We start from the raw sequence: 71,651 nt of genomic DNA on the forward strand, positions 1-71,651 counted from the left end.
TTCGTTGAAAACTTGAGTTGAGTTCGAGTTGGATTGAGCTCGCTCATTTCAACTTGCTTATTTTAATCGGACTCGGTTGAGTTCAGTACTTGCGCATCCCATACCCCAACTTGACCCGAAGCAATGTTTCAGCATATGCCCTTTCTTACCAGTAAACAAAAATAACTATAACATTTGTGAATATTTACAAGAATTTATGCTAGGATTGTGTGTGTGTGTGTGTTTTTTTAACAAATGAACCTTCTTGAAAATAGGTTATTACATAACAAGAATTCAACACCTTAAAATTCAAAATGCTAGACGTACTTCTAGTGGATAATTAGGATCATTGATTACGAGTTAATTCACGAGTCAACTCAAGTTACTCATGAGTTGAGTTTGAGTTAGCGAGCCAGCTCAGTTTAGACTTCTCAACTCGAGTCAACTCGACTCGCTATTTTCTGAGTTGAATTTGAGTTACCTCAAACTAACACGAATCGTTAGTAGTCCTAACTTGTGGTGAGTACGTATGACAAGTACGTATCTAAATAAATTTAGACTTTTACACTTAAAAAAAATTTAAAAATATGCATAGAATCAAAATAAGACAGACTATTTTATTGGAGGATTGATATTTAATTTGAAATTTCATCTTTTAATCACAGTTATTGGTGGATCAGAACATCTACGTGCTTAAAATAAAAATAGAAATATATAACAAGCTAAATTCATAATCCTTTGTCGGCATCATGCATGAATTAATGCTAATTAATTATTCGTCTCTTCAAATTTTGCACTGAGACATAAATCATGGAATAAGAGTGTTACGTCTTAATTATTTTACTAAATACAGATTAATTAGATTGACATAACTAAGTATAACTAAAAAACTATGACTTTATAGTAAATTATCTCTCAAGACGACTTAAGAGTTAATCTCCCATTTCTTAAAGCCTCATTGTCAGCGACAAATTAATCTTTTTTCTCTCTATTTTTTTCTTAAAATATATACTTGGGAGGGGCTACTAAGACTCAGCTCCAGAACTAAGTCATTAAAGGGAAGAGAAGAGATAGGAAGTGAAATACGCTCAAATCGAAATTAATCTGTGACGTTCACTCGCTTCAGAAGCAAAGAAATCGGAGATGAGAGAAAGACAACCAAGGAGAACTCCACGTACTAAGTTCTAAAATATGTCCCTTCTGATTCAGAATGTAAAGGGAGTGAACTAAATCCTTCCTCTTCCGTCCTCTTCTTTTACTCACACTGTTTTTAAAGCACACCCTAAAGAAATTTATCTCCTCTCTCTTCTTTTACTCACACTGTTTTTAAAGCACACCCTAAAGAAATTTATCTCCTCTCTCTTCTTTAATCAATAACATACTTTCACTACTACAAAAAAAAAATCCTTTTATAGTAGTTAGAATCACATTGCGCCATCGGGGTCCGATCCGATGCATATCGCCCTGATAGGAAATGTGTTCTCTTTTGCCATTTGGTCATACCCGATGGTGTTGCGCACGTTACTATCGCTTAAATTAACCAACCTATGGCGTTTCTTATATAACGGGCATTGTAAACGGGGTCCGTTGTGCGTTCAATGCCATCGCTTGCGTTTTTAAAGTGATAGCAGAGGTTCTTAATACGGCGACTTTTGGATCTGTTTGCTGATGGAAAAAGGTCATATACACCATTGTCTGTGTTTTTATTTGCGTTGGCGTTCATATCTTACCTTTGGCATCTGTTAGCCGAACCGATATTAAAGAGTCTCTCAATACTAACTGTTCATGAAATTTAATCGATGGCAAAGGAGGGGGTCCATCAACACCATTGGTTTGTTATCTAGAACCGATGGTATAAAGTTCAATGTAATTACAGCGCTGCCACTCGTGACGTATACCATTGCGGAAACACATTTGATGAGAAAGAGGCAATGAAAAAAATATTTTTTGTAGTAGTATTTAGCAAGGTTCTAAATAGCTAGCTATAGCGCTGCTATAGCGGTTTTGGACCCAGAAAGCTAAGCTACGGGCTAAAACTGCGCTAATCAAGCTACGACCGCTATAGCGGTAATAGCGGTCCGCTATACTACATGGGTTATGATTTTGCAAAAAAAAATTTCTGAAAACATGATTTTGCAATTTTAATGGGCCTTAATATCTAGATTGATTTTTTTTTTACTTTATTAAGCTATATCAATACAATGGAACATGTGCGGGCTATACCGCTATATCAATTAAATTTTGTATCATGCATTAATATATGGTAGTGGTATATTTTGAATATAAAATATATCGATAGTTTTTGAATTAGGGATATTTTGAATGACAATTTGAACTTTGTATTGGTTTAATATGAATATTAGAACTTCTTAATTAATTTGATATTTTTTTTCTTGATGAGACATTTTTACTATTAGTAGAAATATAAAATATAATTTTTGAAATAAAAAAACGCTATTTATAATAGCTTTCGCTATAGCTCCGCTATTCTCGCTAAAGCTTTTTTTTTTGTCTCCCCGCTATACCGCTATAAACGCTATTTAGAAGCTTGATATTTAGACCTCAATCAAACGTTAATAGTTTAGGCCCCTTAAACTAGAATAACCAACTCGATCCGTCTCTAAAATTTTAAGCCTCAGCCAAACACCACCCTAATTTTTTTAATTAGGCTCAATTTTAATTCCGTTTATATGAAGAAAGATTCTAGTAATAAAATAGATTGCAACTAGAACAATCTTTATAAACTAAAGTTCAATTTGGAAACCCAAAATTGACAAAACACAAGTATAATGTTTGTAATGTTTACTTAAAAAATAATAATAAACAGTTGTTCACTGGTTTTAAATTTATTCCGAAAGCCCATAAGGTCCAAAATAAAACATCAGTCTTAGAATCGAACTAGAAGTAAATCCCCAAAAGTATCAGTTTTGATCAAACCAATGTTGTCCAAAAATAGCATATACTTAATTACATCAACATATATTTATACACAAAAATACTCTACTCGTTTTCCAACATCTTTTATTTATATTAATGAGCATTAATTATCAACATTTGTGTAAACGTTCGAATTATTTTTCTTACAATAAAATTAGTCTCTATCATAGGGAATAAAATAATTAAAATGCCTCCAACTCCGAATTAATGTTTTTTTTTATTGTTTTCGCAAGAAAAAAAAAATCTCCGTCCGACTTAGTTTTAAGAAACAATTAATTGTTCATTTTTTTTTTTGAAAAAGAAAAGTAGAGGTCAAGCCCCTAGATTTCATATATCGGACACCAGAGGTGTCGTAATTAATTGTTCATTTAAAAATGGCAAAAACGTGAGAGGAGGTTATTTTTGAAAGAACCGATAGATATTATTCTACCTTTTAAAAAAAATACTTTAAGCTAAATAATATAATAATTAATTAAACAGTTGACATGTACGTGTCACTAATTATACTTGTTTTGTCAAGTGCCGGCCACGTAATTTCTTTTTCCGGGATATTGATGGATGGAGAGAGAGAGATTGGCTGAGATATGAGAACGTTTGTTCTTAAGTCGTGAAATAAATGTTTGGGTTTTTATTTTTAAAGTTTAAATAATCGATCAAAATCGTTCAACATTCAATTTATATTAAAATGTATTGGAGATCAAATTTTACATTTTTTAGAATTTTTATACTATTTATTAAGCCACTTTTAAAATCGTTGTTTTCGATGTTTATTAAAATCAGTTATTTTAAAATTGACTTAATAAATAGTAAATTTTTTTGAAAAAATATAAAATTTGATCTCAAAACACATCGTAATACAAAGATTACATTCAATGGAATAGATCGATCGTTTAAACTTTAAATGTAGATTACATTCTAACGGTTTGGATTAACGATTTGAACTTTGAAAATGTAGAAAATGATTGTTGTAACTTGTTGTAACTCAAAAATTATTGTAACTTGATCCCTCCTCTATATATATATATATGAGGAGGGTTCAAATGCACCCAAATTTTTGTGCATCCAAATACTCTCTATCTTTCAAATCTTTTTTCTCCATTTTCAAAGTCTGAATAGTCAGTCCGAACTGTTAGATGCAATCTATATATTAAGATATGCTTGGAGATCAAATTTACATTTTTTTTTAAATTATTTTACTATTTATTAAACCACTTTGAAAATCGCTGATCCAATGGTCCAGAAAATGTAAAATCAGCGATTTTCAAAGTGGCTTAATAAATAGTAAAATAATTCCAAAAAATATAAAATTTGGCCTCCAAGCACATCTTAATATATAGATCGCATCTAAGAGTCCGGATTGACTATTCGGACTTTGAAAACCGAGAAAAAGGATTTGAAAAATAGAGTGCATTTGGATGCACAAAAATTTGGATGCATTTGAACCCCCTCTCTCTCTATATATATATATGTTGCTCATGTCAAAAGGAATTATATTACTATATTAGCCGACTGATAACATAATGTGCCCTCCAAATTTTAAAAATGAAAAGTACAAATGCATCTTTTTCAAATGCAGTCAACTATATTAATTATTTATTGAGGGCTCAAATGCTTCATTATTTTCATATTTTAATTATATCTCACATTTTTATCTCCCATTCTAAAGTTTAAACAGACAATCCAAATAGCTTCATATGATATCTACATTAAAATATGCTTGGAGACCAAATTTTATATTATTTTTTTGAAATTGTTTTACTATTTTTTAAGATAAGTATAAAATCACTATTTTTAGGTGGTCCAAAATTTTATGAAAAAATTGTACCTATCTTAAAATATAGTAATAAGTTTCTAAAAAATATAAAATTTGGTCTCCAAATATATTTTAATATTGATATTATATTTAGCAGTTTAAATCATTTATTTATTTAAATTTTTAAATCAGAAATAAAAATATAAAATATAACTAAGATATGAAAGTAATAAAACATTTGAGCTCTCCTCTTATTTATTATTCTGAGTAAATTAATTAAAGGAAACATACACGAGCGATACACGAGCGATGTCATGTCTCGAACATTCTTTTATTATTCGGGGAATTTCACGTATACCCCTCAAAAACTTCAAAATTACATATTCCCCCTTCTAAATTTTGAAATTACATATTTTCCCCTCTAAACTTCAAAAACTCACAAATTTACCCATTTTATTCTCTTTTATATTAGAACTCATTCTAAATTTATAGGATACCCATTTTACCCTTTATTAAAAACATAAAATGCCCATTGGACTCAAATTTGAGTCTGAAGGGTTCATCTACTGTCTGATCCGTGCACATAGCATTAAGATCTGTCCGTGTTGCTTCAATATACATGTGTATTTTGCTTCAAGATTCGTGCTGATTTAGTGTGCACAGACCTTAAAGTAATTCCGATCCGCATGCACTGCATTAAGATATGTGCACGTCGCTTCAAGATCCGTGCTTGTTCGCTTCTAGATTCGTGCTGATCTAGCGCAGACATATCTTAAAGCAGTTCGGATGGTAGAGGAACCCTTCGTGATTCAAATTTAAATATGATGAGTGTTTTATGCTTTAAATTAAAGGTAAAATAGGTATTTTTATAAGTTTAGAATGAGTTTTTATATAAAAGACAATAAAATAGATAAATTTGTGAGTTTTTGAAGTTTAGAGGGAGAAATACGTAATTTCAAATTTTAGAGGGGGGAATACGTAATTTTGAAGTTTTTGAGGGGTATACATGAAATTCCCGCTTTATTATTCCTCTTTTAAAGAAGAGGGAAAGGGGCATATGTGGGCCTTGATATTGGGCTTTATTGAGCCAGAAAGTTGGATCTTTTTAGCACACTGAATGGAATTTTATCATTACCTAAAAAAATTAAATATGCATGATGTTTTAATTTTAATGATAACAAAAGATTTGAACTTATTTCAAAGGTAAACAAGCCTTTACTGGAACTGTAGTAATATCTGGGTTTCAACTTTGAAATGGATCCAGCAGCTTGTAATTCTTACTTAGTATTAATTAAGATATTTAGCCAATACGTATAATTAAACTATTAGGTCATGTTTGGTTGTGGAGTAAAGTTAATCTGGATTAAATTTTTTACTCCAAGCTAAGGTAGATTTAAATAATCATGCTTGGTTGGAGATTGATTAGAGTTTGGTGGAGTAAGCTCATGAAGAGAGAGAAAATTATAACATTGTGTTACTTTAATTGCGGAACTAGGTGGAGTCACCTAAGAGAGGTGGAGTAACTTAATTCGGATTAACTCAAATATTACTCCTTTAAATGTACTCCTTGTTTGACTCCTTAAAAGTGAAGTAGAGAATTTACTCCACAACCAAACATTGACCTTAATTTATAGGGAAAATTTCCTCCATGCCACTCCAAAACTTGAAAAATACCAAATTGCCACTCCAAAATTCAAAATTTCTTATTTGCCACCCTAAAATCATCAAATTTACCAAATTGCCACATTTTTACATCTGATATACATTTTCCCTTAAAATTATACTGAAAAGTGTTGTATAAAAAACGTATTTTTATATTTCCAATTTTACCCTTCATTTTTCATTTGAACAGATGAAATTAGAAAATGGATCTGTCCAGTATCCTACCCTTCTCCCCAGTATCCTTCCCTTCTACCTTTCGCCTCTCTCTTTCACCCTTCCTCCGTCCACCAAAACCCAGAACCCTTCCTCCGCCAATACTGGAATCCCTTCGTCCCCTTCGCCTCTCTCCAGTACCCTTCCTCCGCCAAAACCCTTAACCTGATTCCGCCCCTCTCCAGTACCCCTTCCCTCTCCGACAGAGACGAAATCGCGTGAAGCGGAGCATTCAAAGCGGAGGCGCGACGACGAGATCACTCTCAACAAGGGTCCACCTGTCACTCCGCTCCATGAAAGGTGAGTATTTGATTTGAGCATTAGATGTATTTGTTCATAATTTGGCTTGATTGGATGGATAATGGTCATTAGACTGTACCAGTTGCGTACCAGCTTATGCAAGGTGTCTCCTTTCTGTAATTAGATTTTAATTGTTAAGTTTGTTTTTTGATCTATAGATTCCCATATCTACTAAGGTCAGGAAATTAGCATCTTGTTTCAGATTTATTTGTCTAGCTGGATTGTACATTTTTGTACCAACATATTGTACCGACTTGGTCATTCATATTGGTATTGTACCTGTATCATGCTTCATTGAAAGCATAACCAAGGTTTACAAACTGATGAAAACGTTGTATCTTACTGAATGGATAAGTTACAGTCGGGCTCCGTACCACTATGTACCACCAAATACGCAATCTTTGGCTGGTACCTATTATTATACTGTATGTATGTTGATTCTATCTTTATCAGTTCTATATTCTATAGAAAAAAAATCAATTGAAGGATAATTCAAAGGGATCTTTTCAAATGAAGTATCTAAATGAATAAATCAAGAAAAAATAAACTTTCACAGCTGTTGTTATTCTTCTAAATAAAAAAAAAACATGATTTGTGTATTTGGTGGTACATAGTGGTACGGAGCCCGACTGTAACTTATCCGTTCAGTCTGACAAAGATTTTTGCATTTTTTTTTAAATTTATTTTCTTGATTTTATTAATTAGAGTTAGAATTATGGTCATTTTATTACATACTAAATTTTGTCTAGTACCAGTATATGTGGGTTGGTAAAAGTGGTTGCAGGTAATGCATATTTGTTATAACACAAGTGCTTACTGGTATAAATAGTTGGTATTATATTTGCTTCTCTAACCTATCCCTTCCTGTCAATATTATTATTACAGAATCCTGATGACACCAAGAAATTAAGAGGGATGCATCAACTTCTTTTTGCCTTTTTATGTCTTTACTTTTTAATCAGGAAAAAAATACATATGTTATGTGAGTTGTAATGAGAATCGGGCGTGACTCAAGTCTTTTTTTGTTTTTTATAGTGTTGCCACTCTCTTGTTTAATAAATATGTTTCTAGATGCTATAGAGGACTACAAATCCAAACCAAGCATTAAAGAACTATAGCCCCCATGGTATATAAAAAAACTGTAGCAGATATATAACAACTGAAGAATATCATGTTAAAGAAGCCAAACCAAGCATCAAATGTCGTTGTACAAATAAATTTGGCACATAAAACTCAATATAATACAGCAACAAACGTCTGACAATTATATAAACACTGCTACCTTTGAAATGCACAAAAAAGTAATGATGCCTCCTAAAATGCACAATGAAATATCAAACAATGAATATAAGATCAAACAAACATATGAAACAATTTTACTAATAATATCGAAAGAACTACCATCTTCTAGCAAAACATCACCAAACATCTTCTATGAAAAGAAATTCAATTGTTTTTTTTAGGTTAAGGTCGGCGGCAAGTTGCAATCTTACAATTTCATTAATAAAAAAAATATTTACATAAATTTACAAACCCAAAAGGTACACAGAAAGAAAAGGATCTCTAAATAGTTCCAAATAAATATTTACATTGCACTACTCTAATTAGATGGACTCAAACCGGGACAATAATCAATTCTCCTTGATGCCTTGCATCATTCAGCATAGCACATATCAGCACCTTATCTCACGTACCAGTACATGTACCAGCATCCGTACCTTATCTCACGTACCAGTACATGTACCAACATCCGTTTGTCATTGAAAATCTTGATGTTCCTCTCTCTCCAAAGCACCCACATCCGACAGCCCATGCCGTGTCCCACCCAGCTCTTGAGCCCCGCCACAGTGTACTGCCAGTCTGTCATGATCCAACCATAGTTGTTGCATTGGATGAATATTAGTACCCGGTAACCCGAAATTGAGCTCAATCAAGTACGTTTTTCTGAGTACAGCTGAATTTCTGAATTTAAAGGAGGTTTAATGCGTTAGAATTTCTGAAATATATGCAATAGCCCAATCTGACCTGACTGCATAATAGGTTGGTTCTGGGTCAATATTTCCTGACCTGCTAGTTGGTTTGAGTCAACCCATTTAAACTATAACTAAAATTCCAACCCAACTTACTGCTTGCTGTCGGTTTTACTGAGTCTTGATTAGTATTAGCAATAGATCTGGCATATGCGAATTGCATGCATAGTAGACAACTGGAGAGAAATTTGGGGTTAAGCGAAGAGAAGGGAAGGGGTTAGCAATAGATCGGCCAGACCTCCAGCCTCCTCCGACGGAAGGGAAGGGAAGGGCTAGGCGAAGGGAAGGGTGAAAGAGAGAAAGAGGCGAAATGTTACTGGAGTGAAATTTCATCTATTCTTGAAGGGTAATTTTGGGAAATACGGAAATACATTTTATTATACAATACTTTTCATAATAATTTTAATTAAATATGTATATCAGATGTATATTGTGGCAATTTGGTAAATTTGATAATTTTAGGGTGGCAAATAAGAAATTTTGAGTTTTGGGGTGGCAATTTGGTATTTTCCCTAATTTATACTCTGCTTTAGACTTTTTTCAGACTGTGTGCATTGCTGTTCATATTCCCTAGCTATATATCTTTTTTATTTTAGTGTTTTTTTTTTCTTTCTTTTTCTTTCTTTTTCTTTCTTTTTCTTTCTTTTTGTGTGTCTAGTGCTCTCCTTAAAATACGCAGAGTTTGTTTGCAGATTGAACAGCGTAGCTAGCTCAAATTATTTATTAACAAATAAAAGAAGTAAACAAAACACACCGAATGAAGAGGCAACCGGATTGCATTAAATTAATGAACTGCAGCTAGAGCCTAGAGCCTAGAGGGGAGAACCAACTAAACAATTCCTCCTCCTCTTGGCCATGTCACTTTTATTTGTTATTACTTAATTATTGCATGCCCCTCCTAAACACTTAATTTCCAATACCATCAAATTAAGGATCTTGTACTCATAAAACAAACAGATCGACCGTACCCTGATCTGTTGCACTATACAAGATGCATGTACTCTTAATTAATTCTAATAGTTGACCACCGAACGGTACATGGCACCGGGTTGCCACCCTGCAGGTATCACGTTGTTTGCAATGATCGTTTTGCCAGAGTCTGATGCGAGCTTGATAGAAAATGGAGCTTGCAATGTGGAGCCGCAGTCAAGTTTCCATACTGCGCCCCATGACTGTTGCATCGGGGTCCACACGTCAGAGCCTCTCTGCATTAAGCTTACAGCTGAGAGATCTCCATCCCCTGATTCATACTCGATCACAACAGCAAAGTAATTTGGGTTCGAGCCCGAGTCGACATGAAATGCAATGTCGGTACCATGGTAGTTGCACGGGACGCTGTATGCGGCAAATTAAATGAAATAAGATGATTAGCGTCTTAAATTTATATATATAGACCACGAAATTATTTCTTGTAATTAATTAAATATGGTTGAGGTCGTCATTAATTTAAGAGATGTGTGTGCTAGTAAAGTAAGTTTGTTTAAAGTACGACAAGACAAGCTAGTGGACCGTTTGGATTTTTGTTGGTGATGCCACTTTTGGTCAAATTTGAAACGGAAGCATTAATTAATTAGTACTTAATTTCAATGCATTGATGCATGCATACATGCCCCGTGGCAATTTGATTTTCTTATTTATTTTCAAAAGCCAGGTTTAATGATTTTCTTGGTGATGATTATATTAATTGTTTGCTCCAACCAATATTAATTTCTTTACATCTGATCCTGGGACTAGCTACTTCAAGCAGCCACAGATTTTAATCACCCCTACCATAAACTGGTACGTACCTGACAAGATTACATTACATCGATCCATATATAATTACCTCTAGAAACAATTGTGGAAATGCATGGCTTACCGAGCATATTGGACTTGGAGAATTCCAGCACCGCGGAGTTGATCTGCTTGGCCAGGTTTAGCCAGTGCCCCGAAAGCAGTCCCACTCAAGTCAAAATGGCTAGGTTCAGCAAGGCATGCTCCACCGGGGCACGAGTCAGTGATTGCAACAGTCACTGGCTCACCGGAGCATGCGGAATTACCAGTACACTTAATCTAATTGTAATAATAATAATAATATGTATATAACATAACATGCATTAGAATTAGATCAAGCAATTATATAATATAATGGTTTAATTTACTTAAGGTACGTACGTACCTGGTAACATGCCCCGCATCCCTTGCCAGAATTGAAGATTGAAGGGCTCCCAGCTGCGATCATTGATGAAAAAGGCGGCTCGTCCACCCCATTTTGGTACCCGCATGCACCACCTTAATAATTTCATCATGAATATATATGTTTAAGAATTAATTCCATGCATATACAAAAATTTAGACGAAGCAAAAAAAGGTAATTTTTCATGAATTAATTAATGTGTGTTTCCTTTAATATATATATATATATATATATATACCGTCAGTTCCGGCGCCGTTTGCACTGCCATACCAAGTAGCTCCGGCAGTATCCCATTCAGAGGAGTAAGAAAGTATGGTGATGTTCATAAGCTTACGATTGAGACATGCAGAAGGATGTATGAGTGAGATAGTAACTAGGAGCATGAGAAGGAAAGCTAGATCAGGAAAGGAGAAACGAAGAGAGAAAATAGATGGCATGATCGATCTCTTGACTCTTGAGCTTGTGGAGCTTGAGATGGTTGAAGGCTTAATTAATTAGGTATGAAGGATTATTAATTTATAGGCCAGAGGAGGTTGAAACAGGACTACCATACTGGACTGGTACCAATGGAATCAAGGTCAAATTTCGGTAATGTCAGTTACTTGTACAATTTATTAAAGAATATATATATATATATATATATATATATATATATAGAGTTAGGCTGGGGTGCTATGGATAGCATAGTGGCCTCTATGCTACGGCTCAATATTCGAGTTTTCAAAATCCAAACGGTCGATCCGAACCGTTCATCTTATTCTCCATATTAATATCTGCTTGGAGACCAAATTTTACATTTTTCTGAATTTTTTTACTATTTATTAAGTATTTTACAAAATTGTTGATCCAACGGTGGCTGCACAAAACAGTAAAACCGTTGAATTAACGATTTTCAAAGTGGCTTAATAAATAGTAAAAAAAATTCAGAAAATTATAAAATTTGGTCTGCAAGCAGATATTAATATGGAGAATAAGATGAACGGTTCGGATCGACCGTTTGGATTTTGAAAACTCGAATATTGAGCCGTAGCATAGAGGCCACTATGCTATCCATAGCACCCCGCCTAACTCTCTCTCTCTCTATATATATATATATATATAAAAAGGAAGCTACCAGAAGAGAAGGGACATATTTGGTGAATTGAAGGAGCGATATATGCATGTAGTAATTGTAACATGTAAGAGGTGGATATTAAATGAGGCACGAATTGACCGCAGTCACTCCTACAATTTATTATTATTATTTTTTGCAATTTGATTTTCAATTAATATTCCTAAAATTTTCGGTGGTGTGTGTATTATTATAGGAGGCGCTATTTGCACTGAAAAGATTGCTTTGTAGTTTGTACACCGAACTTATTTTTTTTCGGACCATTATGCCCTTGTTGATTAATTCTAAGTTGATTACGGTACTAACTTTAAATATACTCAACAGTCAATAAAATGCGTAAAACTAAATGAAAATTTGCCAAATCGGCCTCCGCATCCAATTCATATTTTGTACAGTAATTTTTTTTTTTTTATGTTTTCAAAATTGGAAAATTTTATTCCAACGAATTTTCTCATGATTTCAGCAGAATTTTTATTTATAGAAATAATAAATGGATTATATTAAAATTTTGATCTCGTAGAAGAAACTAAATTTTTTTTATTACTTTTAAGATACAACGTTCTTTAAACTAAAGAAACCAAAAATTTATGTGGGTTCCTTTAAAAAAAATCCTAATGGAACTAAAAAAAAAAAATTCAATTCTTATAGAAGATCAAAATTTCAAAACAAACCATCTAATATCTTATATTATTTTTAATTTTTTTTAAATATTTTTTTATAAATAAAAAATTCTGGGATTTCGGCAGAAATCGAGAGAAGTATATTAAATTATTAATTGAGGTTGGTGCACATGGCTCAGACCCTAGCTAGACTTAATTCCAGTAGCTTTTTTTTTTTTTTACAGAAATTAGTAAACTCGTTACTCAAGTGAAACACTAAATTACTAGATGAGATCTATTAAGTTTATTTAATTTATGGAAAATTTTATGAAAATTTGGTTTTGCTTTTTATTGATGCCAAAAGCTGACAGCAATTCACTGATATATATGCTACGTAGATAATAATTTTTCATTTATTAGTTCCTACCAAAAAAAATATAATTGCATAATATCTTTATGTAAATGAAAAAAAGATAATGTGGACCAAATCTGGTGGTATTATGTTATTATTTGAGTGAAATTTTCTATTTTTAAGAATTTAATTAAAATTGAAAGAACGACTATAATAATTAAAAATTTCAAAATCTGCTCACGAAATTTGCACTAACGATTTTGTTTTTCTTGCATAGACTCACAATTTTATTCTGAAATAGTGATTCTCACCTAGAATATGTACAAATTTCAAAACCTACAATATTTGAAAACAACAAGTAGGTATTAAACGATAATTGTAAGATTTTACCTGAGTTGTCTTCTTTACACGTACACGTACCCCAGCAATTAACAATAGCAACAACTAGGATTAAAAGGATAATTGTAGAGGAAAAGCTCACCTAAAAAGAAATAAAAAATGAGAGCGAGAGCGTTAATTCGGTTAGAAGGGGGCCCACAAACAAAAATCGGTGCGCAATTTAATTAGTACATGGCGTCTCATCTGCGTCAAACTCCCAAAATCTCGGTTGCATGAATTGGTGCAGATACAGATCCCTAAAATAACATAAATTTTGTGTTTAGATCCTGACCGTCAGATCAGAATCCGGGTCAATCTGTTCCTAGTGTGAATCAGATTAGACGGTCCAGATCCAAACTCAAAATTTGAGGTACTTTAGGGAAACCGAATTCGTTTGGTGCTGCATCGTGGCTGTTGAAACTTGAAAGGAAATCACGTGATGCGCTGCTAAAGTGCTTTTTTAATTTGAGACTGTGACTGGGTTAATGAGTGTTAATCTCTCACCGGACTGGTAATTAGCCGGAAATCTTGGCTGATAATTGATATATTGTTTTCATGCATTCTCATTAGGGGTGAAAACGGAGCGGATACGGAGCGGATAATGCTGATATCATATCCGCATCCGTCGGATAATGACCGGATACGAATACGGATACGGATAGTAAACGGATATCAAAATTCAAAACCAAATTCGCCTTAAACGGATACGGATACGGATAGTCCACGGATACGGATTCGAATACGGATATAAAACGAATAATGGTCGGATAATTAAGATATATAAACTTCTAAGATACAAATATTAATTAAAACATTAAATATAAATATTAATGAACTTATAAGAGATTAGAGATAATCTATTCATATATATATATATAGAGAGAGAGAGAGAGAGAGAGAGAGAGAGATGGGCTATGGTGCATTGCAATGCATAGGCCATGATGTGCATTGGACCATAAATCACCGATTCAAAGTCCAAATGACCGATCCAAACCGTTCATCTTGTTCTCCATATTAATATGTGCTTGGAGACCAAATTTGCCATTTTTTGGAATTTGTTTACTATTTATTAAGCCACTTTGAAAATCGCTGATCCAACGGTGACTGTTTGGAACAGTAAAATCAGAAGCCACCGTTGGATCAGCGATTTTCAAAGTGGCTTAATAAATAGTAAAAAAATTCCAAAAAATATATAATTTGATCTCCAAGCACATATTAATATGGAGAACAAGATGAACGGTTTGGATCGGTCATTTGGACTTTGAATCGGTGATTTATGATCCAATGCACACCATGCCCTATGCATTGCAATGCACCATAGCCCATCTCTATATATATATCAAATAAGTGTATGGTAACAAAAGATGTTGTGGTGTAGTGGTTTGAAGCTTAATCTAAAGGCATTGAGATGGGAGGACATGGGTTCAAATCCCACCTATAGCAAATATTTATTCCTCTTTTATATGGGTCCGGCCAAACTATCCGAATCCGGATATCCGCTCCGTTTAGGACTCCAAATCCGAATCCGGATCTTTTATGGATTTCCGAAAATTATCCGAATCCGGATTATCCGGATTCGGATTATATCCGGATACGGAGCGGATATCCGCCGGATAATCCGGCTCCGTTTTCACCCCTAATTCTCATAATCCAAGGCATTTTTTTTATAGGAGTCTGCTAATTGCTCTCAAACAAATCTCTCATATCGTATCTTCAAAATATTTAATGTTTAATTTTCATTTCCAGTACTCATATTCAAACTTTTAAAATTTTCTTTATAAACTTTTACAACCTCCGCACTAATAAAAGTCACATTTTTTTATTATAAATTTATTTGGGGTCCGTAGAGATTTTTTATTGTTAGATATAAAAAAATAAAATAAATAAAACACCTATGAACTGAGCATTCTAGCTAGAGTGTTTTGCATGTGTATCATCTATCATGTGTTAGAGAGAAATAAGAGAGAACATTTTTATTTTGATAATTCATAAGATTAAGATATTTTTTGGCTAAATGGTAATATAAGATAAATTAACATTCACATCATAGAATTGTACAAAGAAAATTAATCAATATAATTTGTAATACTAATACATGGTTAAACCAAATCACTTTCTCCTACGATACTGTACTTTAATATGATAAAGCAGAGTTAAAACTCATTGTTTTTGTGTTCTAATCTTGTTTCACATCATTATCTCTAATTTCAAAGCTCTAACAGTCGATGCAAACAACCAAATTATATATATTTTTTGGAAATTATTTATAATTTTTTTAGATAGATACAAAATTATTGTTTTAGGATGGTCCAAAATTTTAATACGCGCTTATATCTTCATTTTTCAAAGTCCAAACAATCGATTCAAACCGTTCAACATGATCTCAATATTAAAATGTGTTGTAGACCAAATTTTACATTTTTGGAATTTGTTTACTATTTTGTTCAGATTTTAGAAAATTGTTGTTTTTCAATAGCTTAGAATTGTCTGAAAACAACAATAATGTACCCATCTCAATAAATAATAAAAAATATTCTTAAAAGAATGTAAAATTTGGTCTCAAAATACATTTTAATATGGAGATCATTTTGAATAATTTGATTCGACTGTTTGAATTTTAAAAAATAAAAATATGAGCGTGTATTAAAAGAGAAGTTTTAGTATGCATATTACATTAGCTCGGCTCATATTATATCTATCTAAATATATTGTAAGAAATTTCCAAAAAATACAAAATTTAGTTTCTTAGCACACTTTAATATGGAGATCATATTGAGCAGTTTGATTCCACTGGATTTTGAATTGCCATTTCAATTTTAAAATTAGTCTGATACACATTTTTTAACTTATTAGAGTAATTTTAAACGAATATAAATGGTCAAAGTAATTTTGTGGCATATAGAAACTAATTAATATTTGAATTTATACATTGGTCGTAGGGCTGTAAATGAGTTGAGTTTGAGCGAGTTACCTTCAACTCGAACTCAGCTCATTTAATAAACGAGCGAGCCAACTCGAGTTGGGATGATAATAACGAGCTATAGAGTCAACTCGAACTCAGCTCGCTATTAACTCGAGTTGACTCGCAATTCGTTTGTAACTCGTTTAACCAGTCAAGTTCTTAGGTATTGTTATACACTAATATGTATTTATCTACAAACAATTGAAATAGCCTAGTAATAGTTTATCTAAATACAAACAATCTAACACAGAGATAATAAGTCAACTCAAAACAAACAACAAATTTAGAATCCAACAATTTTTCATACAACTTACTACATAAGTTGAGTTATAAATGAGTAAGTTATGTAACTCGAGTTATAAATGAGTAAGTTATGTAACTCGAGTTATAAATGAGCGAGTTGGGCTCAGCTCAAACTCAGCTTATTTATTAAACGAGTTAGCCAACTCGAGTGGAAACTGACTCAAATTGTACAGATAAAACGAGTTAGCCAATTTGAGCAATTTTGTACAGATAAAAAGAGGTGTACCGAGCTGACTGAGCCCTCAAATGGTGGCGTATATATATATAGGACGAACTTAGGATGATATATACCATATATGATATATGATGGTGCCATGATGTTGTAGCCTTGCGCTCAAATTGACAATTTGTAATTCGATCGAGTAGCTAGGGCCTAGGAGATGGAACAAACCATGATGAATTTGACATTCATATACTTCTCTAATTACATTTGTTTTGTTCCCATTTTACACCTTATTTGGATGGAAAGTAGAGGAAGGGAGGGAATGGAAAGGAACAAAAAACTTCCATTGCATCGTGTTTGGTTGATAAAATTATGTCGGAGGTGAAAGGTACAGGAGGTGAGAGGTTTAACCTTGTATAATTAATAGAAACAGTTTCCCTCTCAAATTGAAGTGTAACGGGTGGACATAAATTTTATTATAAATATTTCTAGAAAAAATAACACAAATATCCAACCATATATCTTATCTATAGAATTCTCATACAAGATTATTTCCTCAAACTTATAATAGTCACCGAATTTCTTATTAACCTCCTAAATTTTAATCAACCAAACAAGAAATAAGAAGGAAAGGAAAGTTAAATTTATTTTTCCTCATTAATCATCTAAACACGAAAAAGTTAAATATGTTAGACTTCATTTCCATTCCATTCCCTTCTATTATTTACCTCTCATTTCTTCCTCTACTCTCGTGTGACCTTAGCTTAATTTCTTACTAATTCTTATCACTATTGTCAAATTACAGAAAATTGGTGGCATGATAGCACTCGAAATTTTTATTAATACCATTTAAAAAAAAACTCTGAAATTGAAGAATTTCATTAATACCATAGCCGCAGATTGAATTGAAGGCTCCATTCTTAGAGGCCACATATTGAATTGGAGGCTCTCGAAAAAATCTAAATATCAGTATATTACCGTGTATTTTTAGATTTTTTTTTTTTGAGCCTCCAATTCAATCAAATACATGAAAGGAAGAGAATTGCAGAAAAAAAAAATAGAATAAAGAATAAAAAGGTATATATGAATTATGAACATAGCTTAAATAAGTTTTTAGAAATTCTAAATACAATAAAATATAAAATAAGTTGAAAATACAATAAACTCCAATAAGTTATTGTATAGGATGAGGCTAGAGAGTCTAGCATTTAAACTTTCTAAATACTTCTTAATTAATCCATTTGTTAGCTGCAACAAGCCGTCGAACCTTAAAAAAAATAGTTTTTAATAATATACAAAAATATAAGATCCACAATTTTCTTAAACCAACTACAATTTTTTTATGATTTTAATAAATGGTAAAATAGATATTTTATAAATTTAAAACGAGATTTAATATCAAAAACAATAAAATGAGTAAATTTGTGATTTTGAAAATTTAGAGGGAAAAATATAAAATTTTGAAGTTTTTGAGGGGTATATGTGAAATTCGCCTATTTAATTAAATAGTTAGTTTTGATCAAGGTCTCCTACCATATTCCTTTGCTTGAAAATAAATTGTAATATAATCATAGTTTCTGCATAAATCTTGTTGTCTAATGGTCCCACAAGCAGCGTCATTGGAAGTTGGAACTGGATTGGACCGGCTGGCTTGATCTACAAAACCGGACCTGGATGCTTTTTCGGTTCGGTTCGTTAAATAGACCATATGTGTAAGTAAACCTGAAAATACGGTTTTTCAGCCGGTTTTTTAATGAAACCAATATAAACCGTAGAGGCAAAAAGTACCCGGTACGTTGTTAACTGGATTTGTTTCACGTCTTCCTTCCATCTTTTTCCTCACGATTTTGCATTCCCCCACCTAATCACTACAGCAGAAAACACTTTCTGCGACCGGTTTTCCGGTCGCAGAAAGTCCAGGCGCCGGTCTCTGAAAGTAATTCCGGTCGCAGAAAGCTGATTCCGGTCTCTGATACTCCGGTCGCTGAAAGCGTTGTCGCAGATACTCAACTGCTGACGTCACCCGGTTGCTGATACTCTTTCTGCGACTAATTTTTTTTTGTCGCTGTTGTTTTTTTGCTGACGTCACGAAGAGGTATCTGCGACCAAAAAACGGTCACTGATAGTCAAACCCGGTCGCTGATACCCTTCTGTCAGTTTTTTTGGGTTTTTTTAGTTATTTATTTTTCTTCTATTTAATTGGTACCACACGTACCAATCATTCACATCGATCAAACATAAACAACAATAGAAAATTATAAAAAATCTCATGGCCTCTCAATGCTAATTGAGTTCTGATTACATCCATCTATCAAAATAAGAAACATGGTTTTAAATACAAAAGATCTACTATTGCAGTCCCTGATGCATCTTTAAATTCAGTAAAACAGATAATTCAAACAGATAACATCAATGAAGCAAACTTCTCCATTGATTTCTCGGCAATTCCGGCATATTTGTTGATGTGTGACACATTACATCCAAACTTCCCTTCAGCATTGACATCCATAGCCGCACTATCATGGTTGCATAAAAAATTATAAACAAGCAACACAAGTAGTAGGGTTTTATTTCATTCTTTTCAATAATGGTTGCATAAAAAATTTGGAAGCACAAGAGAAGTATGCATTTAATTGTAAATATTTGGTTTTCACAGATTGTTTTCTAGAACAAAAAGGGACAGTTGAAACTAGTGGCTTTATTTCTCTTCTTCTCCAGACAATGGCAAAGCCGAAACAAGAACTGGTACATATTTCATCAATTTTAGGTACATGAACTGACTGTGTTGACCAGATTACCCCTTTCTGACAAGCAGTTTTGTTATTTTCATTGTAATTAATTGTGTGAACCAAATTGAGTGTTCTTTACATGTAAATTTCCAGTAACACTTGAACTTTATGCATGCTCAATTTCATATTTTTCTATGGTCATTTGCTATGATTAACATGCATATTAGTGTAGGCCCAGCAACAGATCAGTGAGCTGTCTGGGTTAATTTAGGGGCTGGTTGGAAGTTAACACATCACCGTTAGGTCTAGGGTAAATGCTATCGTAATTCTGATAAAATAAATGCAATACAATAAAAGGGTAACCTTAGAATTGTTTAAAGCTGATCTTTCGCCTCTTGGTGAAATGGGGATACTAACTCTTGCCTCTAAACTTTTCTTCAAGGTACCATTCTCATCATGAAGCTTAGGCAGTTGTTCCTGTCATAATACAAAATAGTACAATTTTGAATAAAACTCACAATTAAATGACAGAGAAATATAAACTGATGCAATGACTTAGAAGTAGAAATAAAAGCAAGAAAAGCCTTTGTACATAACTCAAAAGTAAACCTCAATTAAGTGTCGATTGTTGAACATAAGCCTCAAATAAGTAATTGTTATCAACCAGAATACAAATCAACTTTCTTTGGAAAATCATGACCGAATTTAGACCCAATTCACCAAAAACAGTAAAAGTCATTTTAAGCCCGACTCCAAGTTATAAAATTCAGAAGCCCCTTTCTTAATTTGCTTGTAGCATGGTCTCAATCCATCATTCCAACACAATTGTGGTCTAATATTTATCATAATTTTGATAAGAAATACTCAGTTTAGAAATTGTAAGACAGAAAGAAAAAAAAAAACAAACGGGGTTGAATTGAACAGATCTAGCGGTCTGGAGCACATTGGGAAGAGAAAAAAAAAAAGACAAAAACATCTCACAATTTATGCGATTTTTTCTTTTTTCTTCTACGATGGCAGCGGCGGAGGCGCATCGCTTCCAGTGTTCGGCCATGGAGCTGCCGCGTCCCAGGCAGCCCTCTGACCAGCGTCGACAGAGAGAGAGAGTGATGGTGCGTTGAGAGAGGCGATAGAGCGAGAGAGAGACATGCCGAGGGCCGTCGGTCTGAGGCGAGAGAGAAATGGCGGAGAGGGTTTAGGGCTGAGCGGGATCTGGAGCGGGAGATGGTTTTGGGGAAGGGTTTTGATTTTCGCGGAGGACTGTGCGCGGAGATGGTTCTGGCGCCTTATTTTTTTAACCCCAAAAATATTTCAGCGATCCAAAAAAAAAATACTTTCAGCGACCGGTGAGGACGCCGGTCGCTGATACCGGTCGCTGATACTATTGGTCGCCTGAATTTGAGTGAAAATCTTTATTTTTAGGGGAAAAATAGCATCAGCGACCGGCGTAACCACCGGTCTCTGATACCGGTCGCTGAAGCTCCGTTTTCCTGTAGTGAATTGAATGAAAATAAAAAAAATAAATGGACAAATTTTGGGATTAAGAGAAATTATGTGCCTTCTAAATACCCTTTGCTGCACAAGCACCAACAGTGGCTCAAGATCTTAACACTCAAGCTTCCATTTTCAAGCAAAAATTAAGGTACCAAAGAAGCTGATGAAGTTCATGCTTAGCTATTTCAAATTCTTGACCAAATGCTCAAATGCTAAGTATCTCATCTAATTGTAGAATTTATAGTGCAAATGGCACATGAAAAAACATAATTTTGACATACACTTGTTGATGATAGTTGAATGTTCTCAAGATGTTTGATGAATTGATCAAATAAAAAAATTTCTAAACTTTTTTGGAGGGGCCTGTTCACGGCTACTGGTACAGTACTGCCACTGTCTCAACTAACGGACTGGTACGATATCTAGTTTGAACACGGAAACAGGATGCAGTGCAGGTCCAGGCAGAGATGTGATACAATGTGGGTCGTGAGGGCATGGGACTTATGGTACAAAATAAATAAGCGGATCTTTGATCAAAGGAAGCGACCGGTGGTTTACATTATCAATGATACAGAAGCAGAAATACGACAGTGGGGCGAACACTGTTGAGGACAGAATGTATTCTGCGTATTCACCAGGAGAAGGTGATTATGCTAGGAGCTACACCGCATGGATAGGCCCATTGTTTTCAATTTGAAATTCAATGTAATTCTGGTATTCTGGTATTTTTGAGTTCAGTAGATAGTTATTAGAAATTTCACTGATGTACAGGAAGTAGATTGTAAAAACTTTTCTTACTATTAATACAATGTCAGAAGGCAACTTGCCACCTGACCTTCAGAAGGAAGTTCAGAAGCATTTAATAGTTAGCCAAATGTTTTGAAACTAAATTATAGATTTACAATCCTTGTAAATATGCTAATATATGTAGTTGAAAGAATATTTGTAGACACAAAATTTACTATGGTTCGATGCAATGAATATTGTTCAGAAGCATTCTCCTCAACTGCATGTTGTTTGTTTCACTGCACGATTAGAGTTTTATCATACTTGAAAGAAAAAAATGAGATGTTGTTCTAAAAAAGGATATATATATACCGGTTTAAAATGCTATGTAGCAAAATTGAATTCTTTTTGAAATATTTGATGAAATGCCTGATACATATGGCGTTAATACATAGAAGTTTAATTATAGAGTCAACTAATATTTGCTGATACAGTAAGAGGCTAGCTTGCACATAAAATAGCTCTTTTTGCATACTCTCTAATGGTAAAAAGTAAGAGGCTAGCTTACGTTGGAAGAGGCAATGATATGGCTTATTGAAAGGAAGATTTTTCATTTTATTGTCAATTGTAAATATGTGAACAAGTTATATTGTATGGTACCTGCCAAATATACCGGATAAGGTACATTAGATTTGAGGCCAAAAGCCTACAGGTTCTGCTGATTCAAAGCGAGCATGCTGCAATTTGTCTGATACATGACATTAATGTTATAAGCATGATATTGGCACACCCAATTGTGATATAAGAACCTATTTGCAAACATTTCAAACTTAGAAGGTTTATTATGTAAAATATGACATTAATCCTTGTCTGAAGGACTTAGATGTGAAAAGTAATGACTATTTTGAAAATTCAGTGGTTGAACTAGTTGGCCCATCGGTCCGACCAATAAATCATTGACGCGAAAATTTACCGAATAAACATCCAATTCGGACGGTTATGATAACATTATCCACAAGCATGCATCTAGCATGTACTAGTGGCTATATATCAGTCTCTAGTCTAGGAGCACTTGGCAATGAACATAACAGATAACAATATTAATGAAACATGGTTTAATTGTAGATAAACTATATATTTACGAGAACTTGGTTTCATATATATAGAATGACTTAATATGAAACATGGTTTGTAGGTAAACTATACGGCTCTAGGAGCACTTGCCTGAACTTGATTAACTTAATGAAATGTTTTGTCCTCTTCTTGATTTTGTATGCTGCGCTAAAGAGAAATTTCAAGCTTTGTTAAAATTTGCTTCTGTTTGGAATAAAAACTTAAAAAAGAAGGAGACAAATCAAGCTGCTTAGCTGCATCGATTCACTGGAAATAAATCTGCTGTGATTCTGTGGGAATAGCAGGAACCTGCGATTCCAAATCTAACCTTTAAATTTTTTTATATTTGAATCTCAAAGCAGATAATTTTTCTTGCACGAATCTCAAAGAAAATTGAACGGATGAATTTGGAATTGCAGGTTCCTGCTATTCCCACATAATCACAGCAGATTTATTTCCAAGTTAAACATGCATGTTATCATAAAACATTTATATATAATTGAATTAATCACGACTACATATTAAACTGGCTAGGTAACAAATTTGCACACTATATCTGCTTAAATAATTACCGGCGAAGGGGAGAACTCACCCGCCGCCTCCTCTACCTCGCCGTCTTATTTTTATTCCATAATTATAACACGTACATATTACAGGACCATACTTAAACATAGATCCAGACAACAACGTAATATAAACTATATAAAGCATGCATATACTAAGAAATATTATTTGTTCCCATGCTTTGAAAGATTTCGTTGTTAGAAGTTTGCAGTCGACTTGTAAATGGCACCGGCTTGCCACCCTTTAGGAATCACATCATTGATCACTAGGGTTTTGCCCGAGTCGGAGGTGAGACGAATCGAGAAAGGGGCTTGAAGTGTCGACCCTGAGTTCAGCATCCAGACGGCACCCCATGAGTGTTGCATCGAGCTCCATGAGCCGCCTGATTGCTTGAGATCAACTGCTGAGAGGCTTCCATCTCCTCCTACAAACTCAATCAGTACCGCAAAGTAGTATGGGTTTGACCCTGAGTCCACACGAAATGTGATCTGGGTGCCAGAGTAGCTGCACTGGACACTGCAAGCATATATATATGTATAAGTTAATTTTCTGTTATAGAAGAGTAAATGCATTCTTTCTGAAAGTTGTATTAAAGAATGATCACAATAAAGAGATGATATAGAGTGTGTTTGAGCAATTGAAAGCAGAGAATTAATTATTATTGGTTATTATTCCCTTACCGAGTATACTGGATTTGAAGAACACCGGCATTGCGAAGCTGGTCAGACTTGCCTGACAGAGCCATGGCTCCAAAAGCAGTTCCACTGAGGTCAAAATGAACGGGCTCTGCAAGGCAGGGACCACCGGGACACTCGTCAGTTAATACAACTGTCACTGGGTTACCAGAGCAAGCAGCATTACCAGTACACTTGACCTGATAACAAGCACCGCAACCCAAGCCGGATTTGAAGATTGAAGGGCTGCCGGCGGCAATCATTGATGAGAAAGGAGCCTGATCAACTGCATTTTGGTACCCACATGCACCACCTAAAAAGTCACACACAGTTATTTAAAAGCTATGCATAATGCATGAATCACTTATCTCATGTGATCTCTACTGTGCACGTGCACATTTCATGCATATAGGTGACTAAAATATTGTTGGTCGTGTTTTAAAAGTCAACCAATTTTGTTTCCACAAATTAAATCGCTACTAATTATAACTTGCGAGTGATAAGAAAAGTCAGATATATATAGAAGTTTTCAATTATTTAAATAAATACAACTTATCTGGACATATATTAGTAATCATGTACATATATAATTAAGTATAATAAAAATTAATTCATTGCCGTAAACAGAAGTAATCATGTACAAAAGTATAATAATTAATTGCATGCAGGAAAAAAAAAAGTAATATTCATGCATTTTTATGAAATTCTTGAAATTGTTGGCATGCACGTGTGTTCTTCATTACTGAAATGGACAACACGACACCTAATCTCAAAATCTTTGGAACTTATTTAGAAGCATAACTCCTTGTTATGAGTAACAACTCGGTACATATATATTAGTTACATCCCCTAGATATATATATGCTGTATGCACCTCCTCGTCATGCATGAACACATAAAAAACTATGATATATGATGAAATGCTAATTGCTAACAAGTATATATATACTAGTTGCAATCTGCACTCATTGAATCATGTAGCAACAATAATAACGATAAACAAATATTGATGGTGTTGGTGGTAATAAATGATGATATATGCATGATGTGTGATGCAAATTACCATCACTGCCAGCACCGTTTGCGCTTCCGTACCATGTGGCTCCACCTGTGGACCAGCCAGAGGAAGCAGCAAGACTGGTGCTATTCAAGTCCAACAGTTTGCGGCTTTGGCAACCTCCTGGGCTGATAAGCATTGCTAACACTAACACAATCGTGAACAACAAGTCGGAGATAACAATATGAGCCATTAATTAATTGTCACTTGAGATCTTTTTCTCAGGAAATGATTAATTTGTCAGTGAGATCTCTTTCTCAGGAAAAGAAGAAGAGTGCAGGATTGATGAATTGAGTCTGGTAAAATGAGCTATTTATAGACGTACAGCAAGTGGGTGTTAATTAGGTCAAGTTGTTACACATGGCTAAGAGAAAGCAATTAGATAGTGTAGCCTTTTCTTCTTAGTGAAGATTAGTACTATGTAAGGTTGTTAAATTCTGGTCAATAGTTTGGTATTTTCTTTTAAACCAAATTTATCAGGATCAAAAAATTTATTACAGGAGCAATTGAAACCTCGATTTCAATATCCTTCAAAGATGATCAGGTTTTACTTGAGGTTTCTTTCTAAATATGTTATGGTGTATAATACAATATTTGTTTCTCATTTGAACGACTTTAATATGACATGTTATAATTTTTCTTTGTTTATAGTTGATTCTATCATTAAATAGATTTTATATAAGAGATTCCCTTTAGATAATTTTCCAATAATTTACTTTAGACATTAATACCCGTATTTTATTGTAGAAGTCAATAATAATAAAACTACTTTCCCATTTATATTTATTTTCTAATTTTATCAGTTCCTCGAAAATATCCTTGGTCTGAATCAATTAAAGAGTTTGAAAAATTAATATCATTGGGTTGGTCGGTAACAAGAGATTAAGAGTGAAAGATTAAGAGCATAAGAAGTGCTAAGGAATCAATATTCGGTTGTCTTAATCCGAAGATGAAAGTTGAGAAAGCTAAAGGAAGGGATAGAGGTGCTTTAAGGTCAGGGCAAAGGATTAAGGTCCAGGCAAAAGGAGGTGATTTTAATCCGCACTAAAGAGCCAGTGTTTGGCCGGATTAAACGATTAAGAAAGCTAAAGAAAACGGATTAAGTCTTAAGAAAACTTAATCCCTTATTGTCGAACAACCTCGTGGTGATCACATCTTTTGTATTGAAGATCAGTAAGCAATAACCAACTAACAGATAGCATAAAATAAAATAGAATATTTACCAAATATTATAGCATAAAAGTATATAAAAAGTAAGAAAAATACGCATAACATAATTTTTATTTGAACAAACTAATTAAAATTTAGCACCACGAAACCATCTTCTAAAGCATAACATAATTTATTTCCTTTTGAAAAGTTTCTTATAGTCATTCAAATGCAATGTCACTCTTTGAATTAATTGATCACCCTCAAATTTTCTTGCAATTAATAATACCTTTTGGAAATAACAAAAATCTTAAAGGAGGACAGGTGCAGATGTGCATGTATTAGGGTAAAAATTGGGGGCTTTAATCTTTATGCTTGGAATATGGATCAGTTCAAGTGGTGAGGCCAATTCTAGTGAAGACATTGACAGTAGCGCTGTAGCTCATTACTGTCTATTGTAGTTTCTTAATCTTTTAGGGACTTTATTGCTTATTTCACTTGTTTAGTTATATACTTATGTTTTAGGGTCTATAATGCATATGTGTTGTTATGTTTTGTGCTTAATTTTTTGTTTGTTTTCGGATTTTTTTTAGTGGTATTTCTCAATACTAACAGGTGATCTCTGTTTTGGTAACTGGTACCAGTAAATAATATATGGGTCTTCAGTTTAATGAAAATCGATAGATGATTCTAATTTTTTTTAAAAATAAATAAATAATGCCTTTTGAGTTTCTGAAATTAACTTTTTTTTATTACTATGTTTGCACTGATCAGCAGGGGCGGAGTCAGACTTTCAAACTATGGGGGTCAAACGTGAATGAGAGTCAAGCATATAAATTTTTTCTAGTATAAATGGAGGTCAATTTCACACTATCTACAATATTAACCTTTAAATTATATTAAAAATAAGGTATATATGTAAAAAAATTGAAATTGAATGGGGGTCAATTAACCCCCATTCAATCAAGGTAGATTCGCCTCTGCTGATCAGGATTGTGGTTTGCAGGATTTATACAGATGTATAAATGCGCTATCTCAAATGATTGATCTCTTTATCATCTGTGCAACACGAATCATGAGGTTAATTGAGAATCAGACTTTGATCTAGTAGTAGAAAAAAATGTTTCCGTGTGGCATGTTCGAAATAAAAAAATAAAAAATTCTGGATATTAAATAGTTGGATGGATCACGAGGTTAATCTCTTTGTATTGCTTAAGTTTTATCACAGAAAATTATTTATTTTCTATCTCCTATCCCTCAAATGACCTACTGAATGTCTCACACTTCAATTAACAAGCACAAGAATTCATTGCAGATTTAACTAATAAATATTTTTATACTAGCTCAAATCAAATTATTTATTTTAAATAGTTTCTGGTTGGCATACTAGGAATTTAATTAACTTAAGTCGTCTGCCCATCATCGGAAAAAAAATAGTCGATACAAACTTAATTAGTTATGTGAAAAATATATTCTAGCAAAACAAAACAGGATCCTGGAAATTTGATTTGCTTGGAGAATCAGAATACAAATGCCTAAACTAATTATATAATTCCTTTCTAAAAATAAATAAAAGCACATGACATGCCCGATGGATTATTTATGAGAAAGGCCGTTATTTCAGTTAATAGGTGACCAACAGCGCGCCGACCAAGCTAGGTAGGCATGCAGGGGGGTTTAAATCAAATAAATTTCCCTAATATAGGCTCAACGAAAGCGAAACAAAATGAAATGAACTTAATTGTTCATCTGGTCATGCATGATTTTATCTTGTCGAACAAAATCCTTAAATTTGGGCAGATTTAGAGCTTATTACTGATTACATCCCCCCTTTCCCCCATGGACTTTGCAATTTGACCTGGTAATTACGGAATTCCATCATCTACACATACTGATACTATACAAGTGGTCCACTATGGAGATAAAATAGACAAACCTAAGGTCAAGTATACAAAATTAAGGTCCAACCGTGATTAGAGTGGAAAAAACGTGCCGTGCCGTGACGTGATTATTACGCTGTGACTTTGATCTCATGCCGTGCCGTGCCGTGACCAAAATGTCAAGGGATAGTCACGGCACGCGAGTCACGCCGTGACTATTCACGTGCCATGTCCAAACATAACTGGTCACGTTTCTCACGTTTAACTATTTTTTTTATAATTTAAGTTAATTCCTTCAAGATCCACCATTTAATTAAGACTTAACGGTCCTAATTACACATGACTCACATGATTACATGCCGTGCTGTGACCGTATCTTTCGCGTGCCGTGACCAAAATGTCAAAGGGTGGTCACGGCACACGAGTCACGCCGTGACTATTCACGTGCCATGTCCAAACGTAATTGGTCACGTTTCTCACGTTTAAATATTTTTTTATAATTTAAGTTAGTTTCTTCAAAATTCATCATTTTATTAAGATCTAACGGTCCTAATTACATATGACTCACGTGATTACATGCCGTGCTGTGACCGGATCTTCCGCGTGTCGTGCCGTGACCAAAATGTCAAGAGGTGATCACGGCACGCAAATGGTTACGACACGCGACACCCAAGTCACAACACGGAACAATAACACATGCCGTGCCGTTCCATGACGAAGCCAACTCCGCCGTACCATTTTTCCCACACTAACCGTGATAGATGGGCTAGACTGGTAGTTGGATCTTTGCATACACATATTAATTATATTGTGCATATCAAATTTCTATACATAGAATTAATGTAGAACTTAAGCTCCACACAATTAATATTTCTATTAATTGTGTGGAGCTTAAGTTCTACATTAATTCCATGTATAGAAATTTAGTCTGCACAATATAATTAACATGTGTATGCAAAGACCCAACTATCAGTCTAGCCCACCTATCACGGTTGGACCTTAATTTTGTATGCTTGACGTTAGGTTTGTCTATTTTATGGAATTCCATACATGAAAACAAACTTAAGTTAAAAGATTAAAATAAAATAAAAAATTAACTATAAATTACAGCACTGCATATACAATTAGTTCTATTGCAACCAAGCAATATCGAAAATCTCTCAAGGTCAACACCCGTCAAAAATCAATATCCGTCGCAATATCCGCGAAGAATATGCGATTTCTACTCTTTCATAACTTCCATGTAGCGGTGTATAAATGGTCGGATACGGATCGAATAGTGGTTAGGGGTGTCAATGGGTACGGTACGGGTCGGGTGGAGGCATTTTCATATCCATACTCATTAAAATTGACTTTATCCATACCCTACTCATACCCATTACTATCCTACCCTTACCCGTTAATATTATTGGGTAACGAAACGGTAGTGGGTGATAACAGATACTAATATAATAATTAGTTTTATTATATTTTACAAATTAAATATCAAAAACTCATTCATTTCACAATATGTAATTGTATTTTTAATAAAAATAAATAAAAATGAATGTGCAATCAGTTCCAACTAAATTGTTTTTTTATAAATGAAGAAAATTCAAAAGCACAAATATATATATTTAAATGAGTTGAAAATTGAATTATATATATATATATATATATATATATAGTACGGCTAACGCGCTTCCTCTAGCATATGAGCCAAAATGCTTCCGGTGGAAAGTTAAAATTTCAAAATCCAAAAAGTCGATCTGAACCGTTCATCTTCTTCTCCATATTAATATCTGCTTGGAGACCAAATTTTACATTTTTCTGAAATTTTTTACTATTTATTAAGCCATTTTGAAAATCACTGATCCAACGGTGGCTTACCAAACAGTAAAAATCAGAAGCTACCGTTGGATCAGCGATTTTCAAAATGGCTTAATAAATAGTAAAAAATTTCAGAAAAATGTAAAATTTGGTCTCCAAGCAGATATTAATATGGAGAAGAAGATGAACGGTTCAGATCGACTTTTTGGATTTTGAAATTTTAACTTTCCACCGGAAGCATTTTGGCCCATATGCTAGAGGAAGCGCGTTAGCCGTACTCTATATATATATATATATATATATATATATATATTTTATAGTTACCCTATAGGGTAACGGGTACGAAATAATCATTACCCATACCCTTACCCATTTGATTAACGAAATTTTTTTTTATCCGTACTCATACTCAATAAGCTAACGAAAAAAAAATCTTATCCATACCCGCCTTATCGAATACGATAGGGGTCGGGTAAACGACTAAAAAGGTACCATTGACACCCCTAATAGTGGTCAAACTGTATTTTTATCTGTTACAATTTTTAAAATACGGATATAGATACGAATAGTCTCGGATACAAATACATATCAGATATTAAATATTACATATACGGATCGGATATCGAACTGGTATGGATCGAATATGAATATAATTTAGATAATAAAAAAATAAATTAATCATGTACGTTCTAGTAAAGAATAACATTTAAATATAATTTTTTTCATTCATAAATTAGATCTAATATTTTTCATAATAAATTTGTTGATTACAAAACATATATCATCTTATCATAACATTAGTCACTAATTATGTCATAGTGTTATATTGTTAATCAAAATATATATGTATATGCAGTTTAATAAATTATTGGTATGAATATACAATTTAATAAATCAATTTAAGAACATATAGTATATTTGTGATAGTTTAGGCATGTAAACGGACAGATACAGATAGTTATGGATATGAATACGGATTGGATATTTAAGTATAATTCACTCCAAATCTGCTCGCTATCCATATCGTATTAAACGGATTGGGTTTTTTTTTTTTTTTTTAATTGAGAAACGGAGTAGATATCCAGTTGTATCCGGATAGAAGGGAGAGCGGGATAGAATGTTACGCAATTGCAAGGCAAATTAAAGGGAAAACAAAAAGGTAAAATATGTTTGGTATATGGATTTGATTGTATAACTATAAATTAGCAATATAGTATTATATTGTAATTTACTTGATAATTTATGTGGCAGTGTTTATCAAAATTCTAAAAACATGAATATTGTCCGTAAGACCGTAAACAAAGAAAGATATCGGCCCAAAGGCTCATAAAGGGTGCTCAGAAGTGGATATACAAATACAGGCCTGTTGTAAATGAACTCGTCTTTTAAATGGGCTTTTTAAATGGGCTTATATGGATCATAGATGTTGATCCCAATTGGTGAAACAGTGTAAAGCCCTCAATGCTACTAGATTCCTTTCTTTCCTCCGTCGTCAGTCGTCACCCATCTTTTGACCAGATAAGATAAAGTGAAATGTAACTTGTGGTCTCCTGTAAATTTCTATATGATTATCTCTTGTGTAATGTCACTACTAAACGCTTTGATTAGAGCTATGTCAGTTATTGTTAACAGCGGGATTCATTATGATCGGTACAGAAGAACCGTGTAGACGCTAGCTAACCTTCCAGTCTTCCCTTGTTTACTTTACATCACTATTATCCTCCACATGAGTTGGATATTTTCGTAATTAACCTGTGTTTGAAGCCCTCTTATCCGCCAACATTTTCAATCTCGTGAACGGTGAACGGTGAACGGTGCACCCCACAAAAACAAAAACAAATTTGTCTTCTTTTAATATTTATTTTATATTTTATTTTGTGCATGAATGAATGAATCCAAATCCAAATCCAAATCCAAGTGTCCCACCCATGACCCACCTCCCTCCGAATTCACCTCCCGCTCGTTCAAACTTTTCTCATCATTTTCAATCCGTTGCCAACTTGCCACTTCTCAAAAAAAAGAAAAAAAAAACATTTTATCTTCAATTTTGTGAAGTCAAGCAAGTGAAGAGAAACTCACCCAGTTACAGACTTACAGTTCACAAGCGGCCATGCTTCACCCGCTGGAGTGTGAACAAACTCGCCGGAACCCTAGATGCCCCAGCACCGCCGCCTGAGCAGCTGGTCTGAGCTCTTGCTCAAGCATGCCGTCGCTAATATGCCTCCTAAAACCCTAACCCTAGACGACCACCCCACCAAACCCCTCTCCTCCCACCCGGTTCCCACCTCTGACCTCACGTCCCTCCTCTCCGACGAACTTCTACTCCTCGTCTTCTCCTTTCTCCCTCCGCCTAACCTCCTTTCGTCAGCTACACTCGTGTGTCGCCGTTGGCTCCGCCTCGCCGGTCGTCTCCACCGCCGCCTTACTCTCCTCGACTGGTCATTTCTCCATCACCGACTGCCGTACCGTTTTAGTAACTTAACCGACCTAGATCTCCTCCCGGCTTCCTTTGTCAGTCCCTCCTTCTGTACCGCTCTTCTCACACGTGGCACCATCTCCGTTTCTCTTGACATCTATGCTGACCCACCAATTGGTGATGCGCAATTCATATCATGTGAGTCGATTTCACTCGGGCTGGAAACCATCTCCAGCAACTTCCCCAATTTGCGCAAGCTCTGCACTGTGGCTCCCACCGTGTCAGACTCGGGCTTATTTGCAATTGCCAATTCATGCCCCATTTTACAAGAGCTAGAGCTTCATGGGTGCACAGACCTGGCATTGCGTCCCATCTCAGTCTTCGAAAATTTGCAAATACTCAGATTGGTGGGGTCAGTTGAGGGGCTGTACAGTGGACCTAGTGTGACTGACATCGGGTTGACTATCCTTGCACACGGTTGTAAACGGATCGTTGAATTAGAACTCTCCGGTTGTGAAGGGAGTTATGATGGCATCTCTGCAATTGGTCGGTGTTGTGCCATGCTTGAGGAATTGATAATTTCCAACCATAAAATGGATAATGGATGGATTGCAGGGTTGGCGTTCTGTGGCAACTTGAAAACTTTGCGGTTACAAGGGTGTAAAAGGATTGATACGGATCCGGGTCCTGAGGAGCACTTGGGTTCATGCCCGGCAATTGAAAGTGTTCAATTGCAGAGATGTCAGATTAGAGATAAGAGGAGCTTACATGCTTTGTTTATGGTGTGTGAATCGGCACGGGAGATTGTTTTCCAGAATTGTTGGGGGCTTGATGATGAATTGTTTGCATCAGCTGCTATTTGTAGGTAATAAAATTTCTGTTGCTTATTTTTGTATGGTATTAGTTTTTGTGTTTGTGCAAACTAGGCGGTACTACTTTCACTGCAATCAATTAACAACAAAACCAAACTCTTCTGCTGATATAAACTTTGGAACCCCAAGAAAAGGATACAAGCTCCTCAAGTTTAAAGAGATTTGTCAATATGTTTAATATAATGTATTAATCTTTCTGTAATGTCAGTGTCTTTCACAAATTTCTCTAAAATGTTGAATGTCACTTGTAATATTTTATATGTTCAGACTAATTGCAAGTACTATAATATTTATTGGTGAGAGATATTTTTTGTTTTCCTCCTTTTCAGGAGAGTGAAGCTCTTAAGTTTACAGAGCTGTTCAGCCCTTACAACTCAAGGTCTTGAATCAATTATCTTATCATGGCCAGACTTGGAAAGATTAACAGTCATTTCATGCAATAACATAAGTGATGAAGAGTTGAGCCCTGCCTTGTCAGCCCTTTTTTCTAGCCTCAAGGAGCTCAAATGGCGGCCTGACACCAAATCCATGCTTTCTTCCAGCCTTAACGGTACTGGCATGGGCAAGAAAGGCGGGAGGTTCTTCAAACGGGTATGTACCAGTAAACTCCATTAAAATATTATGGTATGGTATGGTATGGTATGGTATGGTATGGTATGGTATGGTATGGTATGGTATTAGATTGATGGGTATGTACACAAGTCAGTATATGCTGTGTTCATATGAGACCAGCTGGTACTAATATAGAAGATATTACTGATGGTGTATTTACTTGTATTAGAATTGGAAATATTGGATAAACCAAGTATTTTAAATAAATGTTGACTTTATTTTTTTTAAATTCTTGATTATTTGCCAGAGAATATTACCAGGTCAGCAGCGCCTGAAAGTGAAGCCTGACGAGGAACCATCGTGAGTGTGACTGACATCGTGAGTGGGGCATGATTTTTTGCTTGTTACCCGTGTGATTACATTTGATGCATTCTCTTTTGTAATACAACCTTGCCAGATGCATTCTCTTTTGTAATGCAACGTTTCCCTTTCTTTTATTGTCGAAAAGTGTTTTGTTTCGTTGTTTCCAAACCCTAATTCTTTTAATATTAGTACAGGAGAATGCTGCAATCTTTTAATATTAGTACAGGAGAATGCTGCTAGATTTTTTGCCAGTGTGTTTTTTCACACAAATTTTTCCGGATTTCGTTTGTTTGTATATTTTAATTAGAGGACGTATTTCGAAGGAAAAATATAATTACTAAATGTAGAGGCTTACAACGTGGCACAATTAGGCTTTTCATTCAATATTTATAAATATCATGTATATTACTCTAGGGAGAATTTTATTTGTCCCCTCAAAAACCTTAAAAAAAAACCTGGAAATTAAGTATTTCTCCTTCTAAAAGTTCGTAATATTATTCAATTTATTAAGTTTGTTGTTATTTTTTTTGAACTCCTAAATTTATAAAATACTTATTTTATTCTTTATTAAAAAAAATCAAAATATGTAGTACATGAAAGAGAAATGTTCGGTAATGGTAGTCGCACGGAGAAAAAATGGTGAACCAATCAGAGGAAATAAATGATATTTGTTGTAAAATGACCGTTGTTCGGTATGCTTCAGACAACAGTGGTTACGAACGGATTCTTATAAATAAAGAGACGAATACCTGTTGGCTGTTGCCTCTCTCTTTTACCGAGAACAAAAGAATTCAAGAACGAAGTACCTAAACATTACCTTCCAAAGAAAGAAAGAAACGATAAGCAAAAAGAGAGGAAAGCAATGCAGCTGTCGAGAAAGAGAACAATCATGGCAGATCATCTCTCCTCCTCAAGCAGTAACCACCAACCGCAGCGCCGCCGCCCTCGTCAGACCATCGAAACTCCAGACAGAAAATTTCTAGAGGAGCAAATCCACCTTGAACATTCCCAAGCATACTGCTCTCCTTCTGACGAAACCGACATAGAAAACAACTCCACCACAGCCCCTCTGTTATGGCACCAGTCGAGGTCACAGTTCCCGCTTTCTAGGCATACTGATAAATCTTGGAGTGTGTCATCACTTTTTGAGTGTTGTCCTATGTCTCCCTCTCCTGTTTGTAGTCCCTTCATCTCACACGTGTCAAACCCCCCTTCGCACGCATCAAATGCATATTCACATGTGTCAAATGCCTGTTCGCACATGTCACATGTTAATACAGATGATGGCATGTTTGTCACTGCCAAGGTACTTTTTTTTGTCTCTTTTCTTAGCCTTCTTTGTCTAATCTTGATTGTAGTTATTTCTCTTCTTAAATGAAAGAAAACCGTACACATCGACATTCAGCCTTTATAATTCATTTATAGGATTTATTGAACCCAAAACAAAGGAAACTTCAAAATGCTACTATCTGTCTGATCTTTTGTATTCTCTTTTCTTTCTCTTGGTTGTTCCTAATATTACCAGTAAATTTTTTTGTTCAGAGCTCATGCCTCGTAGAAACTGATCCCAAGAGGTCAACTTCTTCTGATGAAATTCAAGAAGAAATTGCAGATGAAATTCAAGAAGAAACCACCTTTAGACCCCCTGACTTTAACTTCCGACAGTCTAACCGGCAAACACCAAACCGATTACAGACCCCACACAGGCACCACTTTGACATGCAAAACAGCAGAGGTATCTCGATTTTCTCATCACTTCTTGTCACTTTCAATCTCTTTTCATTTACTAATTACATGCATTTCTTAAATTGTAGCACGAAGATATTTGAACCAAGGAATTTCTCTGAGGACAGTACCAGCAAGGTATATAAGCCACCAGCACAATGTGCAAGAAGCAAGTAGAGTGTCAGAAGCACAGACTAATAGCCGACAGCTAGACTGGCCACTTACCACTGTGCCTTCTCAACGATCATCCGGTAAGAACACACCTGTTCCCACGTTATTACTAGGCACTAGCATAAGAGTTACATTTCCATTTGCTATGATTACAGATGATGAATTTGTGTAACATTTGCAGTAGGTGGATGGAATCAGAGATCAGTTGAAGGATACTATCTAGCGGATGATGAGAATAGTCTTACAGGCAGGCCCCAGCAGTTAGGCCATAGCACGCTAGCCAGGTCGCGAGGTGGACAGATAGAGGCCCACCTCAAGGCATTGAAGGAGGAACGTAACATGAAGCTTTTGATCAGGTGATTTATCATATTAATTTATTTCTGGATTATTTTTATGCATTGTGCTTATTATGCTTGCCAAAGATGTGTTGGTCATGATATTTCGGTTGTCAAATTAGTGATAAAAACACAAAGCAAAGCACTACTAATCGCACTATTGTAGTTTTGAACTCTAGTCTTACCTATCTTCACAATTCAAAGTACCAATTGAACTATGAAAATCTGTCGAAGAAAAGAAAACATTGCGCTATCCAGCATTTTCTATTGTTAGGCTTAGGAAGCAAGAACAAGCCATAGAAGACTGGAAGAGGAAGCAGATTATCAAGGCAAAGGAGAAAATGCGACAAACTGAGGTACCATGGACTGTTTACTGACTATTATTTTATTTGAATTCATTTATATTACATTTTGCCATGAATTATTTGGTTGAGCAGTTAAAACTAGAGCTTGAAAGAAGAACAGCACTGGAGAAGGCAAAGAAGGATATAGAGAAGGCACAAAAGAAGGCTGAGAAAAAGAAGTTCCAAGAACAAAACGAGACCGCAAAAAAGATAACCCGCTCCCACAAAGCAGTTGAAAATATTTCGTGTGTCGGAAAGCTCCTCTGGAAGCTTGCTTGCTTCTGATTTTTCTTGACACCAGTACCCACTGACAAGTGGACCCCCATTGCTAGTGAAGATCTCAACTTACCTAATAGCTTCTGGCTAATGCAGATTAGCATAGTATTTTGCTTCTATCTTATTTGTATTCAGTAGTTTATTTTATTGCTCCTGTTCAATAACCAGCTCATTGATCTAGATTGTGGGACAGCTACACATGTTGTAATGATGGAATTTGTAAATTAGCATAGTATTTTGCTTCTGTCTCGTTTGTATACAGTTGTTTATTTTATTGCTCCTGTTCAATAATATTGATCTAGATCGAGGGACAGGTACATTTGTAATGGAATTTGTAAAATAAGTTTCTAAATCAAATTTTTGTAATAGATTAGACGACTTTTATATAATAGTCCGTAGTTTCACCCCCCAAAAAAATAAAATAAATATGCCCTCTTCTAAGTTCAAAAATTGCATACCAACAAGCAACATAAGAGGTAATATACACACTATCAGGTGGAAACAAGTCAGCAAGCATCCGAAACATCATCTCAAAGACACAAAATTGCAAACAGATGAGGCAATGTAAAAAAAAAAAGGTTGCTGATCTCCTTTCTTATTCCGAAATGTAGAAATTAAACAAAAAAACATTAAACAAAAATCATTCTCGACAATATGAGTCAAGACATTAGTTGTACAAAATTTCATCCCAAAAGTATCAGCCAAACACCATGAAGTAATCAGCTTTAATTTGTCACCTTCGAACAGACAGACCCATCTCTAGACAAGACAAACAAAATAAAATTACATAAGAGCAATGACTTAAATTCTATCAAAATAATGCAACTTTAAAAAAAAAAAAAAATTAGCAGAGATTTCCTATCATTTTCTTAATAAGTACACAACAGGCAGCTTGGCAGCAAGAATTGTAGCCCAACTTCAAGTAAAAGCTAAGAGATGAAGCAAAAATATTTCACGTGCCATCATAATTATCTGAGAAAATAGGATAATTGATTCGTTAAAAACGAATATTTGCTTAAGTTGCACCTAAATTTTATATGAATTAATTCAAAACGAATTGTTCAATTAAGGGAAGCCTCCAGGACCTTAACTTACCAAGAAATACCTGATTATATGGTTCATTCATTTCTCTGTGTTTTTATTTGATTCCTCTTTTAAAGTTTAGCCAAGAAAATCATTGGTAGAAGCTTATGATACCAATGCAGTTTTAGGTTACCCTTTTGAGCCAGTACTGGTAGAGTACAGAGCAAATCCTAAATACAGATTGCCTATGGAAAATACAAATAACAATGCATGTGTAATAACAAAATTCCATACAGTGTGGCTAAGTTTAGACCGTAAAAAAATAGTGGGGAAAAAAAGTAATCAGCTATACAAGAATGGAAATTTAAGTGCGAAATGCGACCTATTGTTGAGTACAAACCAAAAAGAATTTGCGTATGCATATTTGTTTGTAAGATTTTTATGCAAGAATTAGAAAAAATGACAATCAACTCAGATCAGATAATGATGGAAATGCATGTATTGTTAAACAATAAACAATCAATCATACTTGATTAATCAGTGAAGATAAAACTGGAAGTTGAAAGCTCCAATCAATCACTAGCGAAATTCATGTGCCTGCATGCAGGATTAATCGCATTTTTTAAACATCCTCTAGGACCAAAACATGCTCTTTCATTTTCAGTTCTCTCCCAATGCAAAAAAACAAATTTTTTGGTTTCTCAACACTAAAATATGCAAGTCAACACGTGCCAACTGTATTTATCCTAAATTTCAAACGAGCTAGTTCATATATACGAATGAATAATGTTTTTTCTCTAAAAAAACCATACTTTTAATGCAAATGCAAAACATGGTACAATACGCATCCAGGTTTTATTAAAGAGTAGAAAGTACATGGATTAAAGTCCGGGATAGGTGCAGCAGAGGATACCCTGTGAAAGAGCGCGACAGCTCCTGGACGCATCGCTCAGCCGTGATGTCAACCTCGCTGCAGCAACTGCGCTGTGTAGTGGTATGAGGGACCCACCTGCCATTGCTGCAAGCTCCACTGGTATCCTTTATACAGAAACAGTAAAATCATTAAAAGTAAAATTAATTGCTGAAAAACAGAGTTCAAAATCCACCAAATGATAAGAAGAGAGAATGTTTACCTAGAGAACGATGCGATGCGACGAGTTTGGGAAGGAGTCGCCGCCGTGGGAAACGAGGTAGAGCGGGAGGAGGTGGTTGAACGAGCAACGAAGGCACGGAGAGAACGGGTAACGGATCTGGAGCCGAGAGACGCCATCGGAGATCGGAGGAGAGATGGAGGAAGCTTAGGTTGTCAGACTCAGACCCAACAATGTAGGGTTTTTTCAAGCGTATCCGAACCGTTGATTCAAATATCCGGATAGCAGTAGAACATTTTTACAAGGCCATAAAATGGGGCCCTAAAATGAGCCTTATATTATAATAACTGGTATTTACAGGCCCAGCCCAGCCCAGCTAAGCAGGTGATATGAATTCTTCCAACTAAATAAATAGAGGAAGAAATTGATTCCTCTCTTTAATTTCTCTGCGCCAAGCAAAACAAATCCACTCACCACCTAAGCAGTCTATGACTCTTATGGCACCTACTCTTTCATTTCTCCGACCTCCTACAAGCCGATTCCGATATATATCCCCAACTTGCATCCTTTCATTTCTCCGACCAGCCAAATCCAAATCAGCACATGCCAAATCAGACCTTCTCGACTTAATCACTGATCAAGATCGTGGTCTCAAGACACAATCCAATCCATCAAGGCGTGCTGAGATCATATCAGCCATCGATACACTAGCGTTACTCGGTGAAGGAACAGTCACAACTGGCAAATCATTATCTGCCACGTGGCGGATGCTGTGGACCACTGAAAAGGAGCAGCTTTTTATTGTAAAAAATGCTGGTTTGTTTGGAACTGAGGCAGGAGATGTGTTACAAGTGATTGATGTGGAGAATAAAAGACTGAATAATGTGATTACATTTCCTCCTTCAGGTGTGTTCTTTGTTCGATCGACAATTGAGACAGAGCCACCACAGAGGGTTAATTTTAAGTAAGGTTTTTTTTAATCTTCCTAATTTTTTTGAAGTTAATGGTTTTGTAGTTAATTAACCAACTTGTTATTTTCAGATTCACAAGTGCTGTGCTGAGGGGGAGTAGCTGGGAGATTCCTTTACCGCCTTTTGGTCAGGGATGGTATGGATGAAAAACAACTTTAATTTACCTGATATGTATAATGTATAGTTATTATTAGATATCACACTGCTATACACTATGATGTTATAATTAATTAAAGTCCCACCTTATAATTTGAATTTGAGACTTGAGTGAGATTAATTGCTCAATTTTGAATTTCTATGGTCACAGGTTTGAATCAGTGTATCTAGATGATGATATAAGAGTAGCCAAGGACATAAGAGGAGACTATTTAGTTGTAGAGCGCGCTCCGTATTCATGGAACGAATGAATTGAGGAGATATGCCTGCACTGCAATGGTTTGTAAAATAAATAGTTAATTAGTTATACAAATTACAAACAAACACACACACACACATATTACTCTCCCTCTATTTACACTTTCCAACACTGCAAGCTTCCCTTCATGTCTACTTTTAGCAGCTTCTTTCACGTTTTTGTGATTATTATAATTTAATATTTTATCACTTTCCTATAACTATTAATTAAGATGCTCACGAGTCACGAGTCACGCCTAGAAAAAGAAATAAATTAGAACCTGGATAAAACAAACAAGACTTTATACGAACAACAGAAATCTAGGCCCAAATAGAAGCCTTTTATTGTACCTAGTTTAGGCTCAAATGGGCCTTGTTTTTTTTACTATCACCATTTACAAATTAATCTGGGCCAGTTAATAAATTGGCCCCAAGTTGTTGATGAAGATGAAGCAATTTGACAAAGGAGATGCAGTTGTGCAACTCAGGTTGCAGATGATCCAACGAGATGTAAACGGTTGATTTGACTGGTACATACATCGAAGACCAAATGAGAGCAGTGTACTTGTATGCTACATGGTGTCAGTCAAACTGTCAAATCTGTGACATCTGTCCTTGTGTTGCATTGCTTTGAGCTTCTAAATCACTCAATCAAACCCCCGCAGATATATAGAGAGAGAGAGAGAGCGCAATATATCAGTCAAGTGGGAAAATTAGGTTGATATCCGTCCGTATTCCGTACACATAATTAAAACAGGTATGGTGATTTGGCCTGTCGCTCTATCTACACAGCATTTTACTATTTTGCTAGCTTGGTGAAGACTCGAAAGATTAATTAATATGGAAAAAGAAGGCATCACATCACTGAAAAAAGAGGCTCTTTATATATATAATAATATAATATATAGTATCTGTTTATTGTCTAGGCAGCACTGCTGATCAGTGATCAGACACCTGCAACCATGTACGTACCACAACTGCGCGTCTTAATTTGAACCAAAAATATACATAGCTGCATGTTTCTCAGAGCATATAAATGGTAAATAAAAATAATAGAACTAATCCCAAAATAAATCAAAAGAAAGTTTCAAATAGTATAAGAAAAGTTAATTATTGGAACAATAATTTAATTTTTTAAAATTAATTAATAATTAAGTGGTCATAAAATAGCAGAAAAAAAAAACTTGCATGTATTTCAATTACTTAAAATTAAGAGAAGCAAAGAAGAAGAATAAAAGTCGGTAAGGATGAACAAAAATATACGACACTAAAGAAATTATATCAAACCAAATAATTTTTGTTTTATTCTTTTAGATCTGTTCCACAAAAGATCTCTGAAAGGTTCATGAAGGGGACTTGTATATATTACTAATTAGAGTAGAACTAGGGTGTTCTTAAGCTCACCAAAGTGTTTGGTGAGTTTGATTTCAAAACCCGTCAAATCGGTTTCAAATGACGAATCCGAACCGTTGGAATCCGCCTATTTTACGTGTGATGCATCTACATGTGAATTTTTTAAACTTTCGAATTAGTTTAGTATAAAGTCAATTGGTCAAAATTAGAAGGTTAATAAATTAATTTTAGTGCATTCATTTTTTGAACATTTTTTGACCACTTGACTTTATACTAAACTAATTCGAAAGTTTAAAAATTTCACATGTAGACGCATCACACGTAAAATAGGCGGATTCCAACGGTTCGGATTCGTCATTTGAAACCGATTTGACGGGTTTTAGAGTCAAGCTCACCAAACACTTTGGTGAGCTTAAGAACACCCTAGTTCTACTCTACTAATTAAATTAAATAGTAATCAGTCCTGGTATACCGTATACATAGACAGACGATGATCGATCCTTAATTGAATTGAATAGAATTGAATGTAGTATGACAAATTAAATATAGAAATAGTAAATTGAGGGAAAGTGGGAGGCAGAGGGACAATAAATGGATCCACCTCGCTCGGTGGTGCGGTCCCCAACCAAACAAATTAATTGTAATTGGTGGCCAACTGGCCATAAAGAAATTGGCAGTACGCGTGACCATGATCGACATGACACGCACATCCAAACTCCAAACAGATCTAGAGATCACCTAGCTAGCTAGTTTCGTTTCGGTCGGTGGGGGCGCCCTCAGTTTACCATACCCTGGCCTTACCACACGATTTGTCTCTTTAATTATTATGTATTTATGTGTGTATATATATATTATTATACTTTTCTTGCCTTCCAAGTATCTATCTTATCTATTCAATTTCAATTACAATACAAATAGATAGATGCATACTAATTAATTAACTAGTACTGCATGCGCCTCTCCTATATAGCTCCCTAGCTAGCTTGCCCCCACGCCCCAGCAGGTCTTCCTATTGATCAACCAAATCTCTGTTTGACGGAGGTACAGGCTACAGCTGCTGTAGCTAGCTTGTGTAAACTTGCCTGCCAAGTTTATTTCTATAGACGCAACATGTATGCATGCATGCAAAATTTCTGTGTGAATCATAAATTCCCATTCAAGACGCAAGACCAAAGATGCATATCATATGTTCATTGATCAGATATGTATATATATGAGATAGTTTTGCATCTCTATATATCTATGACTAGCTAGCTAGCTCTTGTCATAATTCCATTGTGGTGACATGCATGCCCGCATGATCAGGACCAATTTAGCAGGAAACTTCCACCAATAAATCATGTCCAACAACTTTGCTTATATATATATATAGCTAGCTAGCTAGCTAGATATTTAGTTCGCTATCCTTATCGTTCTGGTCCAACCATTAGGACTTTTAATTTGCTACTGCCTTACATACACACACATCATATATCTATATCGGCTCGTAATTCATTTCCATAATTACAACATGTGATGCCATATATGTAAATTGCAGTGCGGTTCTATATTGTGAATGTACGTATAAAAGTATATTTTATTTCCATAAAAAAAAATTTTAAAAAAAACAAATTTGGTTTTGGATGGAGAACCAGCCTTTAGTCTAGTGGAAAATACATTAATGGTCTCCGTGTAAAAGGTCGCAGGTTTGAAATCTAAAAACAACAATCATTCGCAAATCTTAAATATTTGAGTGATTTGATCTCCAATCTTCACTAACAAAAAAAAAATGTTTTGAATGGACAAGAGTCAATACCATTTTTACAATTGGTCTGGTATTCAGGATATCATAGATTTTGCATGTTCTTTGAGAGGAAACTTGCAAACTGCATTCTTGATCATGTTTAGTGCATTATGATGAACAGTTTGGAAACTGAGAAATGAGTCTTGCTTTCAAAATGCCCCAGCTAAAATTAACCTTTAGAGCAATCATATTACTCATTGTGTCTCTAGCTAATTACTTATTGGGTAGAGGTTGATCAAGAGATAACTCAGAGATATTGTGCAGGCTGACTGGATGCCAAAAGACATTGATAGGATTACGACGTTACAGGTGTGGGACCCCAATATATACCCAAATGACTTGCAGATGATGGTGTACCACAGGCCTAGTGATGAGGTGGGTACGTGAAGACTCTACTGAGTCGAATACTTTGATTAGTAGAAATATATTAATTGTACTAAGTCATGTGGTCTGTAATATATATATTAGCTTGCTATGCTTTTACAACATTGTTACTTTGACATAGCAGCAGGGTACGTATCATCTAGTTTATGGTATTATGCTGTATAGGGATGGAATTCTTATGAACACTTCTCTCTATCTGTTTGCAATTGTACCAGTTCTATATTTTTTTAATGAAACGGGTTCACAATTCTTTTATCAAAAACCATTTTCCACAAAAAAAAATCGTACATTTTATGAAGTATAAATTAATTAAGGAATTCAAATCCCATGCACAAGCCGTACGTATTTTAAGTGTGTTTACATAAGAAGCTTTTTAATTCATGAGGACCTGAGTTTAATAATATTTAGTTGTAATTTCTCATGTATTTCAAATCTTTACTTTCATATCTGTACGTACACGAGGAATAAACATGTACTAGCTAGAAGATGACAAAATTATACAAGATATGTAATCCTAGCTATACACTAAGAAGAAGGGAATGAGCATTTGTAGAATTTCTCATATTTCAAATTTTTATTGACTTTTCTTTGCAAGCGGTAGTGTAGCATTTGTAGCAAGTACTCACGAGGTGAGGTAGAAGATGGCTGGTTGCTTTCTTTGAAAAGGCCGTGCAATTAAGTGGGTCAAGCTCCTGGCACAAGGAAGGAACCTTTTTTTTTTTTTTTGTTGCTTTTCCTATTAAATATCCGCAAGAGATCAGTGTGACTATGTCTGGTCACTGGTGCATATCTAAAAAGGTGGACCCACAATGCCGTGAAGCATTTGCACTGTGGACCAGGTCTACTTAGTTCGACGAAGGCGGTAGATTGGTTTGTCATTCCAACTCGACTTGCAGCTTTTGCTTCTTTTTACTGTTTCAGGATAGCCATATCTAGGTACACGTGTGAGCACCAAAACGACCACTCGTACAGCAATTGGTCCGCTCACTCAAGCACTGGTCTAGATTCAATGTGGCAACCACACGCATATTTTTATGTACGTGCTAATTATTGTGAGCTCGAAGTCGGAACCCTTTTAAAAACAATGCTATGAAATATAAAACTTTTTAATTATGAAGTGGTGGTAAAAATTTAAGATCCTAATTATATCCGTATTTGAAAACATATTATTACTACTAAGTATTTTTTTAGAAACTCAAAGCATGGTACCATCTCTATTCTAATCAGTTATTTTATCTTTAACAATATTAGGCAAAATAAGTACATCATACACATCAAGGATAAATACCTAAGTTTTGTTTCGGAAAGATATATGGCACAAATCATGCTCAATGACATCTAATTTCTCCCAATTGTTCTTTATTTGTTCTAATATCCTGATATTCAATTGTAGGAGGTTATTAACTCACAAGGAGGTTGTTACATTTAGGAGACACCTTACTCATGTAGAAATCCAGAAATGGTTGTATATACTATCCATACTTAGTCATATATCCTACACTCATGACTTTGATCAAATGAGTTGGAAATGGGATCCCACGGGAAAATTCACAGTTAAATCACTCTATAAATTTTTCAATTTCATAGGGCTCTTCCCTTCTCAACCTCTATTATGGTGGTCTATCCCTATACCCTTGAAAATCAGAATATTTATGTGGCTCACCAATAAAAAGAAAATCATAACAAATGCCAATTTAGCTAAAAGATGTTGGAAAGGGAGCACCAAAAGCCATTTTTGTGATCAAACTGAAATAACCAATCATTTATTTGTTAAATGTACCTTTGCCAAACAAATCTGGTTTTGGATGGAGGCTTGTCAACTAACCATCACAACATGGACCAGTTTTGTCGACATCATTCATTTAGCAAATCAAGTACCAGCCAAAACAAAAACTGCATTCCTATTAGTTGTTAGTGCCGCGTGTTGGACCATTTGAAAACACTATAATGACCTCTACTTTAATTCTACTTCACCCAAAACACCTAGACAAATTATTTTCCTAATTCTTTCTTTAGTTCATTATTGGGCAGGACATGTGAAGCAAAACATACAAGCTAAGATTGCCTCCAGATGAGGATTACCAATTGGCTCCCGGTGAACACTGATGACATTCCCATATGCAACTTGCCTCCAGATGGGGATTGCCAATTGGAAGAGGAGGAAGGGGACTCCATTCTTCCAAATGTTTAATCACTCTATCAGCTTTGCTCAGTAGGGTTAATGTCACACCCCAAATCCCCGGGGTCTGACAGCCTGCCGCGTGTATCTATCAGGTGTCGCATATACACGCAAGGCAGTGGATCTTTTATATGCATTACCAATATCCTCATTCGCTGCATCCGTAAAATAAACCTGAAAATAATCGGGAGGGTGGGGGGTGAGAATAAATCCTCAGTGCGAAAATTTGCCACAGTTTAGATTATTGGACTTGCAATCAAACTCTATATTCAACAATGAAACCCAAACAATAACAGTTCAAACAGATATATATTCGTAAACATAAATAACAGAATGCCACTACTCGACAACAGTTAATCAACCTGAAACACAGTTTACGGAATTTCCAAGATGAATTTCAAACACAACATATATTTTGGCTTAACTCGATTCCTAACTCAGTTCAATTGGGCTTGTAGCAATTACAAATGTTCTCTCGAGCTGAACCGTTATCAAACCCACATCTGTAGGGTTACAGACGCCTACAGATGGCCAACCGCTGGACCCTTTATCAGACACCCATCTGCAATTGCTGTTTGGCTTAACCATTTCCTAAGGTCCGGTTACAAGTCACCAATACAGGTCAACTTGACACAATGCAACACACGGAAATCAAAGTTACCTATACAGGTCAACTTTGCTTAATCTCAACAAATATATTTATCAAAGCCACACATATAGGTCAGTCTCGCAAAATCATAACAGGTCAACGCATAAGTCAGCAGCGTCACCTTATCCAGCCACCTAAACAGGTCGGTCTGGCAAATTCTAACAGGTCAACGCATAAGTCAGCAGCGTCACCTTATCCAGCCACCTAAACAGGTCGGTCTGGCAAATTCTCACAGGTCAACGCATAAGTCAGCAGCGTCACCTTATCCAGCCACCTAAACAGGTCGGCCTGGCAAATTCATAAACACAGGTCAACGGATAGGTCACCGTTACCTTATCCAGCCACCTAAACAGGTCGGCCTGGCAGATTCATTCACATCAAGAACAATTCACAGAACTAAACAATTAATAACCGTACCAACATGCAAATCAACCTTAACTAAAACAATTCAATCCTTCTCATTTATGCAAGAATCAATATGCAATATGAATTCCAAAATATGCAACAATTAATCATTCAACATGACAAACGAATAAACAGTTTAATTCCTGAAAATAAAGTATCAGACAAGTCCAAGAATCCCGCACCTTATTATGACGAGCGTACCGCTTAATTTAAAGATCAGGCGTCTCAAATTGCCTCGCGAAATCTGGCTCGACTGAGCCTACACCTATATTATACGATTACTTGGTTTAGTTCGGTTACATTCTCAAACTTAAATTCCGAAAGCCGTATTTTAATTCGTCAATTCTTTTATACCTTTTGGCTCATTTATAATCATTTTAATTCAATTCAATTTAATTAAAAGCCCATAATTTAGCAAGGGTTTAAGCCTCTAATTAACAATTCACAATTCATTTCAAGTTCATTATAACTATTTTCACTTTCAAATCTCATGTATAAAATTCTCATGCATGTCTTACATTTTAATCCCATGGCCTACTTATTTAATTTATTTACATTTTTGGTCCCCGTCAAGTCAAGGTCTGGTACATAACAATTCAGCACCATTTACCGGGAAAATCAACAACCCGAGCAAAGGTGTAATTAACTATAATTCCCTTTACAAAATCCTAACTACAATTCTCTTTAATTCATACAAGCACTATGGTCATATATTTTACAATTCCGACCATTAATAAAAATCATTTTCCAATATAACCCCTTATATTTAATTTATACGAGAAATTCGATTGAGTCGGGAAAATCAACAACCCGTACTCGAAACTTAACAAATTCACATCCTACGACATTAATCAATTCATCAATACACACAATTCACGAATTTTAGAAATTAACCGCAAGAGGAAATGTCGAAAGAAAGTGGTCGGTTCCAAGGATATTGCCCCGTCTCACGGCCGTCGGAACAGATCAACACCACCACTTTTATGCGTCTTCGAGCACCAATTTAACACTGGGACAGCACCAAATCAAACCGAGACGGCACACACCTCAACCCTAGAAACTAGGGTTTCATGGGAGAGGAGGGGAGGCAGAAACCGAGAGAGAGAATGGGGGCGGGCTGGGGTTTTTCGAACCGAGAAAGAGAGAGAGAAGAGGGTCGGGTGGCGGCCGGTGGTGGCCGTGGCAGCGGCGGAAAGGGAGGGGGCTGCCCTGTTTTTGGTGGAGAAGGGAGGAGAGGGGGCGGGGTTTAGGGCTGTCACGGGCAGAGAGGAAGAGAGGAGAGCAAGGGGGCGGGTTTGGTGGTTTCGCCGGCGACGGGAGAGGGGAGGGCGGAGCCCGCCTGGGGTTGGCGCTGAAGAGAGGAAGGGGCGGACAGGGGGGGGGCTGTTCTGTCACGATTTGGGAAGGAGAGGAGAGAAAGAGAGAAGGGAAGGGAAGGGGTGTTAAATGGGGCTGCTTTGAGATTCGTGCTGGATCAAGATGAGGGGTTGTTATAATTCCAGCATTTAACTTACAATATATTAAGATCCGTGTTAGATTAAATCCAAAGGTCCAAACAAATCCAGAATTTCAACAAGGTTATTTAATTGGTTTAAGAAATCTGTTTCTACTCTAATTCGAATCAAAAGTTCATAATATTTTTTTGTAACTATATTTGTACATAGAATTCGTATTTTTATTCTCTTATTTAGAATTAAATTATTTATTTATTTACACGGATCTAATTAAATAAATTTCTTCCTTTCTAAAATTTCAAAGGAAATTCTTTTATCGGGTTTTCTGAGTTGCTATTTTTACCGAGTAATTATAATTTTATTCATATTGCTATATTTTATTTTATTTTATTTCTAAATCTCTAAATTTTGTTATACATAATTTCATACCTTATTTATTATTACGAAATTTCAGTTTCGTTTTAGTCGGTCAGGAAATTTCTGAACGATCGTTTAAATTAATTAAACTTTTTATTTAAGTCAAATGATCGATTTATCCATTTAATCATGTTTTAAAATTTCAGAATGTAACAGTTAATTTTCAGTTTCTTCACCCTAGTGTGTGGCTTAATTTCAGCCCATGTGTATGGCTTAATTTCAGCCCTTGTGTGTGGCTTGTTAATGTTTCAACTTTGAACTGTTTTTTTGCTTGTCAGTAGGATATAGACGTTAGGATATCAGGTTATCATTTTGTGGGGAGATATCGCTGATTTGAACTATAGTTGTAAGTTTAACTTTGTTTCTGCAATAAAACGGGCTATGTCTTTTAATAAAATATATATATATATATATATATATATATATATATATATATATATAGTTAGGCTGGGGTGCTATGGATAGCATAGTGGCCTCTATGCTACGGCTCAATATTCGAGTTTTCAAAATCCAAACGGTCGATCCGAACCGTTCATCTTATTCTCCATATTAATATCTGCTTGGAGACCAAATTTTATAATTTTCTGAATTTTTTTACTATTTATTAAGCCACTTTGAAAATCGCTAATCCAACGGTTTTACTGTTTTGTGCAGCCACCGTTGGATCAACAATTTTGTAAAATACTTAATAAATAGTAAAAAAATTCAGAAAAATATAAAATTTGGTCTCCAAGCAGATATTAATATGGAGAATAAGATAAACGGTTCGGATCGACCGTTTGGATTTTGAAAACTCCAATATTGAGCCATAGCATAGAGGCCACTATGTTATCCATAGCACCCCAGCCTAACTCTATATATATATATATATATCATATGGGCTATGGTGCATTGCAATGCATAGGCCATGGTGTGCATTGGACCATAAATCACCGATTCAAAGTCCAAATGATCGATCCAAACCGTTCATCTTGTTCTCCATATTAATATGTGCTTGGAGACCAAATTTTACATTTTTTGGAATTTTTTTACTATTTATTAAGCCACTTTGAAAATCGCTGATCCAACGGTGACTTCTGATTTTACTGTTCCAAACAGTCACCGTTGGATCAGCGATTTTCAAAGTGGCTTAATAAATAGTAAAAAAATTTCAAAAAATATAAAATTTGGTCTCCAAGCACATATTAATATGGAGAACAAGATGAACGGTTTGGATCGATCATTTGGACTTTGAATCGGTGATTTATGATCCAATGCACACCATGGCCTATGCATTGCAATGCACCATAGCCCATCTCTCTCTCTCTCTCTCTATATATATATATATAAACTATATTCCATTCTTAAAATATATCATAATTGTGCAAAGTAATTAAATTCCTAATTCAACCATTATAGTTTGATTGCATCCATGTCAATATTTTTAATATGATCAAGTGAATTCAACTACAAAAGATTCAATGGCATCGTCACAATTTATAGTATTAAATTTCTAATATATAAGAGAAGAGGAGGGTTCAAATGCACCCTATCTTTTTTCTCTGTTTTTAAAGTCTGAATAGTCAATCTGAACCGTTAGATGCAATATATATATTAAGATGTGCTTGGAGACCAAATTTTACATTTTTTGGAATTTTTTTACTATTTATTAAGCCACTTTGAAAATCGCTGATCCAATGGTCCAGAAAATGCAAAATCAGCGATTTTCAAAGTGGCTTAATAAATAGTAAAAAAATTTCAAAAAAATGTAAAATTTGGTCTCCAAGCACATCTTAATATATAGATCGCATCTAACGGTTCGGATTGACTATTCGGACTTTGAAAACGGAGAAAAATGATTTGAACCCTCTTCAAGAACTTATTTTTGATCATTTTGCTCCTCGGTTTTGTGGTGTGACAATCTCGGTGCGACCTTTCTTGCTGCCAACCCAGTTCATCATGCTCGTACTAAACACATTGAGGTTGATATTCATTTTATTCGAGACTTGGTGGCTTCACGTCACCTATTTGTTCGGTTCATGTCTTCACAAGACCAGATTGGGTGCACAAAAATTTGGGTGCATTTGAACCCTCCTCATAAGAGAAAGTAGTGTTGATAACTATTGATGAACAGTAAAAGAGAGAAGGATTTCTTGAATTCATTACAATTACAGAGAAGGCTTTATATAGCCTATAGTATCAGCTAAACAATGCTTAACAAACTATTCTAACAAACTTGTATAACAACTTTGCTTAACAAAATTCTAACAACCTTTGACTTTGGTCAAAGCTGTGTTATCACTACCACCACCCCCTCAAGTCCTGTGTAACTGGAAGAACACAGAGCTGGTGAACCGAGAAGTACCGAGACTTTTGGTGAGAGGATCATCAATCTGGTCTTGTGAAGACATGAACCGAACAAAGAGGTGACGTGAAGCCACCAAGTCTCGAATAAAATGAATATCAACCTCAATGTGTTTAGTACGAGCATGATGAACTGGGTTGGCAGCAAGAAAGGTCGCACCGAGATTGTCACACCACAAAACCGGGGAGCAAAATGATCAAAAATAAGTTCTTGAAGAAGAGATTGCAGCCAAACTACCTCAGCAGCAGCAACCTCAAGGGCCCGATATTCAGCCTCGGTGTTAGACCAAGCAACGGTGCTTTACTTTTTAGAGGACCAAGAGACAAGAGAATTGCCGAGAAAAACACAGTAACCAGTAGTAGAACGCCGGTCATCATGACTACCGGCCCAGTCGGCATTAGAGAAAACCTGAAGAAAAAGGAGAGTAGAGGGGCGAAGAAGTAAACCAAAGTAAATAGTGCATTTAAGGTAACGAAGAAGACGCTTCACAGCTGACCAATGAGTTTCTGTTGGAGAGTGCATGAAGAGAGAAACCCGATTGACAGCAAAGGCAATGTCGGGCCTTGTGATGGTAACATACTGAAGGGTCCCCACAATACTCCGATAGAGATGAGGATCAGGAAGAGGATCACCTTGAAGTTTGGAAAGTTGGAGCCCACTTTGCATTGGTGTAGAAATAGGCTTAGCCCCTTCCATTTTGATTTTGAGACAGAAGAAGACCAAAACTACTGCTGGTAGCTTTGATGCCCAAAAAATAAGAGAGATGGCCAAGGTCTTTAATGGTAAAAGTAGCATGGAGGTTAGAGATGAGATGATCAACTAGAGATTGCGAAGTGCTGGTGATAAAAATATCATCGACATAAACTAGAAGGTAAATAGCATCATGAGTAGTGCGTTTGATGAAAAGGGATGAATCAGATTGGAAGGATACAAACCCAAGAGATGCTAAAAAATTCCCAAGTCGGTGAAACCATGCTCGGGGCGCTTGCTTAAGACAGTATAAAGTCTTTTTGAGAAGACAAACATGATGGGAATGTCCAGATCGACAAAGCCCGGTGGCTGAGCCATGTAAACCACCTCATTGAGATCGCCATGAAGAAAGGCGTTGTTCACATCAAGCTGACGAATTGACCAACTATTGTTGAACAATAAAAGAGAGAGAAGGATTTCTTTATTGATTTCTTGAATTCATTACAATTACATAGTAGGCTATAGCCTACAATATCAGCTAAACAATGCTTAACAAACTATTCTAACAACTTTGCTTAACATAATTCTAACAACCTTTGACTTTGATCAAAGCTGTCTTATCACTATCAAGTATCGTTAAAAATTACATTGACAATTTTTTTAATCAAAATTTTCGACAATTAATATTTGCTAATTAAAAAGTTACAAAACCAAGTTCCAAAAGTTTCAAAACTACTTGTACAGAGATCAAATATATTGTCATATTATATTATATGTGTGATACTTTTACATGTTTCGTAGAATACATTATTTAAATTATAGATGCAAGTTAGCTATGTGGAAATTGGAAATATATATAAATCATCACAAGTTATACTAATAAATATACTAAATTTTCACCTATAAGAATATATGTTGACAACTAAATTGCCACAAATCTTGTACCGATATAATATAAAAGATTGATATATCTATCCTATTTCCAAATAAAGTATGTATATATCTTGTGTATTTTATTTTTTATATTCTAAATATAACAGAGAATACACTATAAAAAAAAAAAATTGATCACTCTCAGGCAAAAACATTAAACTATCAAGTATGTAACCATAAAAAATCCAAAAGGTCTACTCAAACCACGTGCACTACATTTACATTTCGCATAACTTTTCCTTTATAAATACCCCCACTTTCTTTCCACTCTCAATATTGTTCTCATCATCATCTCTCCCTCTCCCTCTCCCTGTCTGCCTCTCTCTCTCTCTCTCTCTCTCTCTCTCTCTCTCTTTCCCTCCCTCAATCCATGGCAAAGTCTAACGATACAGTTTGCTGTATGTGTGGCGACATAGGCTTCCCGGAAAAGCTTTTTCAGTGCAGGCGCTGCCAATCTCGCTTTCAACACTCGTATGCATATTTTCCACTCCTAAATAAGCATTTTATTTTATATATTTTTATCCCTTTGTAAAAAAATCTATACTAAACTAGGTCAATGTTTAGGATTAGAGCTCATGAGTTTGGAAAATCGTTTCATTAATCATATTGGTTCAGGGTTTGAATCAATGAATGTTTAACTTAACGCATGTGTTGCTCACTAATTAGGTTTTTTTTGTAAATTTTTTCCTTCTTTTTTTTTAACATATGAAAACTTGAGATTATTGTCATAGTTATATGTTAGAGTAATAGAATCAATCTACTGTTTTCCATCAGAATAACCCGTACTCATTAAATCAATTTATGTAAAAAAGAGAGATCAAAGTAGGCTTATATATAGCTAACAATATTGTAAAAATTGGCAGCATTAATTTGATACATAAAATGTTACTGACTTGAACTTTGGGATGTACAGTTACTGCACCAACTATTACAGCCACAAAGGTTCAGAGGATGCTCAAGTATGCGACTGGTGTCTAACGGAAGAACAAAGCAACTCCAAGCAGGGAATTACCCAAAGCAAGAAGCTTGTAATTCATACCGAAAAGGTAAAACCAATTAAGGTTATGGACCGTGAAGAGATCGTTTGCCGTGGAAAAAACATCACTCCGGGTTCTTCTTCGTCATCGTCTAAGGCAACTGGTCGCCGGTACAAGCTGCTAAAGGATGTTTTGTGTTGAGCAACGCCTAGCTAGAGATTAGTATGCATGGCAGCTTAATTATATATGTATGTATGTTGGCATGATGTGAAAAGAAATTAGGAAGTATGTAAGATAGATAGTTTATATTAATTAGGTCATGCGTGTATTAGATTATGTACATAGTACCTGCCCCTATATATGTTAAACATGTCTTTGACGTTTTAAGTTTATTTTTATTTTTGTATTTATTGGCGTTTGAAGTTTGAACCATCGATCGTTGGAGTAATCAAACTCAGGGTTTTATGCTTTTGCTATGTTACCCAATACCCACATGCATGATGATTCATGAACATTGTATTGAGAGGGAGAGGGAGAGGGAGAGGGAGAGGGAGAGAGAGAGAGAGTGGCCGACAAGCACATGTTCTTCCATTGAACAAAATCCTATATTTGGTTACCATTAATCTTGTGTACTCAAACTTCTATGTGGCAGTGGCACGGCTTTTAACTTAGTATCAGAATAGTTTAATGATTAACGCAAGATGCAAAAGGACCCACCTCCATGTTATTTTACCTCTTTAAAGGGGACACGAAGATTGCATTTGTTGGAAGTTAAAAAAAAAACACAAAATTAAGTACGTCCCTCTCTTCTCCATTATATTTCATCTCTAAATCGATTAACCTCACATCCTCATCGGAGTGGGGTGGGGTGGGGTGGGCATGCACGTGACCGTACGTACGACACACTGCCCCACAAAAAAACTGATCTCAACCGACCTCTAGTATAGAAATAATTAGAAACAGGTAAAAGAGGTAGGTAAAGAAAAAGAGGAGATATCCGTTTTGAGTTGAAAATGGAGAGGAGAGAATGAGAGAGTGCATAGTTAGCTGCCCTATGAGTTGACCCTACCATGCAAAAATAGAGGTAGTCCTTTTTTAGGTGTCATGTAACCAAAAAGACCAAACAGTGCGTTGCTTCTTTCCAGCGTGAGGTAACATCTCCTCTCCTCTTAACAGCAACAAAAGACTAGATCTATCTACATGGATATATATATATATATATATATATATAGAGTTAGGCTGGGTGCTATGGATAGCATAGAGGCCTCTATGCTACGGCTCAATATTCGAGTTTTCAAAATTCAAACGGTCGATCCGAACCGTTCATCTTATTCTCCATATTAATATCTGCTTGGAGACCAAATTTTACATTTTTCTGAATTTTTTTACTATTTATTAAGTATTTTACAAAATTGTTGATCCAACGGTGGCTGCACAAAACAGTAAAACCGTTGGATTAGCGATTTTCAAAGTGGCTTAATAAATAGTAAAAAAATTCAGAAAATTATAAAATTTGGTCTCCAAGCAGATATTAATATGGAGAATAAGATGAACGGTTCGGATCGACCATTTGGATTTTGAAAACTTGAATATTGAGCCGTAGCACGGGAGGCCACTATGCTATCCATAGCACCCCAGCCTAACTCTCTCTATATATATGGAGGCTAACTATACATGCTTTAATTTTTAGAGATATATATATATATATATATAATTATTGTATCTACCCGCATTCATTGAATGGAAACGGATAAGAGTCGCTCTCCAAAAGCAGGCCCTGTTACATGCAGTTAATGAAACTTTATCTTCTCCAATCGCACGGATACAATTTTTTTCTAGTTCTGAGAATATATAAATCGATCGTTTTGGATGAGATCTTCCTAATCACCACTGTAGTTTCTGATCAGGATCGAAACTACATGGGTCAGAGTGCGTTGTCCTAGCTATATAATATTGCGTTACTTCATTTAAAATAGGCATTGAATCGTCTATATATATATACCCTTGGCATGGATAATAAATTTATGGTACCTAAGACCTAAGACACGTACGTACAAGGGAAAGGGATCGTATCGTTTCTCTCTCTCCACGATCCACATGCATGCTCTATTTATTTCGATCCATTTCCGTCATCTCCTAATTTTTTTTCCTCGGCAATTTTTGTGTGCATACATACATACATACATGCATACATACATTCTCATTTCTTATGATTGGCAATATGGCATGCATGATGCATATCGTTATTGTACTAAATAACTAATTTATCATATAAATCTGGCGAAGACAATTATTACATGAAGATCGAGTTCATGTAACTGCATGCCTTAATTAGGCACATAATTAATTAGGTTAGCAAAAGGAGGTGATGACTGATGAAGACAATATATATTCCAGACGTACGTAGGAGATGAAAGAAAGTTTAGTGGTGGGTATCAATTCTATATATGTATAGTTTGATGTTGATTGAATATGTACTGAGTTTTGGCAGTTTCTTCAGTGTATTTGCAAAATATATATATATATATAGAGAGAGAGAGATGGGCTATGGTGCATTGCAATGCATGAACCCTTTTATGCATTGCACTATAAATCATGGATTTAAAGTCCAAACGACCGATCCGAACCGTTCATCTTGTTCTTCATATTAATATATGCTTGGGGACCAAATTTTACATTTTTTGGAATTTTTTTACTATTTATTAAGCAATTTTGAAAGTCGCTGATCTGATGGTTCAGAAAATTTTACTGTTTTTTACTGTTCACAGCAAAACAGCAATTTTCAAAAATGCTTAATAAATAGTAAAATAATTCCAAAAAATGTAAAATTTGGTCTCCAAGCACATTTCAATATGGATTAAACATCTAACGGTTCGGATCGGTCGTTTGGACTTTAAATCCATGATTATAGTGCAATGCATAAGGGGGTTCATGCATTGCAATGCACCATAGCCCATCTCTCTCTCTCTATATATATATATATATAGCTACTCCTAGATTATAACATCTCAACCAATATTTTCCTTCTTTCGTCAAAAAATTTAATTAGTGAGCTAACAGCTGTGAGGAAAATGATAGGTGGGGTACAGTCAGAGATTGTCAGATCCAAAAATAACTTGTATATATAGACGCCTAATTAAGCCATACATTTCCATTCAATGCTTGGATAGTCAAGCGAGTGCAATTTAACGGCGATAAAACAGTAAATAAATTATAATATTAGCACCCTCTTTTTATCATTCTAACTAAGATGAATTAGAGATACTTTCTAACTAGTCATTCAGACCAATTAATATATAATATCAAAGGTTTAAATAGTGTTTATTACGAACGTCTAAAAAATGGCTCTATGCTCATATAGTGTTGTTATAGTGTGCTATAGCACCTATTGCATAGTTTAGATCCAGTGAAGCAACTCAAATATTGGGTTTTTAAATCGAGATCGTCCGATTCAAATCCGAGATAATCTATCCGAAGTGGAGCGCACACATCTCTCGAATCTGAGATAATCTATCCGAAGTGGAGTGCACACATCCCCAGAGATCATTTGAAACGCACTAGTGGAAAAACAGGAATCAGGATCGGCTTATCTGGATCGGGTGTACGAACCAACCGATACTAATACCTATCTGGATCGGTTCTATTACTAAAACCGATACTAAAAGCTAATGAAAGCACAGCACATGCACTATCAGGATCAGTTCTAAGCTTAGAACCGATGCAGATACTATCAGGATCGGTTCTAAGCTAAGAACCGATCCTAATTGTAAAGTATCAGGATCGGTTCCTAGCTAAGAACCGATCCTAATACTTGATAATTAGGATCGGTGCCTAGCTAAGAACCGATCCTGATACTATTTTTTTTTTCAAAGATGGTTCTGCAAAAAAAAAAAAAAAAAAAAGTATCAGGATCGGTTGTTTATAAACAACCGATCGTGATACTATTTTTTTTTTTTCAAATTTGGTTCTGCAACAAAAAAAAAAAAATAAATAAATGGTATCAGGAACGGTTGTTTATAAACAACCGATCCTTATACTATTTTTTTTTTTTCAAATTTGGTTCTGCAAAAAAAAAAAAAAAAAAAAAAATGGTATCAGGATCGGTTGTTTCTAAACAACCGATCCTGATACTATTTTTTTTTTTTTTCAAATTTGGTTCTGCAAAAAAAAAAAAAAAAAAAAAATGGTATTAGCATCGGTTGTTTATAAACCGATGCTGATACCATTATTTTTTTTTTTTTTTTTTTTTTTTTTTGCAGAACCAAATTTGAAAAATAAAAAAAAATAGTATCAGGATCGGTTGTTTATAAACAACCGATCCTGATACCATTTTTTTTTTTTTTTTTTTGCAGAACCAAATTTGAAAAAAAAAAAATAGTATCAGGATCGGTTGTTTATAAACAACCGATCCTGATGATAACTCCCTATATAACCTGCTTAGGGTTCTTCTTATTTTCATTTCGCGCCTCTCATTTTCAACTTAGCGTCTCTCTCGGTCTCCGTATCTCCCTCTCAAATCCTCTCATTTTCAACCTATGTTGGGGAGTTGTTTGTTTTTCAACTTAGCGTCTCTCTCGGTCTCCGTATCTCCCTCTCAAATCCTCTCAAATCCCTCTCGTATCTCCCTAGAAAAAAGGTTAGTTGTTTGTTTTTCTTTACTGTTTTGCATTGTCTTTATTGTGAATTAATGTATCATCAATGTTCTTAGATTGTTTAATTGACAAAACACAAATACAAGATAGATCTGGTCCAATCTAATTTTTCGAGGTAATTATTTGGAGTTTTTGGAGGGAGGAAAGGGTGTTTTCTGGTTTTTTTTTTTTTGGTTTTGCATAGCAATGTGTTTTCTAGTAAGTGGTAACAGTATTTTAATTTATATACGTGACAGCGGGAATTCACGCAATAATTGAGTTGTACTGCTGGTTTTATGAAATATAATTATTATCAGGAGTCTTAATTCTCTGTTATCTAATTTGTGAAAAAAAAAAATAGTATCAGGAACGGTTGTTTATAAACAACCGATCCTGATACTATTTTTTTTTTTTCAAATTTGGTTCTGCAAAAAAAAAAAAAAAAAAAAAAAAATGGTATCAGCATCGGTTGTTTATAAACAACCGTTCCTGATAGTTATTATCAGAATCGGTTGTTTATAAACAACCGTTCCTGATAGTTATTATCAGGATCGGTTGTTTCAACAACCGATCCTGATAGTATCAGTATCGCCTTCATCAGGATCGGTTGTATTCCGATACTGATATGCGTATATAACCGATCCTGATTCCATATTTTCCAGCAGTGACGCGAAGCAGTCTCGAGCGATGAATTTGAATCGGACGATCCCAATTGAAAACTCAAAGATTGGGTTACTTTAGGGGCAACCCGCCACGTATTTCTATGTAAGGCGTGTGCACATCACATACATTATCAATAAAAATATAAATAAAGTCACCTTTTTTTTCATAATCAAATGAGTTTTACAAACGATCATGGCGGACATGGCTAGTAACACAAGCACTGTCATGCCCGCTCAATGTATCAATTATTGAATCATAAAAAGAAAACTAAACAACACGTCGTAATTTATCAATCATAAGCCTTCCCGCTTAGTCTCACTCTTTTCATTGCTCGAATCCTTCCACTTCATTACCTGGAACCCACATAAAAGTGGAACGGGTGAGAGATCGAACCTTCTCTTAGTGCGGGATTTAGTTCCAGCCTAGAGCTTATAAAACCTTTACTTATGTTCACAAATATGAAAATATATAAATAAAATGTGTATGCTTCTTCTAATGCAATGCATATCCTATTGTTACTTACTTCATTCATTTACTTTCATTTATTTAAAGAAAAATCTGTTAATCTTGTTCGTTTGCCTCACTAGACAGTGAATTCATATGCCACTAGGTCTTGGCGTGATAGGACCGCTTCCGCCTACAATCACGTCCGTGAAAGGACCGTTTGCGCCTACGATCACGTCCGTGAAGGGACCGCGTCAGCCTACAATCACATCCGTGACAGGACCGCTTTCGCCTACAGTCACGTTAACGAGGGGTCCAGTCGAAACTAAACTCAATGTATACATCCCAATATGCAAGCATATTGGCCCCTGTTCAATTACCATATTCGTTCTTTTAAAAAAACACACATTTATTCAATCACACAGTTCATGCCATGCTCAACACATCCTATTCATGCAAGTCCATTGATCAATATATGAATCATATCATTTCATGCAAGTTATTTGTGTCTACTCAAGTCATACGAATAGTTCGACAACAACATGCATAAATCCAACTAATGCAATAATAATAAACAATTGAATGACAAAAGGAAAGTAAAATAGTTTTATAAAGTCTAGAAAACCCGCACCTGTTAGTTTAGCAAATCGTTGATCGTTTCTCATGTCTCCTAATTCTTCAAAAACTGAACCTAATAAATAATACAAATACCACTAATTAATAATATTTTAAATCTACGTGTTCTCATTTCTTACGGTTTCTTAATATATATATATATATATATATATATATATATATATATATAGAGTTAGGCTGGGGTGCTATGGATAGCATAGTGGCCTCTATGCTACGGCTCAATATTCGAGTTTTTAAAATTCAAACGGTCAATCCGAACCGTTCATCTTATTCTCCATATTAATATCTGCTTGGAGACCAAATTTTACATTTTTCTGAATTTTTTTACTATTTATTAAGTATTTTACAAAATTGTTGATCCAACGGTGGCTGCACAAAACAGTAAAACCGTTGGATTAGCGATTTTCAAAGTGGCTTAATAAATAGTAAAAAAATTCATAAAATTATAAAATTTGGTCTCCAAGCAGATATTAATATGGAGAATAAGATGAACGGTTCGGATCGACCGTTTGGATTTTGAAAACTCGAATATTGAGCCGTAGCATAGAGGCCACTATGCTATCCATAGCACCCCAGCCTAACTCTATATATATATATATATATATATAGAGGTAGGCTAATATACAATCGATTGTTCCTGAGGTCCCGTACAACCAAGTCATTTTCTGATTTTTAAAGTCAAAATAATCGATCCAAACCGTTCATCTTGTTCTCCATATTAATATGTGTTTGGAGACCAAATTTTACATTTTTCTGAATTTTTTTACTATTTATTAAGCCACTTTGAAAACCGCTGATCCAACGGTGGCTTAACAAAACAGTAAAACCAGAAGCTACCGTTGGATCAGCGATTTTCAAAGTGGCTTAATAAATAGTAAAACAATTCAAAAAAATGTAAAATTTGGTCTCCAAACACATATTAATATATAGAACAAGATGAACGGTTTGGATCGATCATTTGGACTTTAAAAATCAAAAAATGACTTGGTTGTACGGAACCTCAGGAACAATCGATTGTATATTAGCCTACCTCTATATATATATATATATATATATGGAATATGCTAGCATGCTATGCATAGCATAGAGCCCCTCCATGCAATGGCTCGGATTTCTAATTTTCAAAATCCTAACGGTCGATCCGAACCATTCATCTTGTTCTCCATATTAATATCACTACTAGAATTCACTCTTTTTTCATGCTCCCGAAAATGGCTTTTTCCAAGGGATTACCCTTGAAAAAAGCCCAAAAATCGCCATTTTCAAGCGCTACCCTTGAAAATACTACCGTTGATAATACCCTCCTTGAAAATAGTCAGTATTTCCAAGGAGACCGTTGGAAATACTATTTTCTAGCTTTTTTCAAGAGACTACCCTTGAAAAAAAGGCCGTTGGAAATACTTTCAAATTTGACTTCTGTCTACATTATTTTCAAGGGGAGCATCGTGGAGCCCACTAGATTATTTTCAAGGGAAGCATCGTGGAGCCCACCAGATTATTTTCAAGGGGAGAGAACATGGGTCCCACTTGAACATTTCCAAGGGTGACACCCCTGGGACCCACTTGAGTATTTTCAAGGGCAGTTTATGGAGGACCCACCCCAGCAAATTCATGGCCAACAAAAGTGGGCCCCACCTGGTCAGATGTTGGTGCTATTATTTGAATGGGTTCGTGCATTTTTTCCATGGAAATACCTCTGAAAATACTAGCCTCCTTTTTTTTGTACCAGAATGCTTTCATTGGATTATTCTCCCGGTACCAACCCAATATTGCTTTACAATCCCCAATTCTCATTCAAACTGATAACACATCTTACAAATCGATAAAAAACACATTGAGAAAAGAGATTGCAAAACATTTAATAAGCATAAATCATTAACATAGCATAATCAACACATTGTATCAAAAGAAAGTGAAAAACCCTTTACAACACAGTATTGTGTACTTGCACACTACTAATATACCCAAAATATACCCACTATGCTATGAGTTAACAAAAATTCACATAATAAGTTACCACCTAGTTTCTTGATATGTTAGAGGTTGTAAATTCACCAAAATGTGCACTTTCGGACACTAAAAGGTCTGGTTAAAGTTGAAGATAGATTGCCACCTACAATATTAAGAAAACATCCATGTGAGCATCCATGTGAAATTATCGAGTCTGTTACCTACAATATTAAGAAAATAAATTATGAGAATTATATTATTATTATTAGCTTGGAAATGTATTTTGCAAAAATGTGATAAGTTACTAAAAATTGTACTCTACCTTGCTGCTGTTTATCATGGACGATGGCAAGTTTTGCCTGGACATATAGTTTGACTTATCCTCACTGTAGAAGGTATAAGTTAAATCTCAGTTGCTAAAATTTCAATAATTGAAATTAAATAATAATAAATAAAATATTGGATGTAAAGTACATGTTGGTACCCAGGACTAACATGGCCATACCATTATAAACAGACAATAGATTGACAAGGTTAATTTGTTGGGTATCTTTGGTTATAATGATCAGTGTGTCAATTGTCAAAGTAGTATCTAATTATGGTAGAATGAATCTCATTATTATCACTCCATGTTGTGTTTTTAACTTGACCATCTTGCTAGTGTAAATTTGATAAAAAAAGTAACTAGATGTCAACCAAATAATAGTTTTTTGTTCTTTACATCAACTGCTTGTGGAGAGGCTAGTTTTCAATTAATTCAACATGTTTGAGGCAAATTAACCACTTTATATGCAATTTTAAAACTAGAATTGCTAAGATAAACCAATGTTCGATGATGATCACAAACACAATTAGTAGGCATCAATGCAAATACAATAATGATATGAGGTGCAATTTGAATTAATAAAAAATGCTTTGCATATAATTATGGTCATACAAGCAAGGATAGGTATAATGAAATACTAGTTTAAACTTGATTAAGCAACCAAAGTAGGAAACATTTTCAGAAATTGGCATACCTGTACTGTACTGGTACTGTACCAATGTCTCGTCATTTTCACAATTTTAATCAAGTGATTTGTATCAGTGTACCTGTACTGTACCAATGTCTAAATAATAGAAAATAGAAGAGAAGGCAAGCAATATTGATACCAGTATCATAAAAAAATAGCAGGCTTGAAAAGATATATAATCTATGATACCTTTTGAAAAAGGACAAAACTATCCTCCTTATATGGATATCTAAAGCAGAGTTACAAATATCATTAATTGTCAAATAAAGCCTCTTAATTTTGGGCTAAAGACTAGAAAGTTCATCATTATTTTTGAACTTACTGGTTGTATATAGTCGCAATCAAAACCAGCATATTCATTGAAATGATTCTCAATGTCGTATCCTCTGTAACTGTATGAGCCATACTCAAATCTATGAAATAAAGTTTACCTATCCAAATAATAAATATGAAAAAAGCATAAGTTACTATTAATTGACAACTACAATTATGGATTGTCAGAAAGCAAAACCTGCATTTTTTCAATTGAGAATTAACAGCACAAGTGAAACATCACTAAGGCTTTAACTTCTAAAAAATGAGAAGTTACTTTAGATGGAGGAACAACCTTTGCCAAAAATTTCGAAAAAAAAAATACTTAAGAGAGAGGAAGGTTACCTTGCAAGTCATTTAGCAAAATATTTTCAAAAAGCAAGTCATTGTATGAAAAGGTGGAAAAATTTAATAGATCGGTAAGATCCTGTTAAAAAATAAAAAAAATAAATACTACAAGCACCAAAAGCATAGAATAAATAACTACAAGTATATATGAAAGTACCTTAAGTTCATTAACTTGCTTATGAATCTGGACTGCTTTTTGTCATCATCGAACTAAAGCTTTTCAGCTAAAACCAAAATATTAGTTAGTTTTCAATTCAACATTAGTTAATCAAACAAATGCCAAGAATACAAAAGATAATCCCCCAAGGATTAAAATATAAATTTTGCATGCTAGTACATTCTTATATAGAAATCATGTTGAATAACTCAGATTGACATTTGGACTTTAAAAATGAAAATATTGATCCGTAGGACGGACCAATATGCACTATGCATATATAGTACCATAGCCTCACTCTTAATTCTATTGCCACCTATATAGAAGTCAAGTATAAGGCCAGCATGTAAAACCAAGTGTGCATTCATCTCTTCCACAAGCAAACTGCAGCCCTAATTGACATGATGAAACAAGGATACCAACAAAAAAGTAAATCCAAAATACGTACCCCATGTAGGAGATGAATATTGCACACAACAACTCGACCAGAGCTAAAATCAAGCAGTTATAGTAGCATATTAGCAAATATGGCAAAGGCTACAATAATATTCAATTATGACCAATTGAGCCTCCATTAGCCCCTCAGCACTGCAATTCACCATTTATTCAGTTTTTAGTGCCTAATAATGAAAACCAATGTGGAATTGATACAATGTGAGAAATAGGGAAATAATATGAGAAAGACAAAAAAAATAAAAACTAAGTTGAGAGACATTCTCTGAAAATAGTCCACTGAATCGCTTGTATAGTTTTTTTTAGTTATTTTGGATTCAATGGAGGCTTTAATATGAAATTCTGGGTGTGGGGGGTTGACCAACTGAGAATACTTACTCCGTCACAATCTTGTCAAAAATTAACATGTACTATAATCCTAAAGCAATTTACTTGGACCATCTCTTTATAGCCTTCAATTTTCTGGAAAAGGGGCAAATGAAGAAAATTTATTTGGACTATCTATTTACCATTAATAGCTGACAGTTCAAAAGTAATTCCTTCCTTCCTATAGTATGGCTCGTAAGCTCCCAAAATCACATCATGAAACAAAATCATGCACTACCCTTTAGTCAGTTTCACCATTTTACAAGTGCTAATAGATGCATGATAAGACCAAAATTTACCTGGTACTTTCTTCACGGCTACTGTTGGCTTGATGAAACCCTTTACCTGATTTACACCGCACCAAGAATAAAGGAAATAAGCGAGATTATTGTGCTGGAGAGGAGGCGGTGTCTCGGTGCAATCTGGGAGAAGGTTCGGATTGAATGAGATGAGGGAGATCTGAGCGGGTTTGGAAGGATTGGGTCTAAAAGGAGAAGAAAGGAAGCGAGACGACTGAGCGGGGTGATTTGGGAGTGAGGGTTTTAGGTTCTTTGCTGTAGAGGACCTGATATTTTCTAAAAGTAGGAGATAATTTTGAGAGGGAATTCAAGGAGGGAAGCCAAAAATTTAGGGTTTTGGCGCTCGTGCTCGGTTTTTCACTGAGAGTAAAGAGAGTAGTGGAGAGGAGGCGTTAAGTCCAGAGAGTATAAGTGTTCATACAGTAGTAGTTTGTACTGCATATACTGGGAGAAATCACAAACTTTGAGGTAACGTGATTTTTGTGTTTAGATCGGCGCCATCTGATCATTATTATGCACAAATATTAAAAGATCTTGTACATCACTTAAGGTCGGATCTAAACAGAAATATTATGTTACCTCGGAGAATAGGCACTCCCTACCCACAACATCTAAAATTAAGACATCATGGCCCTTCATTACTTATCTGACGGCTCAAAACTTGATCTTACTAATTAGATAATACATGTACAACAAATAATATGAAAAAAATTCCAAAAAAATTAAATTAAATTATTTACATCTTATATAACCAAATCATAGTTATAATTGTCCATCTTATAAACTTTTATTATTATTTACCCCTCCATATTTAACAAATATATATGAACCGTTCATTTTCACGTGAGAAATCAACGGTTGATCTGTAATTAAATTATTCCATATTTGTTTTAAAATGATCAAGGGGAAAAATTGAACGTAACCAACATAAAAATTCTGAAGTTTTATTATGTTTGAGCTTCGATCTAATGTGAAGTGTTCATAACCCTTTGATGTTTTGATATTCCGTCGACTTGATGGATCGGTAAATAAAAATAAATTTTCATCAAAATTTGCTGCAGGAATGTATATGCAGTGCTCTTTAATTTCAACGGTTCCGATCGACCAACGGACGACGCGTTTACGTGCGCCTTCATTAACCCACAAAGCAAGAGTATATGTTTTATGAAACATATACTCTTGCTTTGTGGGTTAATGAAGGCGCACGTAAACGCGTCGTCCGTTGGTCGATCGGAACCGTTGAAATTAAAGAGCACTGCATATACATTCCTGCAGCAAATTTTGATGAAAATTTATTTTTATTTACCTATCCATCAAGTCGACGGAATATCAAAACATCAAAGGGTTATAAACATATGTAAATCTGAACCGTTTGATTAAAATTGTGCCATCCTGATTATTAATGGACATTTCCATTTAACAATCCTAGTCACTATTTTTTATGTAGATCACTTCAATGACAGTTGGGTCCCAATTTTTAGTTTAACAAGACTCCGAATTTTTTCTGTGCCGTACTTAGGTTTATTTTCATTTCTCCCTCCACACTTTTCATTCCAGCGCTCTTTCTACTGTCTCTGACAATAATGTCCCACCATCCGAAGAATTCATTTCAGTACCTTTTCTTCCTTCTCTGACAATCATGTCCCATTGTTCAGCACCGTGTACTACAACGAAATATGCATCTCCCGGCGCTAAAAGTTAGTATCACTGTGCGCCAGACAATTTTGGTGCCCGCCAATTCTAAAATTCCGCCTCCGATCCAAACCCTAGACACCCGCCTTCCCACCTCTCAGCGTTAATTCCCCATCGCAAAAAGGTACCGATTAGTTCCATCCTCTCTTGTATTTTGCGTTTTGTAAATCCTCAATACTTCCTATTACGTGTTTGTCTAAATAAACTTAGATGATAATGGTATCTCAAATATATCAGGACAATTCGTTCTCTTTTAATATAATCATCTATGTTTATTAATTTTAATGCAGCTCCTGTGAGTAACCGGAACAAATTACCGATTGATGGGTTGACAATTGGAAAAGGAGAAATCAAACCTGAAGATTTATATGCTGCCATTAAAAAAAGAATTGAGAGAGTCTTAATCCGAACAGTTCAGATTTACTAATTATAATTAATCTTTTTTTAGGTCTTACGATGAAATCTTTGCTAATCGATCTGACCTATTTGCAAATTAATTGCCCACAAACTTAATCATTTAAAATAATTTCTAAAAACATAACTCCTATGTAGCAGAAAATAACTAATTGCTCTCCCTTTTTTCATATGAACTGAACCAATCCCCTTTCAAATTTGTAGTCCAAGGTCTTAATCCACTTGTCTTTGCTTCTTACAGTACTCTGTGGTTGGTGAAGTCAATGTCTTTGCTTCTTACAGTGCTCTTAGTGCAAATATAATAAATATAAGGCATTATTTGCAATAATGGCAAAATAAATTGTGCAAACACCCTTTTATCATCTTGAAAGTGTCTTTCTTGTTTTAGAAGGTCGAATGTTTTGGACAAATTCGTTCAACTAAAACAATCCACTGTGTACTGAGGCTAGATAAGCAACTCAGGATTTGAAATTCTTTTGCTTTCTAAACAAGTCTTGATTCCAACTAATGCCAGTGAAGGACCACCAGGGGGGGTGTTTTTTTTTTAGTTCAGTTCGGCAAGTAGCAAGACTGAAATTGGTAAGAAATCAATTTGTAACTCAATGAGTATGTTAATGTTGAAGAGTAGGCCTGGTACAAGATTTGCTCCTGTACAAATTATGACTGGTTAATGAGCTACAAGCACTTAAGAAAATAAATCTAGCAAACATTGGTCCTATAGAAATTTAGTTACCATGGCCTAATCCAAACTCAGCCACAATACAATCTAAACTGAGAAGTTTGAAAAAGTTGGTTTTGCTTTTATTTTTTGGAGATGTCACTTGCAAGAACAGTTACTGTTGCGCCTAAGTTATTTGGTTTAAGTGAAATTGTTGCAATAAGTTGCTCATATGTCTTGGTGCAATGTGATGGTCAGAAACTAAAATCAGGTCTATTACTGGTATGTACTGGTATTCAGGATGTATAGTAAATTTTTGCATCTCTTCAGTAAGGTTATATGTCATTTTCAATAAAGGAACATAGATTTTCATTTGAATTGCATTTTTTATTATTTAATTAAAGCTAAATTTTATATTTTCATGCTAAAAGGAAGAATCATCAAAGAGCAGAAAAGCACCCGTCAGATGATGCATGCCCATCTTTTATCTTGTAACACCTGCCCCTTTTTTTTCTCAATAATATGTCTAATGGATAAAAAAAACTTGCTTTGTAGGTATACTAAGTCAAGTATTGAAAACTTTGCAAGTAATGAAAACTTTGCAAGTAATAATGGTTTTTCCTCCCCTCTTATAAGATCAAACCGAACTAGCTAGATTTAATAGAACTAAATCTTGATTCGTGTTTACAAACTCTTCCGCAGCTTTGGTTCTGTTGGTATGAAGAAGTCAGAGAGTCATGTCTTTGTTTGATTTGTCCCTTTGTTTGGATGGTTGAAAACTTGAAATTTATCAGAAATAAACAAAGGATATCGGTGCTTTAAAAATGATCTGGTCATTTCCATGTCTGGTACCAAACTTGAGCTCTTGTTAGAGATAATAAGTGACACTGAGCTCATTCTGTTATTTCAGTTACAGTGGCAAATTCTGCTCTTGTGCTATCATGGCATAGTGGTGCCTGTACTATGGGATTGCATATCACAGCAGGCAACAGTACTATGGGATTGCTTTGTTAGATAGTAGCTAGATATTCTAAGACTGTTATATAACAAAGCAATCCCATAGCACAGTTGACAGATACCTATATTCGAGAAGGGGTATGAAAAGGATCCGGCAATTGTTGCTAAAGAAGCTATTCAAGAAGCTGCTCATAATAAATCAGATGTTGTTCTTGTTGATACAGCTGGCCGCATGCAGGTAATTTTTTTGTTCTTCTCTTACCGGAAAAAAGTATCTTAGTTGAAGATAAGTGTATACAGTGATAATAATCTTGGATTTGAATACCTCAAGATAGAGTTGAATTGTCCAATTTCAAAAAGTTAGCAAGAAGAAGTAACTAATATCTTTGCATCTATGCTACTGGATTGAGCGTGAGACGCGTACTAAGTTCATGTGTCAATACACAGTGCAAAAGCAACATGTACTATGGGTCAGTTTGTAGTGTCCTTGATCCTCAATTTGATGATTTTATCACAAAAATGTATGCACAACTTATCCAAAGACCTTCATACAACACATGTGCATGTTTTCCTTAATTTTTTAATATTTTTAATAATTTTAATAATTTATTTCATCACTTTTTAGTTTGTGAGGTGCAGTTTGGATCATTCTGACATGTTGTTTTGTTATTTTTGTGTAGAACAAACCATAGACCCAAATTGGATGTTTTTTGTGTCTAAAATTTCAGGAAGTCATAATCTGCACCCACAATTTATTTGAACTCATTGTATTGCCTAGAGCTATGCCAAACTTAAGTTTTTCTCAATATCAGTTTTGTTCCAGTTTTGGTTCTGTACCAGTTTTTTTATTTTCTGACAACCAGTTTTGTATAATTTTCACAGGACAAACTACAACTCCAAATTGAGTGTTCTTGGTACCAAAATTCTCAGGATATTAAGATCTTTTACCATGATTTATTTCACATTTTTATGGATTTTCTAAATGAGTTGAATTTGGGGTTTTGTACAGGAAAGTACTGCACCAGCAACACGTACTATTGTACCAGTTTTTGCATTTCATGAGGTCAGACTTTGAGAATTCATTATAAATGGTAGTAACTATAATGTCATGTGTTTTATTTGGTTTAGAACAAAAGAATGTTTAGCAAATATATCATGTCTTTAATTGATTAGAATTTCTCTTCTGGTCAAATACTAAAAAATAATTAAGTGCTCAGCTCTTTTATAATTGGGCAAATTTTGTATGCATAGGAGCACCATGTGAATTATTGTTGCTTTATAATACCTTCATTTATTTGAGATTTTTACCAGGCAATATATATTATAAGTACATTATGAGGAGCATTGTATAAGATTGAAAAGCTGATCAAAACTTTGTTATACCAATTAGTTCAAATATCTCTAATGCAAAATAATGCCATATTTTAAGACGTACTCGAATTAAATACTCACAAAACGGTTTGTTGATCATATAATAATTAAATATTGCTTGTTGCTATGATTTACTTTTGTTGAACATTTAAAGCGGCATCTCAAATAAACAGGAATATTATTGTCTATAGGAACTAAACTTTTTCAACGGTAGTCTCATTGAAATAATATGTCTAACTATAAAATAATATAAATTGAATCAATAAAATATTTCCAAGGGTATTGTGCTCCAGCATTTCCAAGGGTCTCACTATAAAATAGTATAAACAGACTTACCAAATCATTTTCAAGAGTAGTCCCTTGGAAATAATATGGGCTCTCAATAAAATATAGTATTCGTTCTGTTTAGTGGGTTATGGGTTGTGCAAAAGTATTTCCAAGGGTGGATAATAAGCATTTTCAAGGGTTGGCATCAGGGATTTTCATGCGCTATTATTTTCAAGGGACTACCCTTGAAAATAGTTAAATGTGTCAGCAAACTCAATTTTATTTCCAAGGGCCCTTCTTACCCTTGAAAATACAGATGCTACCCTTGAAAAAAGTGGAAATTCTAGTAGTGTATGTGTTTGGAGACCAAATTTTACATTTTTTGGAATTTTTTTAATATTTCTTTAGATTTATTGAAAATCGCTGTTTTTTTATGGTCCAGATTTGCTGAAAACAGCGATTTTCAATAAATCTAAAGAAATAGTAAACAAATTCCAGAAAATGTAAAATTTGGTCCCCAAACACATATTAATATGGAGAATAAGATGAACGGTTCAGATCGACCGTTAGGATTTTGAAAAGTTGAAATCTGAGCCGTTGCATGGAGGGGCTCTATGCTATGCATAGCATGCTAGCATATTCCTATATATATATATATATATATATATATATATATAGAGTAAGGCTACGCTACTTCGCGAATTAAACAGGTTGTTTTAATTCGCACTCATATCTCTAGTTTCGAAGTCCAAATAGTCAATCCAAACCGTTAGATATTTAATCTATATTAAAATGTGCTTGGAGACC

At 34.9% G+C, this 71,651-nt stretch overlaps 7 protein-coding genes and 1 long non-coding RNA gene across 12 annotated transcripts; 5 read left to right on the forward strand and 3 right to left on the reverse strand.

The window, feature by feature from the left end:
* Nucleotides 1-6,610: 6,610 nt before the first annotated feature.
* Nucleotides 6,611-7,956, forward strand: LOC144568595 (uncharacterized). The gene is made up of 2 exons (XR_013515689.1): nt 6,611-6,844; nt 7,730-7,956. It is a non-coding gene; the product is annotated as an uncharacterized LOC144568595 (long non-coding RNA).
* A 1,730-nt stretch (nt 7,957-9,686) lies between these two features.
* On the reverse strand, nt 9,687-11,485 carry LOC144549201 (expansin-B18-like). Its single transcript, XM_078297935.1, has 4 exons — nt 11,289-11,485; nt 11,033-11,145; nt 10,733-10,926; nt 9,687-10,209 (listed from the first exon to the last, which is right to left on the reverse strand). The coding sequence occupies exons 1-4, from the start codon at nt 11,431-11,433 to the stop codon at nt 9,888-9,890; spliced, it is 774 nt and encodes a 257-aa protein (XP_078154061.1). The 5' UTR covers nt 11,434-11,485; the 3' UTR covers nt 9,687-9,887.
* A 12,052-nt stretch (nt 11,486-23,537) lies between these two features.
* LOC144549212 (expansin-B15-like) lies at nt 23,538-25,562 on the reverse strand. Its single transcript, XM_078297945.1, has 3 exons — nt 25,282-25,562; nt 24,225-24,531; nt 23,538-24,060 (listed from the first exon to the last, which is right to left on the reverse strand). Exons 1-3 carry the CDS (start codon nt 25,466-25,468, stop codon nt 23,742-23,744), a joined length of 813 nt encoding a protein of 270 aa, XP_078154071.1. The 5' UTR covers nt 25,469-25,562; the 3' UTR covers nt 23,538-23,741.
* Nucleotides 25,563-32,080: 6,518 nt separating this feature from the next.
* LOC144571227 (F-box protein At5g07670-like) lies at nt 32,081-34,520 on the forward strand. Of its 2 annotated transcripts, none has more exons than XM_078320479.1 (3): nt 32,081-33,394; nt 33,731-33,992; nt 34,261-34,520. In XM_078320479.1, the coding sequence occupies exons 1-3, from the start codon at nt 32,268-32,270 to the stop codon at nt 34,315-34,317; spliced, it is 1,446 nt and encodes a 481-aa protein (XP_078176605.1). In that variant the 5' UTR covers nt 32,081-32,267; the 3' UTR covers nt 34,318-34,520. The 2 variants fall into 2 exon arrangements, with proteins under 2 accessions (XP_078176605.1, XP_078176606.1); XM_078320480.1 differs by having other exon boundaries at nt 32,129-33,394; nt 33,731-34,040; nt 34,083-34,520.
* A 454-nt stretch (nt 34,521-34,974) lies between these two features.
* LOC144571253 (uncharacterized) lies at nt 34,975-37,807 on the forward strand. The gene is made up of 6 exons (XM_078320481.1): nt 34,975-35,622; nt 35,859-36,051; nt 36,131-36,292; nt 36,394-36,568; nt 36,822-36,903; nt 36,985-37,807. The coding sequence occupies exons 1-6, from the start codon at nt 35,179-35,181 to the stop codon at nt 37,174-37,176; spliced, it is 1,248 nt and encodes a 415-aa protein (XP_078176607.1). The 5' UTR covers nt 34,975-35,178; the 3' UTR covers nt 37,177-37,807.
* LOC144571266 (uncharacterized) lies at nt 37,731-39,559 on the reverse strand. 4 transcript variants are annotated; one of them, XR_013517462.1, is made up of 4 exons: nt 39,324-39,559; nt 39,104-39,228; nt 38,720-38,787; nt 37,731-37,926 (listed from the first exon to the last, which is right to left on the reverse strand). XR_013517462.1 is itself a non-coding variant. In XM_078320490.1 (3 exons), the coding sequence occupies exons 1-3, from the start codon at nt 39,458-39,460 to the stop codon at nt 37,901-37,903; spliced, it is 288 nt and encodes a 95-aa protein (XP_078176616.1). In that variant the 5' UTR covers nt 39,461-39,512; the 3' UTR covers nt 37,731-37,900. The 4 variants fall into 4 exon arrangements, 2 of the variants coding, with proteins under 2 accessions (XP_078176616.1, XP_078176624.1); XR_013517460.1 differs by having other exon boundaries at nt 37,731-38,139; nt 39,324-39,512; XM_078320490.1 differs by lacking the exon at nt 38,720-38,787 and having other exon boundaries at nt 39,324-39,512.
* Nucleotides 39,560-39,718: 159 nt separating this feature from the next.
* On the forward strand, nt 39,719-44,412 carry LOC144571282 (Plastid-lipid associated protein PAP / fibrillin family protein). The gene is made up of 4 exons (XM_078320516.1): nt 39,719-40,245; nt 40,323-40,388; nt 40,560-40,687; nt 44,046-44,412. The coding sequence occupies exons 1-3, from the start codon at nt 39,770-39,772 to the stop codon at nt 40,657-40,659; spliced, it is 642 nt and encodes a 213-aa protein (XP_078176642.1). The 5' UTR covers nt 39,719-39,769; the 3' UTR covers nt 40,660-40,687; nt 44,046-44,412.
* Nucleotides 44,413-53,606: 9,194 nt separating this feature from the next.
* LOC144547317 (uncharacterized) lies at nt 53,607-54,414 on the forward strand. The gene is made up of 2 exons (XM_078295933.1): nt 53,607-53,707; nt 54,150-54,414. The coding sequence occupies exons 1-2, from the start codon at nt 53,607-53,609 to the stop codon at nt 54,412-54,414; spliced, it is 366 nt and encodes a 121-aa protein (XP_078152059.1).
* Nucleotides 54,415-71,651: the final 17,237 nt, after the last annotated feature.

This window comes from Carex rostrata, chromosome 2 (genome assembly GCF_964058835.1).
Source record: "Carex rostrata chromosome 2, lpCarRost1.2, whole genome shotgun sequence".
In the NCBI taxonomy this organism is placed as follows: domain Eukaryota; kingdom Viridiplantae; phylum Streptophyta; class Magnoliopsida; order Poales; family Cyperaceae; genus Carex; species Carex rostrata.

Coding starts and splice junctions, on each gene's coding strand:
- LOC144549201 (XM_078297935.1), bottom strand. CDS start 11,433: ATGCTCCTAGTTACTATCTCACTCATACATCCTTCTGCATGTCTCAAT. Junction 10,927..11,032: donor GATGCGGGGCATGTTACCAG/GTACGTACGTAC, acceptor TATTACAATTAG/ATTAAGTGTACTGGTAATTC. Junction 10,210..10,732: donor CTCCAAGTCCAATATGCTCG/GTAAGCCATGCA, acceptor TGCCGCATACAG/CGTCCCGTGCAACTACCATG.
- LOC144549212 (XM_078297945.1), bottom strand. CDS start 25,468: ATGGCTCATATTGTTATCTCCGACTTGTTGTTCACGATTGTGTTAGTG. Junction 24,532..25,281: donor AAACGGTGCTGGCAGTGATG/GTAATTTGCATC, acceptor GTGACTTTTTAG/GTGGTGCATGTGGGTACCAA. Junction 24,061..24,224: donor CTTCAAATCCAGTATACTCG/GTAAGGGAATAA, acceptor ATATGCTTGCAG/TGTCCAGTGCAGCTACTCTG.
- LOC144571227 (XM_078320479.1), top strand. CDS start 32,268: ATGCCCCAGCACCGCCGCCTGAGCAGCTGGTCTGAGCTCTTGCTCAAG. Junction 33,395..33,730: donor GCATCAGCTGCTATTTGTAG/GTAATAAAATTT, acceptor CCTCCTTTTCAG/GAGAGTGAAGCTCTTAAGTT. Junction 33,993..34,260: donor GCGGGAGGTTCTTCAAACGG/GTATGTACCAGT, acceptor ATTATTTGCCAG/AGAATATTACCAGGTCAGCA.
- LOC144571253 (XM_078320481.1), top strand. CDS start 35,179: ATGCAGCTGTCGAGAAAGAGAACAATCATGGCAGATCATCTCTCCTCC. Junction 35,623..35,858: donor GCATGTTTGTCACTGCCAAG/GTACTTTTTTTT, acceptor TTTTTTGTTCAG/AGCTCATGCCTCGTAGAAAC. Junction 36,569..36,821: donor AACATGAAGCTTTTGATCAG/GTGATTTATCAT, acceptor TTCTATTGTTAG/GCTTAGGAAGCAAGAACAAG.
- LOC144571266 (XM_078320490.1), bottom strand. CDS start 39,460: ATGGCGTCTCTCGGCTCCAGATCCGTTACCCGTTCTCTCCGTGCCTTC. Junction 39,229..39,323: donor CGCATCGCATCGTTCTCTAG/GTAAACATTCTC, acceptor TTCTGTATAAAG/GATACCAGTGGAGCTTGCAG. Junction 37,927..39,103: donor CTGTCGCGCTCTTTCACAGG/GTATCCTCTGCT, acceptor TGTCTTGTCTAG/AGATGGGTCTGTCTGTTCGA.
- LOC144571282 (XM_078320516.1), top strand. CDS start 39,770: ATGACTCTTATGGCACCTACTCTTTCATTTCTCCGACCTCCTACAAGC. Junction 40,246..40,322: donor CCACAGAGGGTTAATTTTAA/GTAAGGTTTTTT, acceptor TGTTATTTTCAG/ATTCACAAGTGCTGTGCTGA. Junction 40,389..40,559: donor CCGCCTTTTGGTCAGGGATG/GTATGGATGAAA, acceptor CTATGGTCACAG/GTTTGAATCAGTGTATCTAG.
- LOC144547317 (XM_078295933.1), top strand. CDS start 53,607: ATGGCAAAGTCTAACGATACAGTTTGCTGTATGTGTGGCGACATAGGC. Junction 53,708..54,149: donor CAATCTCGCTTTCAACACTC/GTATGCATATTT, acceptor TGGGATGTACAG/TTACTGCACCAACTATTACA.